Genomic DNA, 60,948 nt, shown 5'->3' with positions numbered 1-60,948 from the left:
TTGAACACATTAGATGTAGACATATTGGGGAAATCTGTCTTTCCATTTTTCCCTACACTTCTTTAATAGCGAAAAGAAAAGACTGAACCTATAAATATATCAGAGCCACATACATGGAGCATATAGTTTGTAGTTTACATGGTAGTGAACTGAGCAAAGTGCAAAGATATTGATTAGACAAGGGCATCCAAAAACTTACATTGTGAGGAGTAATGTAAGTTAAACATAGTCATATTTTCCTCACTAATTTGTAATTGAAATTAAGGATATTTCTGCATATTTAATGATAGAATGAATAAAACTTGTATATACCTTTCCATTTTTAATGTTAACTTGAATGAGTCAGGCAATACATTGCAGGGCATTGACTGGTCAGACAGACTCCTTGTAGCTGTAATAATGTATGCCCTTCAGGTGGTCAATCCCATTATAATGTAATTTAACACCTACATTTCTCAAATAAAATATGGGCTATTACAAATGCTTAATTCTTCATCAGCACATTCCTACATGGCAACCACTGCTGAGATCCGATTGTTATCAAACAGGGGTATAATATTGAATGATGACACAAGTTCTGGCAGTGCCTTATTGCCACCAGGATCAAATGTGACATTATAAAATGAGCATTGGCATAATAAGCCCCTGGCAGCTGTGAATAACTTAGTCTAAGGCAGCAGGGATCTTTGGTGTCCCTAGTGTTCACTTACTGCACTGCAAGCCTTTAGTAGTGTTTCAGCACCACATGGACGGACAGCGCCGTGGTTCTGACACCTGCTATTGTAATGGTCCTCCTGCTGGGAGGGCAGCCCTCAGCCAGTGAAGGAGACACACAGGATGAATGGTAGAAGCAGCAACATCGTCACAGAGTTTCCAGAGCTGCAACCCTTGTACCATTCCTGTTAATCAGGAGGTGCGTTTTGGCAGCAAAAACTGGGAGCCTTTACTATGCCAAGGAAGATGTTTCTGGCAGAGGAAATACTGCGCTTCTTGTGAAGGTGGGAAGATGGCATTTCCGCCCAACATAAGGAATTGAAGTCTAACGTCTGAGTGAGAACTGATTGAAAGAGCTCGGGAATAAGAGGGTATTTCTACGGAGGAGAAAAAGGAAATGCGATGCGACCGGATTGTGTTACAAGAAGCAGAGAGATATCCTGGGAGCAAGAGAGGGCTCATTCACTAGTTCCAATCAAAGTTTTCAGGCACTGTGACATGGAGATGGGATCCAGCTCCCACTGAGAACAAGAACTGTACTGGGCTGTGAATGGGATAATTATAGCCTAGGGATTTCTGTTTTATGCTCATTCCCAAATATCATTCCTCACCAATCGGGATCTACCTTATACATGTATATCACTAATACAGTCTTTCTCTTCTCTTTCATTGGGTAAGATTTTGCCGACTACAGTTTGCGCTTCTGGTAAGTGTCTGGATAAGGTTTCATGCATTTTAACCCATAGTGTATAGTGTTAGAGGGCTAAGGTGTTTTGCATTACTACGAAGTCAAACTGCAAAAGGACTGCTTAAAGGGCATTCATTCTGAGAGCTTCTCTAATTGAACATCATTTAATATAAAGGTTGTTTATTCTAACTTTTGAATTGATTAAAGTACTCAACATTTTACCTATTGAATAATTGGTTTAGTTACCTGGGTGATAGGTGTAGGAATGATTGAATTCAATGTGCATTATGTGTGCACTGTATACTTGACTTTTTATAATGGAATGGCATTAATGCAGTTGGATATACAGTAATCAGAGTCCTCAGAATAGCCTGGATCCGTTTTTATCTGTTAACCAAACTCCCCATGTGCCTTAGAGCCATGAGTCACACATAACATCCAAACATGCTCATGACTCTTGAGTAAAGGGCTGAAAACAGTCACCAATTTTAGGTGCATTATTCAGACACTACATTGGGGTATCTGTGCCACTTTAAAAGGTTACTTTAGATAATTCACAGTATATAATAGAATATAGATCTCTTCTGTCAAGTTTCACATTTTCCAATAAAAGGCAATGTGGTCTGATGTATAATTAGTAAATGGATTACTTCTGTAAGATTGATAATGTAGTTTGATGAAGAAATCATTCATTCCTACTTCTGGAGGGGTTGTATTGTGTGTTACATTTGGTATTTTGTAGCTGATCTTGCAGACTGGTTTTAAGTCTGACAGGAAATGGCATAAACAAGTGCAAGGAATATACTCTCCACTCAACAAGGTGCTTTTATTGTACACAGCACATTGTACATTCCTCCCATGCAGCAGATGTTTGATAAGTTCTGTACATGGGTACAAGGGAAGGAAGGTACAAGTACAAATTGTATATAAGGTATTATTGCATCTGGGAATCCAGGCCATTTACAACTTTTGTGAGAGCTCAAAGTTTGCCAAAAATCTACAAAAGTAAGTGACAAATGGATCACTCACATTTGTGAAAATGAAAAACCTGTCCACACAGCACTTTTTTAAAGTAAATTTGCTGCACTTATTCAGCACACAACCTATAATCTTTCCCCGATAATAATAATAACAATAATAATAATTTAAAAAAAGCTCATACCAAACCAGAAGAAAGAATATCGATTTTATATATCTTTTTTTTAGGGTGCTACTATATTTTCATAGTAAATATTTAGCTCTGTCATATGTAAGCTGGACTCCCACATTAACACAGTCATTGGGCTTATGATGTTTACAGAGATGTCTTATTAGGTTATTTCCAGGAGGGAAGATGTTAAAGATAAAACTTAGGGGAACTCATTGTTGTTCGTTGAATGAAGTAACCAAGGTAACATCCTGTACAATATCTGTACCATGCCAGCATTCTCCTCTTAATGAGAGTAATATACTGATCTGTAAGGCGGGGAGGATTCTACTAGTGAGGTCAACATAAACCAACGAGATGGCACCCAGAGGGTCATTATTAACCCCCACACTGTCAGAAGAATTTGTTGAGGTCACCACTTGCAGGAAACGCATTTACTGTCAGATTATTTGCTGATAAAAGAGGTTAATGCATCAATGATCAAGGAGATCTGCGGCACATTATTGTGCAATAGACAAAGAGCCTTAGTACTGTTATATACATATATATGTGATAGTCATCCATGTGCTTTGTACAAACAATGCATCTTTACGAATTCCCACTGAATAATGAGTGGCAAAGCTAAAACATAAGTGTTTCACTAGAGGTCAGTGGTGACAAGTAAACATGTAATGTCATTATTCAAGCAATGATCCCCTATCTGCAATATGAGGTTTTTATCAGTTGTTTCTTAGTTGTCAGCATTAAGTGTGCAGAGCTGTAAATGTTTATCCCCACTCCTGTTTTACGCCCAGATTCACAACGCTCGTAAAGGAACGCCTCATTAAGTGCCAACAAGTCGCTTCAAAGCTTACTAACGCAGTGTTAAGTGATGTTTTTAGCTGTAACGGGCCCTTTCATTAGTATAATGGACGGTAGTGCTAATGATAATTAAATGAGGTGTTCCCTGTATCAACGCCTATCCACAGAGCTCTTTTATAGTTAATGCAGGGATTTAAATGATTCGTTATTTAGCACATGCTAAAAGGAGGCATTACGCCCATCCAGACACTGAAATATGGGGTTTCACAGGGGGAGACAGGGGACTTATTAACTACTTTATATTTCTCCTCAACCCCACCTTGAAACAAAACACGGAGAGCCACCTGTGCTCAAAAAGGAGCACACCTGTGATATTTGCTAATAGGATATGGAAAGAATATTTTAATGATGCCTATTAGCATATCTCCCAGGTTTTTCAGGTGTGTTCTTTTATCAGCATAGTTATCTTGGTAAAGCAGTGCTACCATAACACGGCGTTAACCTTATTGTAATGAGATCAGTAACGGCAATTGTTTTTGCATATAATTAGCTGTGTTGATTGACGTTCCCCTCAGGGAACAGAACGTCCTTTAATGATTTTGATAACACGGGCGTTATGAACCCCGACTTAATGGAACTTTGTGGATCTGGGCCATAGAGAGGTATTTTCTGAAAGATAATTATTTATCACTAAAAGAGGAGATCACACAAAGTAAACAGTGTTTTGATAAAGCTGCCCCCTCCTGTACCATATTGCTAAATGGCAGTGGCACCAGATTCTAAATGAAAGTCAGACGTGAGTCAGACCCTCTCCACTGAGCTCTTAGAATTCCATCAAAACATGATTTCATCTGAATTCCAGACAACTAGAGCAACTAGAGTACTGCATTTATGCTCTCAGTAGGAGAACAATCGGACCTCTGGAACAGGTTGCACCAACAGGGAATGTATTAAAGGTGCACAGTACCCATACACCACTTGACCACCTCATTGTTGGATATGAATTCAAGAAATAGGAATACTACAAGCCTATTAATGCTACTCAAAATATATTCAACGAGAGAATTCCGTGCAACAGCCAGCATAACATAGGTAGGAAAGACATTCAGTGGCACAGCACCAATATCACACAGGGTTATCATGTTCATTTAAATCTCTAAAACCTTGTTGCACAATTAATTCTCTCAGGTCTAGTTTTCATAATTCTGTAGCATCCAGTAACTGGTATTCTCTCTCTCCAGATACATTTTGAACTGTGGGTCAGTGAGGGGAAGATAAGAGAAATGGCATACATGTAAAATAGCCCAGGTTTAAAATGTCAGCAGTATATAACAGAATATGAGCATATGTGTATCTTTGTACGTGTAAGTATATATGCTAAGGAAGGGCATGTTTGTGGGTTCGAAATCTGATGTACTGTATGCAAATTCAGGTGTATTAGACGAACTCTGAGTTGATAATTTAGCATTCAAGTCAAAGGGCCTTATTCAGAAAGCCTCGATAAGGCCCTTATCGAGCACTTATCGACCAAAATGGCTACTGGTATTCAGATAGCCTCGATAAGTGCTCGATAACGGCCTGTATCGACACAAAATTTTATCCCCGTCCGAAATTCGCTGACTGAGCAGCAATCAGGCCCTTATCGACCATTTTCGGAGGGTTGATAAACTCCCGCTATTCAGAGACCCGCGAGTCGGGTGTCGCGGCCCATCGGAGCCCATCGCATGCCTAAAAAACGATTTTCTCCCCAAATCCAATTCCCCACAAAATTGTTGGACAATTGGTGGGGAGATGGCCTCGATGAGCTGCGATGGGTGGGGACTTAGAAGAAATCAGGCCCCTTTCCTGCCTCGGATTGATGCCTCGGGTCTACGGAGCTGATATCCATTAATAGCAGCTCCGGACCCCCCTGGCATGCATCCGAGGCAGGAAACATGAATGTACAGCAACTTCATTACCTTAGCGGCTAACCGCTAAGGCAATGAAGGGGTTAAACACCCGTGCCAGGCATACAGTAAGAAACATACAGTACAATGCAATACTGTGGCTAGCGGGGGTGAGTGAAGGGGGAATTTGGCCCTTAGTGGCTGTTTAGGCATTGCGGGGGGGATTGCGGGGGGAGTTAACCCCTTCATTACCTTAGCGGTTAATACCGCTAAGGTAATAAAGGTGTTAACCCAACTGCTACCCCCCCACAAGGTCTAAACACCCATCCTTAGGGCTAATACCCCCATCACTCACCCGTGAGGCCTAAGCACCCACCCCAGACTGACTATACCCACCCTATACCCATTGAGTAGTATAGTGGTACATCATACCCATATAATAATAATATGGGCATGATAAGCCTCTATAGCACTCAATGGGCAGCCTAATAAAAATACAGTAATACACTGGATGCATGCCGGGGGGGTCCGGAGCTGCTATTAATGGCTATCAGCTCCGGAGACCCCCGGCATCAATCAGAGGCAGGAAACGGGCCTGATTTCTTCTAAGTCCCGACCCATCACAGCTCATCGAGGCCATCTCCCCACCAATTGTCCAACAATTTTGTGGGGAATTGGATTTGGGGAGAAAATCGTTTTTTAGGCCTGCGATGGGCTCCGATGGGCCGTGACACCCGACTCGGAGGTCTCTGAATAGCGGGAGTTTATCAACCCTCCGAAAATGGTCGATAAGGGCCTGATCGCTGCTCAGTCAGCGAATTTCGGACAGAGATAAAATTTTGCGTCGATACAGGCCGTTATCGAGCACTTATCGAGGCTATCTGAATACCAGTAGCCATTTTGGTCGATAAGTGCTCGATAAGGGCCTTATCGAGGCTTTCTGAATAAGGCCCAAACTCTGAATTGATGTTGGAATGCAAATTTGAATCCATGTAAAATATATGAGATAAAACAGAAGAAAGGCTCATCGTTGGATTCATTTTTTTTCCATTTTGGTTTTTAATAAACTGGATGAACTTTTGAGCATACTACTACTACTACTACTACTACTACTACTACTACTACTACTACTAATACTACTACTACTAATAATAATAATACACTACCTACCCCCTTGGTCACCTTAGTGGTAGAAAAGCATTGCCATGCAATGTTTCACTAACCACTAAGGAAACCAAAAGTTTATACCCTCTTGCCACCCCCCGGAAGGCCTAACCAAACCTCCCTGGAGCAAATACCCTGAACAACAACACACACACACTCTAATAGGCAATAGCCCTATTGGCCAAATGTGGATAATAAGGATATTGCCAATAGAAAAGCATTAAAAACACATTTAACAAAATATACATTACAATAAAATAAAACAAAATAAAATCCCCAACAAGGGTACCCCACCCACTAATGGGCAATAGTCCTATTAGTCAAATATTAACTCTTTTGCCCATTGAGAAGAATTCAAAAATACATTTAACTAAATAGACATTACAATGAAATAATAACATAATCAAACACTAGCCTTTCAATCAATTGATCAGCTGTGTGGCTACCCAAGACCTGAACAGGTGCCTAGAAACCCACATTGCCAATCAATAAACACCCTAAATAAATAGAAGTACTACTTGCCCTTGCCGGGATGAAAGCTCGTTCTTCTCATCCTCAGGGGCACATTCAGATACATCCAATAAAGGTCCGATGCCCAACCATACAAAATAAATAAATAAACAATCCTAGTCCAATGGCCAATAAAAAGTAAAATCCCCAAAAACATGAAAAATGTGTCCCTGCCTGATGGCACAAAAATACACACACAAAAAACCAAGCAGGAACAATCATTCCAATCCGGAAGCAATGTTCGATGGTAGAGAAGTTTCTGGCGAGTAGTCCTTGTTTGATGCTGTAGTCCGTGATTATACAGAAAAATGTGCGTGGCGCCACGTGTAGCAGCACTGCGCAGCACTAAAACTAATACTATGCATCCCCTCAAAACGCTTATACCAACCGTCACTGTTGCGCCGCTTGCTACTGCAATGCGGGCGACAGTTGAAGCGTTTTCAAAATTTGTTTTCTGGTTATGACTCTGCGTCACGTGACGCAGCCGTCCAATCAAAAAACAGATTTCAGCCAGCAGTTGCGTATGCAGAAGAATGTGCTTGTGCACATGTCGCTCTGCGACGTCGCTATTGTGATGTCACAGGTGCGCGTGCGCCTTGCAGTTCGGCTGTATAATCGCAGCCTTAAAGATGTCTTCTTGCTTTTCTTCTTCCAGATGCTGACTCAACATTTTCTTCTTCTGGTCAAATTATACAAGGCCATTGATCAAATTTGATCAGTCAGAAGGCGATCACCTCATTTTTGCTTGAAAATGACATCTCAGCCAAAAATTAAACATCACATGGTACATTAAGCAACCTGATTGGCTGATGTACCAGGTGATTTGGAACTTTTAAAGAGTGGCACCTTTTTGGGGGCAAACATTTTGTAAATCAGCGCTTTGTGGGCAATCGCTGCCCTTGTGTGTCAGTTGCAGTGTCTCCACAAGTGTGTCAGTGTTTGCGTCAGTGTGTCAGAGTCTGTGTCATTGTGTCCCTCCATGCAAGTAGTTTTGCTGCACTCTAAATGCAGATACCAAGTCTTGACATGCATGCAATTGTTGTGATATACTGTGTAAATGAAGAACAGATTAACATGCTTTCAGGCTGAAATCAACAGCGATGTAAAAGGACAATATCTGCTCACACCTAATGTCACAAAGATGATCCTTATGTGTAAGTATCAGTTTCATATTAAAGCTGCAGTTCAGGCAATATCCTGGATGTGTTTTTTTTTTAATAAATCAGTTCTGTAGTAAGAAAAAATACTTTTAGCATTTTCTGTTTAAAAAAAAAAAAAAAAAAAAACAACTTTGAAAGACCAATTTTCTTGTATTCTATTTTAACAGCCATTTACTAAGGCACTGCCCCTTAATGTCCTGTCACAAGCCCTGGCACACCCCTTTGTCAGCACTGTCCTCCCTCTTGCACATGTCAGTGCAGGAGTGCTCATGAATATTCATGAGCATCCACTGAGTGACAGAAGCAGAGGAAAAACATATCCCATATCTAAAGGTGTTGCCAAATTTCGCCGATCAATACATGGAGAGCGAATTGACTGGCAGCTATACAGTTCTTTAGGTAATTAGAGATTGCCCACATTAAATTATTGAATTAAAAAAATAAATACATTTTTTTTAAAAGAAAAGACTGAACTGCAGCTTTAAATTGCAAAGTGCTCCAGATTTTAAAGCAGTAATCCCACCTACTCGTCTTTATTTTGTTTGTAGAATTGTCTGGATGGTCCTCCTAACTCCCAGTCCCAGTTTTTTTCTATCTCTTTAGAGAAAAAAAAAATGTCAAATAAAAAATGGCCACCAAACCGTACAGTTCCCACGAGCCAATAGGAAGACGCAACCGATGACTTGTAGATGGTCTCCTATTGGATGACTGTGGGTGCTATCTTTGAAAATCCAGGAAGTAGCACTGGGAAATAAACCGGCAAATATTTTGGAAACCGGGGGGTCCTCAAGGCTAAAAAAAAAATAGAGCCGTGCCATGCTGGAAAACCCCCATGTCAGAATTATGGGGAAAAAATGGGTAAGATTGTTGCTTTTATGCAAATATTACATATGGTAGAGAATTTGGCTATGGCTGGCATGATATTACAAGTGAAATATGGGCGGTTAAGCTGAACGACACTATTCACCCCTTAGGCTGAGTCCCTGCTGGTGCTGAGCGCGCTCATGCTTGGAGAGCGCTCCAAGCACGAGCGCCCGGTGTCCTGCTTGTACGCGCGCGCGGGGAAGGGGGGGGGGGCATTGCAGGTAGTTGAGCGCTCGGGTAAATATAGTTTATTTGTTTACCTAAGCACCGAGCGCGGGTGAGCGTGTGTGCCCGCGCACGAGCACCGCGTGATCGGGGACTTACATATATATCTATATATGTAAGTAACCGCCGCAAGCGCAGCCCGCTCAGTGCCAGCGGGGACTCAGCCTTAACCACCATTGGGTTAAAGATGCATGAAGGGGTTAAAATGCAAATTCTCTGCTGCCTGACAATGAATGGCTCCATGTTAGGGTGGCTATTAGTCTCACTTACTCTCACTTTATTACAACAGATTAATAACATGACAGCTCTTTGCTAGTCTTGCATTCTTCCTTGCAAATAGCTTTAACCAAGTTAGTTTTTTTTTCTTCCTGTGGCTGTGTCACCACAAAGCTCTTTGTTTACAGCAGTTTGTCAGGAGGGTGAAAGTTAATCACACATTGTGCAAAGTTTTCTCTCTTCCCACTCAAAAGCTCACTTCTATTCATTGCATAAGTGTTGCTAAATCATAATGATTAACTACTTATATAAAACCTTTATTCACTGTGCTCCTGTCACGCCTTGTTCTATCCTTAAAGAGGCAACCCAAGCACCTTAAAAAATAAATAAATATATATATATATATTTAATATATACAGCCATTGATTACCTTTATTGAAAACGAATTACCTAAGCTGCCGATCGATTCGTTGTCCCGTGATCAAAGGATTATCAATATACTAAAACTCATTAAAAATGACATTGAGTTGAATTAAATAAAAAAAAATTGTACATATTATATAAATATTACAGAACTGATTTATTAAAAAAAACACACATGTAGAATATTGCTTATATTGCTCCTTTATTGCACCTGTGAGTAGTATTTGATGTGCAGGTGAGCATAGTTGATTTACTTATTTTATTTATTTATAAAAAATGTTTAACCAGGAAGTAATACATTGGGAGTAAGTCTGTGATTATAGCTGCTCCGACGGGGCGGCATAGCGATCCGGTGACCTCATCCTCGCGATGCCGCAGAGCGGCATGTTGAACTGCAGGCAGGAGATAAGCAGAGGAGACATGGAGGCATGGTGGAGACGTGGCGGAGGTGTGGCTGTAAGCGGTTCGCCCTCATTGGCTGAACAGCTCAAGTGACGCGGTCGTCGCTCCTAAAAACCAAAATTTCATGTCTGTTCTCCAGTCTGCCGCTTTGCAGTTTGGCACTGCGTGCGCGTCGCAAGCGGTATGTTCGCTTTAATTGGATTCCTGCATTTTGTTTTTGAGCCGCACGGCGTCGCGTGGCCGGCCGATCTTGGTATAATCACGGCCTTTCCTCTCGTTTTCAAGTACAGTATGTCCTGGGCACAGAGTTATAACAATACACGGTTACATTACATGAACAGAGGTTATACAGTCACTTCACAGACATTTCATGGACAGATAGAGTTGTAAAATTGGGTACAGAGGATAAAAAGGGCTGGTGAGTTTCAGAGTGAAATAGAGAAGGTTCAGATCCACTTAGAAAGGTGTATTAGATACGCAGCACAGGGAAAGCTCTCAGCCAGTGTTACACATTCTCAGCCGGTGTTGTAGTGTGATGGGAGCCAGTTGACACTTTTTATTTACATACTTAAACCCCCTCTTACCTCTTTTAAGCAGGGTCTTGGAATCAGGGGTTCCTAGTAGAAATATACGGGTCTGCACTTTAGCTAATGTTTTTGGTTTAAAAAAATATTTTTTTTGTTGAAACTCGATTGCTTTTGGATTTGTAAAAAAAATGATAGAAGAAAGCCAAAAGAAGCAGGAATTGTAATCTGTTTTTTTTGGGGGGGTGGGAGGGGGATTCACTCTTTTGGGCAAACAGTACGCTCGCACATTTTCCATTACAAATCCAAACGTTTCACTAGTTCTGTTGCAGGGAACATGCAACCACATGCGGGGTTTCTGGATAAGGCGATTTATTGAGCCTTAAAAATACAGCACACAAAAACAAAACAGCTTCTTTTCAGTGTACAAAACAAAAGCTTCTTTTCAGCATACAAAAACCCAGACAGTTCATCAAAACTTGCATTTGGAAAACAGACCTTATAGCAGTAATCTACTTCAGCGTTTCAGTCCTATCTCTTGACCAGCCAGCCCTCATGTGTGTGCAGCCTGGGGGTTTTAAAACACCTTGATTATGCAGCTGGGACCACTCTAATTGTCAGGAGCTTCCCAGCTGAAAGTTAACCTCGTCACTGCTGCACTGCATACCTACACATACGTCTGCCACGCATAGAGCTGGTGACGTTCATTCACCCTGTCACAAATTCATACAAAAAAAGTAGTGTTCTGGAGTTTGAATCGGACATCTGAACAAATATCGAACTAGGTGGGTAGGGCTGGAGTCAGGTCAGATGTGGCATATCTCTGATTACCTATATATTGTAGTTACTCAACAAGTAGTCAACAGGTAAACTAACGAAGACTGTATTAGTATTCTATAACTTCAGTTGGTTGACTGACATAATGTAATGAACAATATTATCTATTTTCTGTTTTCTGTCTGGTGTATACAGGTAGAGATGGTTCATATGTTGGACTGTGGTAATAAATATATATATATATATATATATATATATATATATATATATATATATATATATATATATATATATATATATATATATATATTTATATATCTCATATATTGAAAGTAGATTTTTATTCTTACAGGCACACCACCTCCCCTTCCCCCTCTTTCACAGCTCCTTGCTCTATTCCTCCCCACTTTTCTCCATATATTTCTCTCTCCCCTGGATGTCTCTTACTCTTTCCCCCTCTCTTCCTCCCACACTCTCCCCCTCTCACTCTTCCCCACCTGCCCCCTCTCTTACACCTCCTCTCCTCACACTCCCCCCTCTCCACTAGCACTCAATGATCACCCTCTCACTCAATACCGCACACACACACACACACACACACACACACACACACACACACACACACACACACACACACACACACACACACACACACACACACACACACACACACACACACACACACACACACACATTATAATACCCCCAATAATATAATAATCCCCCCCCCCACACACAATATACATATTACCCCTCTCCCCCCAGAAAATACAAACAATAATACACATACTTACCTTGGGGAAGTTGGGTCCAACTCCCGGCGTGCACTGGCAGGAGAGAGAGCAGCAGCTGGGGAGAACTCCCATCTCTCTCCGCGCCTCCCTCCATCTCCTCATACACAGAGCCAGCTCCAGTCAGTGACGTAGGATGCCCTAATATGGGCATATCCATATATGGGCATCCACGTCACTGACCGGAGCCGGCACTGTTTGGAAGATTTGCGGAGACATAGGGAAACAGAGGGAGGGAGGTACAGAGAGAGACAGTGAGATGCGGGGAAACGGAGGGTGGCAGCTGCAGAGAGAGAAAGGGAGGTCACAGGGAGAAACATCAGAGAGAGGCACAGAGATTTAGATCCCCTATAATTCAAATCGGTACACAGTACCGGCGCTTATTGTTTTACCGGTACTGCATACCGAACCGTACCGGCCTACTGTCACCACTAATCATATATTATTATGTTATTATGTTGTAAAGTAATAACTATTAACTTGTTTCAACTGGAGCTAACTACCTGTACTGTACTGTCAGACAAGTTAACTATAGATAGTCTTCTGTAAGAGTAGGAGACATGTCAGATGGGGGTCCTCTCCCTATGCGTGGAATAGTAGATTACAATTCAAGTCAAAATATATATTTTATTTTTTAAAACCACCACCCCCACAGATAAGGGTGCTGTGACAGAGTGAAGTCAACTCCTATCAGTTACGCCTGGGAGACATATGTCTGAGTGCTTCATCCAGCACTCATAAGGGTTAACTCAGGTGGAAGTTAGGAAATCAGAACTCTTTAGCTGACACCTGAGAGCCAGCAAGGTAGATAAAGGATCATGTGACTGGCAGTAGCTGCCAGATAGAGAGAGAGAGAGAGAGAGAGAGAGAGAGAAGCACACTGCTGCGTGAGCCCTTAGCCAGAGGGATTTCACCAAAGACTACTTCAACTAAAGTAAGGATTATTCATTTGTTTACTGACTGCTTAAAGTACCCTTATGGGTTGGTTCTGGTTTAGCCAGCCAGCCTGCTAGATAGGTCTGCTGTGTTATTAGTCAGTTTTTCTCCCAAAGTGGAGCAGGATTTATTTTGTTAAAGGGACAGTGTACCCGCATGTTATGTTACTGTGGAGAAATAAAGCCACTGAACGTTTTTATTTATCCTGAAACTATACGTGTGGACTGTTCCCTGACCTCGGCTACAGGCCGTCCTGCCACAGGTGGTGTCAGAAGTGGGATGTCGGACAACCTCTGTATCTGAAGGGCCACACAAAAAAAAATGGAGAAATTTTTTTCTCAGTTCCTTGAGCAACAGCTCCAGCTAGCAGAGAAGCAAGCAGAGCGACAAGCCCAGCAAGATGAGCGACAAGCCCAGCAAGCTGAGCGACAAGCCCAGCAAGATGAGCAACAGGCCCGGCGAGAGGAAAAGCTACTCCAACTGCTGGTCGAAGGCCCAACCCCAGGCAGACCAGGGATTCCAAATAACCCACCGGTGATGCTGCCTAAAATGAAGCCAAACGAAGACCCAGAGGCATTTCTCCTCACTTTTGAAAGGGTAGCCACGGCCCACGGCTGGACAGTTGATCCCTGGGTAACGACTCTGGCTCCACTCCTCATAGGGGAAGCTCAGGCAGCCTACCAGGCTCTTCCAGCGGACGAGGCCATGGACTATCAGAAACTAAAGGCTGCTATTCTGGATCGCCTAGGCCTCACGCCAGAGACCTACCGACAGTGGTTCCGGACAGTCAAATATACAAACCGAGACAGACCCTGGGTCGTACCCCACCACTTAGTAGACTTATGTGCCAGGTGGATACAACCGGAAAAACATGACAAGGCAGAGATCCTTGAACAGTTTGTGCTCGAGCAGTTCATACAGATACTGCCCCCCTCCTCCCGCTCCTGGGTAAAAAGACACGCTGCATTTTCCCTGGATTCAGCGGTCTGCTTGGTGGAAAACTTCCTGGGCGACGACACCCAACAGGATATCTGGGAACGGCCGGTGCAAACACCAGTTGCTTCCGGTGATACTAGAGGCAGGAGAGCAGACAATCGAGGGGTCTACAACCCGCCAGCTTGGGAGATCCAGTCAACCCGATCGGAAGACCCTTTCCCATCTCGGAGGGTTCCTGGTACAAACTCCCGCAGAGACGCCCATCCTGGGTCCGAGGCCACTGGATCACTCAAGGGAGGCCGCCACCCACAGTATTCCCCGAGAACCTGGACTCCTGTCACCCACCCGGTGGAGAGGATAACCCCACCAACCAGAAGGGAGGACCCCATCCAACAGCGGAGAGGTCCAAACACCGAGCCCCGTCGAGAGCTTCCGCGGACGACCGAGTTTGCGGACTCAGGAGATGAGGAAATGGACTGTTCATATGGCAGAACCACTGCTACAGCTTGTCTCCGAGGGGACCACAATCCATGGTTAGTCCCAGCATCTCTAGAGGGGACAAAAGTAAACGCCATGCTGGACTCGGGCTCTGGAAAAACCCTGATCCTAGAGGGCCTAATTCCAAGCAATAGACTATCTTATGACTCTCCTTGGAATATCGAGTGTATCCATGGGGATACAAAGAGATACCCGACGGTGAACGTTACACTGTGTATCCAGGATCAAGAGGCTAGCCTACTAGTGGGAGTTGCTCCCTGGCTACCTGCTCCTGTTCTACTTGGCCGAGACTGGCCCTACCTCGAAACATTGTTGGCCCCTACTCCTACGGAGCCTACTTCTCTGGTACCGGAGAAGCCCGGAGACTTGTTCCCTTTTTCCCCAGAGATTTTCCCCCGTAGACACCATGTCCCAAAGACACGTAAACAGAGACGTGCGGAAAAAGAGGACTGGTTAAGAAAGGCTGGGACTTTTGTTAACATTAGTCAGCCCAAAGGACTGCAGGTCATGGCCGGGGATGACCAGGGTGGGGAACAGATAGATACGGGAGTGTTGCCAGACCTGGATCTTCCTGACTTCCGTCAGAGGCAGAGGGAGGACCCAGCTCTGGCTAGACAATATGAGAAGGTGGTACAGGTCAACAACAAGATAATAGATGAACAAGGTGTAAAAGTGTTTCCACATTTTGAACTGTTGAATGACATACTATATTGTGTGAATAAGGTTACACAAACAGGGGAGGTCATTCGACAGATGCTAGTCCCTAAAGGGTTGATTAAAACAGTGTTTACCCTAGCCCATACTCTCCAATGGGGTGGTCATTTGGGCAGAGATAAGATCACGGACCGCATCTCGTCCCGGTTTTACTGGCCAGGCATATATGGTGACATCATGAAACTATGTGAGACATGTCCTGAATGCCAGTTAACTAGCCAAAAAGGACAGAAGCCGGCTCCTTTGGTTCCTCTGCCCTTGGTAGCCGTCCCATTTGAGAGAATTGGGGTAGATCTGGTCGGACCTTTAGAACCCTCTGCGAAGGGACATAAATTTATACTCGTTGTTGTTGATTATGCCACCAGGTATCCTGAGGCCTTCCCTCTGAGTCTGAGATCAGCCACTGCTAAAAAGGTTGCTAACAGGCTGTTAGAACTGTTTTCCAGGGTAGGACTTCCCCAAGTAATGTTAACTGACCAGGGAACAAATTTCATGGCAAAGTTAATGCAGGATGTCCTGAAGTTATTGGAGGTAAAATCCATCCGGACCTCGGTCTACCATCCTCAGACTGATGGATTGTTTAAGAGGTTTAACTGTACTTTAAAAACTATGCTTAGGAAGTTTGTGGACACTGAAAAGCGAGCTTGGGATGAACTTCTCCCTTTCCTGTTTGCGGTACGAGAAGTTCCCCAATCATCCACAGGCTTCTCCCCGTTTGAGCTCCTATATGGACGCCAACCTCGGGGTATTCTCGACCTACTGAAGGAATCCTGGGAGGAGGAGCCCTCCCCCTCCAAGAATACCCTTCAGTATGTCATAGACCTTAGAAACCGCCTAGACATGATAGGTCGGTTTGCAAAGGAAAACCTCAAATCTGCTCAAGAACGTCAAGAGAGGCAGTACAACCAAAATGCTCGCTTGAGGGTCTTCCAACCTGGGGACTAAGTGATGCTACTACTACCGACATCAGAGAGTAAACTCCTTGCGAAGTGTCAGGGTCCTTTCCAAGTTCTCCGCCGCACCGGGGAGGTGAACTATGAGATCTCTCAACCAGGGTCCAGGAAGGGTAAACAAATCTACCACGTGAACCTCCTGAAACCCTGGAAAACTATGAGATCGCTGTTCATTCACCCTCGGGAAGGAGAGACGGATTTGTGTCCAAAGCTTCCAAAGGGTAGTATGTACACTGACCATCAGGTTCCCATGGGAGAGCAGTTAACAACGGAACAAAGGTCAGACCTACTTGATGTATGTGAACAGTTCCCAGGTGTTTTTTCTGAGCTGCCAGGGCAGACTGATTTAGTGTCCCATAGGATTGAGACAGAACCTGGTGTAAAAGTACGGTCCCGTCCCTATAGATTGCCAGAGGGCCGAAAAGACCTGGTAGAGAGCGAGATAATAGACATGTTGGAATTGGGCGTGATCGAGGAGTCCCACAGTGAATGGTGTAGCCCTATCGTGTTGGTCCCTAAACCAGATGGGAAGGTGAGGTTTTGCGTGGATCTGCGAAAGGTAAATGCTGTATCCAGATTTGATGCATATCCAATGCCTAGGGTGGATGAATTGCTTGATTTGCTTGGTAAAGCAGAGTATATCTCCACCCTAGATCTCACGAAAGGATATTGGCAGATACCTCTAGCGGAAGAATCCAAATGCAAAACTGCCTTCGCCACCCCTCTCGGTTTATACCAATTCGTCAGTATGCCATTTGGGTTACATGGGGCTCCAGCCACGTTCCAAAGGTTAATGGGCAAGGTACTATGACCCCATAGGGCATATGCCGCGGCCTACTTGGATGACATTGTCATCTATAGCAGACACTGGCAGTCTCATATAAAAAGGTTAAGGGCAGTCCTAACGTCCTTAAGAGAAGCAGGGCTCACTGCAAATCCCAAAAAATGTGCCCTGGGTAAATCCACTACAAAGTACTTGGGCTATGCCGTTGGGGGAGGGATAGTAACGCCACTAGCTAGCAAGGTGGCCGCCATAAAGGAAGTCCCCACCCCACAGACAAAGACACAGGTCCGCTCCCTTTTGGGGTTAGCAGGGTTTATCCCCAATTTTTCAGAAATATCTGCACCCCTAACAGATCTGACAAAAAAGAGTGCCCCGACCCAAGTTAAATGGTCTTGGGAGTGCCAAGACGCCTTTGACATGCTAAAAAAGTGCTTGTCAGAGGGCCCCGCTCTTCGGAGCCCAGATTTTAAAGAGCCCTTCATCATCCAGACGGATGCCTCAGAGGTAGGACTGGGAGCAGTGCTGTCTCAGCAATTTGATGGTGTTGAACACCCCATACTGTTCATCAGCCGGAAGCTGTTCCCAAGGGAAGTGAGGTATTCCGTTATTGAGAAGGAGTGCCTCGCTGTAAAATGGGCAATTGAGGCCTTGAGACATTATGTCGCCGGAGTACACTTCACACTGGTCACTGACCATGCACCCTTGAAGTGGTTAAACACCATGAAGGACACAAATCCAAGGTTGACCAGGTGGTATATTGCCCTCCAACCCTTCTCTTTTGATATTCAGCATAGACCTGGAAAGGACCATGGAAATGCTGATTTTTTGTCAAGGGAAGGAGTGGAGGGTCGGGCTTCAGCCGTGTGGGACACTAGCCACACACAAACAGGGGAGGTATGTGACAGAGTGAAGTCAACTCCTATCAATTACGCCTTGGAGACATATGTCTGAGTGCTTCATCCAGCACTCATAAGGGTTAACTCAGGTGGAAGTTAGGCAATCAGAACTCTTTAGCTGACACCTGAGAGCCAGCAAGGTAGATAAAGGATCATGTGACTGGCAGTAGCTGCCAGATAGAGAGAGAGAGAGAGAGAGAAGCACACTGCTGCGTGAGCCCTTAGCCAGAGGGATTTCACCAAAGACTACTTCAACTAAAGTAAGGATTATTAATTTGTTTACTGACTGCTTAAAGTACCCTTATGGTTTGGCTCTGGTTTAGCCAGCCAGCCTGCTAGATAGGTCTGCTGTGTTATTAGTCAGTTTTTCTCCCAAAGTGGAGCAGGATTTATTTTGTTAAAGGGACAGTGTATCCGCATGTTATGTTACTGTGGAGAAATAAAGCTACTGAACGTTTTTATTTATCCTGAAACTATACGTGTGGACTGTTCCCTGACCTCGGCTACAGGCCGTCCTGCCACAGGTGCGTTACTTGTTAGTTCTATCCAGCTGGGACTGATTGACAGAGAGACAGACAGACAGGAGACAGGTCAGATGGTGGGGATGGAAAAAAATACAATCTGAATAGTACTTTTCATGGATGACCTCCTGATTGTAATTCTTTTGAGATGCTGTACAATGCATTACAAAAAAAAAGTGTTACACAGAAATCAACTCCTAAAAATCCCGTATACCTTCTGTATCTAATGCCTTTTGTCCCACTGTGCAATTTATTGGGTTCCATCCAGCATTGAAGGGCTTGAACTTGTAAAGTCTGGAATATGAAAATCCTTGGTTGTTTATTATGCATCTGGAGAAATGCAATATAATTTGCTGCTCGTAAATATTTGCATAATACTCATGCATGCATTTTTAAAATAAAATCTTCTTACTTGGCAACTGTATCTAAGTTGAATCAGACGTGGGACTATCATATGCATCTATATTACTCGTGCACTGTGCCATTTCCCACTGGGTTCTTTATATCAAAGAATAAGAACGCATTTTCATTTTCTGTTTCTTGGCATCACTGTGCCAAATAGAGATAGCCAAACTTGCCGTTTCTCCATTCGCATAGCTACATTTCTCAGAAATTGTATGAGGGTTTTTTAATTCTACAAATACGAACATTTTGCATTTTGGTTTTTTTAGATTTTAGCAAACATTGCAAACCTTTGGCATTTTCGAGTCGTTGTGTTAAAAAATAGGAGACTTGACAAATATGATCTGCACATTGGTCATTTGTATCCTGAAAAAGAATGGCAAATTTAGTTTTTATATTTAGTGAATTTTTGTAGAAAAAGCCCCGCAAAGTTACACTGAATTCATGGACGTCTGAGAAAAGTTTGCATTTCTCTAGTGCCAAAGTACATTGTATCTATTTCTCTGTGTGCATTGTGGGGAGAAGCAGTGGAAGGAATTAACGATGATCTGTATCAAAGCTTTAATCTGTATATCCCTTTTCCCCTTTATTATGTTTTTTTTGGTTTATTTTTCTACAACAAGTATCTTGATAACGATTTAATCAAATCTGCACCTCAGATTTATCTTCCATTGTTGAGAATTTTTTTGGCATTTTTTTTTATGCATTGATACTTTCGACCGGGATCTCCAAAAGTTCAATGCAGGGTATCCCACCCTGTTCACTTCAACGGCAGTTGAGGTGTAATACCCTGCATTGAACCGTAGTCCGTACTCCCACACTTGAGAAACCCTATCTCTGAATTGACTATTATGATCATATGACTGTATACAGATTTAAAAGACAATTGAGAGAGTTGGCTACATCCCACAAAATGAATCAGCGATGACGTCAGGTGAGAGGTCCTTTTGCCCAGGTACATAACATGAGTTGTAGCTATACTGTACACATAGCACTTTACAGAATAGACAATAGAATACACAGAGTTATAACACAATATCTTTTTACAATATAATGTCACACCATAGGAAATAGAATTCCTGGCCCAGAGATATTACAATCTAAGTAGTATGTTGGGAGACTTACAAAGACAGGAGAAGAAATGCGGGGGGGAAAAAATCTATCAGCACTGATAGAGCTTGTCAAAATAGCATTAATCAAAGCTGCTCATTCACTCAGTGGGAGCCAAGACTGAATTTGGTTTTAACCCTGCCAGCAGCTTACAACGCCTTGGAATATTTCATTGGAGAAGCCCTGTTCTAAACAAAGGAGAATTCCACTGAACCCACACAGATACCATATGGCCCTTCTACAAATACACAAACTAGTACAATCAACAAGCTGACATCTGTTGCACCTGATATAACTGTATTTGTAATTTGTAATATTTAATATTTTACCGATAGCCTCTTCAGTGCTGAAGGAAATGAAAATGTAATTTGGTCAAAGGCCAATGCAGCAGTGAAAGGGTTAGGCATCAGAAATATGACAAGAGGGGGATTAAATCTAATATTCCTCTGTGTTCCTACACACATTTGATTCATCAGTATCCATGAGTCGCTGTTTGTTTTGATGCGTTTCTCATCAATGTGATCTAGAAGGGCTTTGCTAAAGAGAAATGATTAGTAAACTGCATTGAACGGATTGAAAGTTCATATTGTTACACAATTCAGGTTTTCCTTTTCTGGGCCTCATTTCTGTACAACTACACTGGTACCACTTAGCAATCCCTCTAGCCAATTAGGTGAGGAATGGCCATAACCAGGGGGCAAGCCCGCCCCTCACCTCACTGGGGTCTTTGGGCCGCCATCGCGGCCTGGGGGAGGGGCTAGGAAGAGGCCTTAAAGCGCAGCCGGGAGCGTTCATTCTGCTTCCGGCTGTAGCAAATTTACTCTCCCCCTGAATGCGGTAAGTTTTTTGTTTTTATTGGCATAAGGCACTCATCCCCAGTGGCTGAGCTCGGCGCATTACCACCAGACCTGGGTGGGCGGTGAGGCAGGGGGATTCAGGGAGAGGTTTGCACCAGGGGGAAGGAGCAGAGAGCGGACGCCTGGCCGGGTCACGTCTCTTTTCGTGGTATAATTTCACGGGACAACCCGGCATATTATGGCAAGCATTCCCCTTCACCTCCTCCATCCTTCTTCCCGCGCCTATGACACGCTTCTTGCACGTGCACGTGCACAAGCACGTGCACAAGCAGCACAGCAATGCGGCACATTAACAACAAGCGGTCCCCCTCCCCTCTTTCCCTCGTCCCTCTTCACTCATACGGCTCGCTTCTTCCTCTGTCACTCATGGCAGCATCTCGGAGCATAGCGCGCACACAGGTGGCACAGGGCGGCCACCCCCCCAGTATGGCCACGCATGCGACGCCTACACAACCCTCCCTCATCTCCCATAAGTCCGCAGGCGGGGCGGCAACCCACTACAGTATAGCCAGGGGGCATGTCGACACAGAGGTTTTTGAGGCCATCGACAGTCGCGGACGAAACAGTGGTTAGGGTGTCGATGCACCCTCATTCTGTAATTTCAGATGGTGGGGAGTTGGCGGCCAGCTCAGGGAGGAGTCGGCAGCATGCGGCTGAGACGCGGTCACCATCGCCACCCAGCATTGGTGGTACGTCGTCGACAGCACGGGGACGTGCCGGATGCCTTCTAATTGAGGCCACGTGGAGGGGCCAGACGGGGCAGAACCCAATAGGGGGCCCACATCGCCGCCCGGGGCAACTTGCATTTAGGCGCAAAAGTGGTCGACAATGGGTAAGCGACCAGCAACACCCTACATGGGGATAGATGGCGGGATTTTCCCCCCATAAGATGGCAGGGACATTGCCTCCTCAGGTGAGCGGGAGCGAGTCAGCCTTGGGTACAGGATCACAGCTTATGAAAGCAGCATTGATGAGCGTAAGGCAGGCTCCATCCCCATTAGCGGCGCATCTTAATGCAGGGCTGGAGGCGATAGGAGGCACAAGCGATTATAATGGGGCGACAATGCCAATGTCTATAATATCGCCAGTTGTAGCGCCAGCAGTAAGCACGGCAACATTAGCAGCGCATCTTAACGCAGGCCCAGGGGCGATAGGAGGCACAAGCAAATATAATGGGGCGATAACGCCAACGCCTATAATATCACCGGCAGCAATCGTAACGCCAGCAGTAAGCACGGCACCAGCAACAGTCATAGCACCAGCTGCATTTACAATGCCAGGCATAGCGCCAGCAACGGCTATAATGCCAGCAATAGGCATAGGTGCCCTACAAGTAGCTAGCGACAGGATGCAGGGGTCTGCAGGGCAGCCCACACAGGTGGGATCGCTACGTTCTGCACTTGCCCTCCCTCCTTTGGCATCCACGTCAGCTACACCGTCTGAGGTTAAGAGGATGTCTGACATGGTGTATAAGGACTCATACAAGCGCGTTGGGATCACATTTACTTAAAGAAGTTAAGGATAAGATTTGGGCACGGGGAATACGTGGAGATATTACCTCTGCTTCCAGGCTATGGGGAAGCGTTGGCAAGTTCAACCAAAAAAGGGGATTCGAAGAAAGAGAACATGGAAAGAAAGATCTCTCCATGCACCTTTCGCAATTGGTCAAAGGCATTTGTAATCCTGGCTGGCGTAATTGGGGAGAAGGAACCACAGGTGTTTGTCACACTCTTTAAGTACCACGACATGATTGAGGAAGCACACCACAAATGCGGAGTGACGGTTTGGTGGACATATGATGAGCGTTTCAGACAAACAATGGAGGCTCACAAGGACGAGATACCTTGGAATGTCAAGGACGTGGATCTTTAATTAGAGTTAATTTCTGGAGGAGGGGTGAACTCCTTTTGCGGGGGGAGCAACGGAGGTAGGGGTGCATGGCGAACTAGCATACCAGGGGGGAACCATACACCGCGTAGCCTCTCAGGCCTCTCTTGGGCGTTTAACCAGTCCAATTGCATGTTTGACAACTGCTGTTTCCAGCACGTCTGCTCCATTTGTGGCGGCCGCCACACACAGTCAAAGTCAAAAGGTAACGCGGAAAAGGTTGCAGGCAGCGGGGGCCACGCACTACTTGGATGATTTCCATTTTGTTGGCCCCGGGGGTTCAGATTTATGTGCAAGGTGGCTGTTTGAATTCTCAGCCACAGCGAGTGAGTTTGGCGTTCCCTTGGCTGACGAAAAGACGGTGTGTCGAATAACCATTCTTTCTTTTCTGGGCATCGAGATTGACTCAGTGAGGATGGAATACAGGCTACCGCCGTAAAAGCTATTCGCCCTAGGAAAACTGCTCCGGGAATTCATGGTCCCAAAAAAGACCTCATTGAAGCATTTTCAGGCACTGCTTGGCCACTTGCCCGTGGGAAGGGTGTTTGCCAGGCGCCTCTCTGCTGCCACAGTTGGGGTAAAACATCCTAGCCATTTCATTCCAGTCACCGCTGAAATCTGCAAGGATATAGAGGTTTGGCTGAAATTTTTAAGGGATTATAGCAGCAGAACCTTGTGCCGAGGGCGCCCAGCCCATAACACCGAGCTACAATAGTTCACAGATGCATCAGGTTCAGTCGGTTTTGGGGCTTACTTTAACGGGGCATGGTGCGCAGAACAATTGCCTCTCCACTGGAGGGAGACTCAGCTCATTAGAAACCTAACATTCCAGAACTATTCCCCTTGATCGTCACGGTGAGTTTGTGGGGTCATTTGTTCGCAAATAAGGAAGACAACATGGGGGTAGTAGAAGCGGTGAACAATTTTGGTTCATGTTCCCCTCCGGTACTGTCCCTTCTGCGCAATTTTGTACTTTCATGCCGTCGCCTAAACATTGCGTTCAAGGCAAGACATGTCCCGGGGGTTGCAAATAACATTGCTAATTGTTTATCCTGGATACAGATGGTGCAGTTTCCGAAGCTGGAACCGGAGGCAGAGCCATATGGCAGGCCATGCCCAGTAGACTTGTGGGAACTTGCGACGATCCAGTGACAGAACTAGTACAATCCTCTCTTGCTCTGGGTACGTGGGGGGCTTACACGGTGGCTTGGTGCGATTATCAAAGCTTAGCCACGGAACTCAAACTGGCATCAGGAATAGGGACCTTACTGTTGTATGTTTTACACTGGGACTCCGCGGAGGAGATCTAGACAATGCCCTATTAAGAAGGGAAGCGAGATGGATCTTCATGCTGGGGACACAGTCGCCAAATGGATTAAATGAGGATTTCACTTATTCGGCTTTTCTTTAAGAACTACTTAATTACTCATTACATCCAGTTTCCAATCAGATAGAATATTATACAGTATATCTGATTTATGAATGAATAAATTAATCACATAGAAGTCAGTGCCACCTTACATAAACTTGTTGGAACCAATTAATCTGGAGTACAGAAATGATTACATCTAGGACACTTTTGACAGGCTCTGCAGTACCCTAACTCGATAAGGGTTTATTTTTCAGTAAATCCTGTAAAAAAAGTAAAAAAAAGTAACAAATGCATTTAAGTACTGTATATGTCATTTACCTTTTAACCTTTTAAGCATTATCGCGGATTAACCCTTTTCTATGCACTGGGGAATCTCTGGCAAAGGCTATATATTGATATGTTTACCTGAGTGCGGATTGGCTATGAGTTTTGCGCTAATCAGTAAGTTAACTCCCATCTGATAGCCGGAATTGGATCACCATGGCAACCGCAGGTAATAAGAAGCTGGTAACTGCAGGTAACCTCCCACCCCCGAAGAAGTTCTGTTTTCCAAGAACGAAACGCGCATCGGGATTGACGTCAGTAGCGCAACTGAAACAAAGGTTTCAGTCTGAGTAAGCAGTGACTCTAAAACCCTCAATTTCTCTATGGCTATTAGCTGGCTAAACTAAGTTGTGGGCCATGCAAGTCAACCACTAGCTGAGAAAGTGTAACAGTGTTACAGCCATGCTTGTAACGGGGGGGAACTATTACATATTTTGAAGGCAGTTCCTTGTGCTAAGGCTGGAATGGTCTGTGACATTTAAATACCAAGCGGATGTGTTTATCTCGGCGGCACTGAATGTGCAGAGATTTTGGGCGACTTACTGATATTATATGACCTATAAGTAAGTAGGCAGCTTGTAAATATCAAGCAACCAGATTTAACATTGCTCAACACTACACTCACTGTAGGAGATTTGTTTTTATTCACCTGTAGGGTCTCTCTGATCCATTTGTGTTTGCATCTGTATTAATGGATGCTTCTCAAGCTAGCTAATCAAGTTGTAGGCCATGCAGGTAACCACTAGTTGAGGCAGAGTAATGTATGAATAGCAATTGAGTAAGGGATACATAAGTATAACATATACTACTGGGTCTCCCTGATTTGTCCTCCATATTTGAACTAATGAGCAATGCTTATCTGGTAATCAGCTTAGGTTGTTATACCAAGAGTCCCGGTGGGACCTTTAAGGTACAGTTACAAACCATTAATACAGACAGTGGGAGTACTGTACATCACAATCTAGCATATGGCTACATATATATTGAGATCATCTGTGAGTACCTAATGCCAGCCACTGGTCATATGGTATACTGTGCCTATTCATCACGTGTATGCACCATTCATTACCTGTCAGCCCCTAGCCATAGACACAGTTTCATGTGGCATTATAATGCTATTACATATGGATAATTACTATGGCATTATAACACTTACCTTAATGTCGACTTCTTTATAAGTGTATCACCCTTCCAGGAGCTGGGTGGTCTGAATTTAAAGGGTTGGCAACCTTTTATAGGTGGTATTTGTCCTTGAAGCTATAAACAGAATATATACAAACACCAACAGTTTACCAACCAACAGATATATTTACTCTGTAGGTTCTGAAAGGTGATAACATTAACTGTATTCTGTTAGAGGATATTTTTTGGAGTCACGTAACTAAGAGCGCTGTATATTAGGTTGTAATAAGATAATTTTGTGTTGTTTCATGTCTATTATAAGAAAATGTATTTATTTTGATTCAGTAGTGTGCATCAATTAGGGTTCCTTTCTCTTTCATGACTATTGCATATGTTTTGTACCTGATAGCACCACTCTAGTAAGTAATTACACTAATAAGGCTGAGCAGGGATCCCCTTTCTCTTCTGTTGTATGCTTTAAACTTAAGAGCAAAGGGTTTAACATTAGGATGTGTAGGGAAAAAAATGACAGAGGTTTCCTTCTTCTTGAGGTTAGAAGGCAAGGAGGAACCGACAAAGGCGTTTATAGTCAATAGGGTGTTAGCAGGGTTAATGAGGGGGCGACAAAGAAAGACAGCAGAAGGCCAGTAACGCCATCAATCCCAGAGGGTTTAATGCAGACGGCAGAGCGAGTGTGTTTTTCCACGTTCGAGGCAAGGCTTTTTCGGCTTACGTTTTCGTTGGCCTTCTTCACAGCGTTGTGAGCCGGTGAGCTAGTGTGCGCATCACGTGGAGGAGAGGGAGGTTTGCAGGTCAAGGACGTAATTCTAGGGAAGTGGTCTGTTAGGCTGCACATTCAAAGGTCAAAAACGGACAGCGGGGGAAGGGAGCTTGGATTTCATTGCTAGGTCTGCCAGGGACCGTATTTTGCCCAGTTAACGCGCTTAAGGAATACATGAGTGCAGGCCAGACGGGCAAGTTCCACTACTACTACACGCAGATGGGGTTGTCTAGGTTTCAGGTTTTTCTGCATTTGCCTTCAGCACCAGGGTCTAGATGAGTCACAGTACGGCACACATTCGTTCCGGATCGGGGCGACAACGGAAGCATTACGCGCAGGGCTGTCAGTAGCTGCAATACAGAAGATAGGATGTTGGAAATCTAATAGATACCGGTCTTACATCAGGCCCACGTTAACAGGGGAATAGCTCTTGTTGGAACAGACCTCCATCAATCACCCTTATGCCTTCGCAGATTCTGAAGATGCATGGATCATCGGGAACTCACTCATACACTGGGCAGAGAAGCGAGCCCTCAAACACCCATACAGGGGAAACCTCGGGTTGTGCACGGAGCATGCGAAGGTGTTATGGTGGGGAGGTAGGGGGCTGCAGTGGGGGCAAATGCTCCCATGGCTAATGGTGATGGCCAGAGATAGAAGAGCATCACAGATTCTTGTCCATCACACCAGGGGCAACGACCTGGCCAAGTGACGCTACTTCGAGCTCGTCGATGCTATTAAGCAAGACCTGGCTCGCATCCTTGCCCTTTGGCCAAGAATTCAGCTCATCTGGTCAGACATAGTCTGCAGGGCAGTGTGGAGGAGCGCGTGTGCCCCGGGCACAGTCGACTGAGTGCGTGTAAAGTTGAACAAAATGGTGGGGAAATTTGTGACGCAGTACAGGGGTGGAAGATCAGCCACTCTGATTTCAATTGTAAAATAGTCGGCCTATTTAGGGCTCAAGGCGTACACTTAACAGAGATTGGGGCAGATTTGTTCAACAACGAGTTGCAAGAAGGGTTGGACAGGGTCATAGTGGGTTTGGCTGCACGGGCCTAGTTTAAGGAGGTTAAATACACCCGTTGGTGGCAAAAGTTTTGGGGGTAAGCACTTGTCCTTGGCAGATGGGGCTCAGGGCTTGTAAAGCCCAGGGGTAGTCATAAGTGGACGGTGTCAACTGAGCGTGACTCCCAGGAACCCACTTGCGACAATGGCTGGCTCATGGGGGCACAGCTAGCCACAGGGGCAGCAGGCCGAGGCCTGGCTGACCCCCTTCACTTAACCCATTATGTGAGCTCTCTGGCAGGGACTGGCGGTTACTCTATTTTTGTTAAATAAACAAAGCCGCAGCCTTTTATACCTCCAAACCGAGTCTGTCGATAATGTCTGTTATATGTGGGTGTTGGATAACAGGGTGGGGGGGTCCCTCTAAGCCTCCCTGGTCATGTTTTAGACTCCACAAGGGCCAGTTGGAAGACACCTTATGGATCTTTTACAGAGATGTGTTATACTATCCAAAATGCCGGCACAAAAGTTGAACCTTTTTTCCCTGAATTAAATAAATGTAGCAGGTTTTTTTTAGGATTAACAATTGATTATTTAGGACAAGCTTTTGACAGTTCTCTCTTTCTCAGGTCAAGTGATACAATAAAAAAAGTATCACCTAATACTGGAGGCAAAAGCTGATCAGAGACATATCCCCCAGTGTAACAATAAGGGAAACTCGCCTTGTAGCAATGCGCTGAACTCTGTCCAACAGTCCCACAATGATGACGTCACTTGCGTCAAGTGGCGTTCACCCAACGTGTTTCATCGCTTACACAGATACTACCCCTGAGGAAGTCACTGTTTAAGCCACAGAAGCTGCCAGACGACTCTAGCTATCAGCGTCTTGCACTCCATATACACATTTTGTAGATTTTTTATATCTTTTCAAAAAATTTTTTCGGGACTATTGGACTTGTTTTTATTTTTTTCACACATGGCTTCTCCATTTTGGCTTTTTTTGTTTGTTAAATAAATCATGACACGGTGTAATATGTCATGCGTTGTTGTTCATCTGAAGTTGTATTTACCTAATTTTAAGACCTGCTAAGGAACAGATGATTGTTATTATGTTCTGATATGTAAAAACATTGAATTCAAAGAGGATGTACTTTCTTTTTCACATGACTGTATATATATATATATATATATATATATGGACAAACGAAAAAACAATAAAGCAGCGCCTCAAGGGTATTAAATATAATAAATATAATAAAACTAATTATATATATTAATGTATATCAAAATGTTAAAGTGCTTGTGTATATAAATATATAAAGTATAATGAATGTGAATACACAACCTATTATAACAACAAACAGTGATTAGCCAAAATAAACAAATAAAAATAATATTGAAGAAAAGGGTAAAACCAGTCCTTTGGAAAAATGTCCAACAATGGAATATTGATGCTGGTAGAAGGGGTCTCCGGCCGCTCTCGAAGGGATTAACCACATCCGTAAGGAATCTGTAGAAGAGAGAGAGGAGAGTGCGCACGCCCCATAGTATAAAACCGTAAATTTATTGATGGGAAGTGGGAAGGAGGGGGAGAAATTGCACTCACAAGGGTACACGAATAAAAAGCATTTCGTGATTATATCACCACCATCCGGTATCTGTGCTTGAATCAGAAGTCCCTCGATCTCAAGGATGAAGGATCCACGATCTATCAGGATGTCCAGGGTGTGTGGATAAAACCGCAAACGTTGCAGAGATCCCAGAAAATGTCTTTGTACTTAAAGGCCTCTGTGATGTTATGGCGCTCGAACCGGCCTGTTCTTGCGCTTCCGTGATTACGTAGTGTCTCTGCGTGTTGCGTAATGACGCTCCCTTAAGGGACTTCTGATTCAAGCACAGATACCGGATGGTGGTGATATAATCACAAAATGCTTTTTATTCGTGTACCCTTGTGAGTGCATTTTCTCCCCCTCCCTCCCCCTTCCCATTAATAAATTTTCGGTTTTATACTATGGGGCGTGCGCTCTCTCCTCTCTCTCTTCTATATATATATATATATATATCCAGAAAAGAAGTGATTATAGTAGCGCCACTCATAAACCAGTGAACAATAATAAAACCTTTACAAAGTGCTATATTCAAAGATATAAAACAATCCTATAGTGAGTAAATATTTAGAATTAATAATGACTAACTAAAAAACACTCTATTACAGAAGTATACAAATTATAAATGTAATAAAATAATAAAATGTCCAATTGTAATAGTCCAAACCCCAAAATGAGTCCTGATGGGTTTTGCAGGAATAGATACAGGATCCAGGGGTCCACGGCAGCTCTCAGATGGAAGAACCACTTCTAAGGCAAATTCTATAGAGACAGAAAGAAAACAGAGAGCGCACGCCCCATATTGTAATCCTGTACATTTAATGATAGGGAGGGATTGGGGGGGGGGGGGGGATTAAAAACACTTACAAAGTATAAGTGATATACAAGCAATTTGTGACAGAATTATTGGAAAGAAAACTAAAGAGATGAGGGGAATGGACCAAAGGGCACAAAAACAGAACCGAACCTATTGCTCATACCAAAGTACTGGTATCCAGACATTCATTTAGACCCCCGGGGTTAATGTCCCCAACTGGTGGATCCAGAATGTCTCCCTTCGACACAAAGATTTAAAACGATCCCCACCTAGAGCACAAGGAGGAATGTGCTCAATACCCATAATAGTCATGGATCCAGGATCCTTAAGATGTATACACGAAAAATGTTTTGGTAGACTATGGGTGGTGACACCATTGATCACATTCCTCCTATGCTCCAGGAACCTGGTACTCAGGGATCGAGTGGTGCGACCTACATATTGAAGGCCGCAACCACATTGCAAGAGATAGACAACAAATGTAGTCAGGCAGTTGATACACTACCGACACACTTTATTAAAGTGTGGCCGGTTCCGCAAGCCGGGAGATTTCCCGGCTTGCTAGTGGCCGCCCCTCGGCGTGCCGCGCGTCACCGACACGCGGTCACGCGTCATCGGGAGCCTGCGCCCCCTGCACGCGCGTCCAGGGCTCCCCGAGGGAGCACTGGTGTCCCGCGATGTGGGGGATGGCGGCAGGGGGTTCCGGGGGACCCGGCGGACCCGGCAGCGGGAGGGAGAGCGCCCCGATCGGAGGGCGCTCTTCCGCTGCTTCGGCGCGCGCCCGGCACCCTCCGGCGCGCGCCAGTTTACTGCTGCGGCCGAGAACGGGCAAATGCTCGAATAAACTCGGCCGCAGCAGTATTGCCCCTAACATTATATCGTCCACTCTTATGAAGGGAGACAAACTCCAATTGGGTATTAAGGTGTTTACATGTGATGCAACGGCTTCTGCCACATCTATGGTTACCCATCTGGCCCAAAGATGTAGCACCGGTAGTCACAACCATGGGTCTCAATTTACTTGGAGCTATAATATTTTTGATGTTTTTTGCCTTCCTGTATGTAATAGGTATATTCTATGGAAATATGTTACCCAGGTGTGGATCGCACTTTAAAATGCTCCAATGAGTATTAAGTATACCCTGGATGGATCTGTGGGATTGGTTAAAGGTGGTAATAAACCGTGAAACCCCATCGTGTTTACTGATCCTTTCCTTGGTGTATTATAACTACTATGTTTAATTGTAGAGCACTTATTAAGTAATAATAATCTATCGGTGGCCCTCACCTTGCTGAAAGAGTCACAAACAAGACCAGGTGTATATCCCTTCAACAAAAATTTGTTACTCAGTTCATTTGATTGGATAATAAAGTCACTTTCCCTGGAACAGTTTCTTTTAAGATGATGAAACTGTCCCAGGGGGATGCTCCTGAGCCAGTCTGCGTGGTGATTACTGGATGCGTTAACATAATTGTTAACTGCAACGGGCTTGAAATGTGTGGTAGTAATGATATTACCATCTGGATCTGAAGTTAAAACAAGATCCAGAAATACCACCGATTTTGGACTGATATCAAATGTAAATTGCAAGCCCATGTCATTGTGATTAAAGGAATCCAGGACATTGGAAAAAACTGTGAAATCATCCTCCCAAATAATAATAATATCATCAATCAAACGGCCATAGTATACGAGACCCGCCCCCAGCTCCAAATTTTGCCAAACTGATGTTTCCTCCCAAAATTCCATAAAGAGATTGTCATAGCTGGGGGCAAATCTCGTACCCATGGCCGTTCCACAGATCTGCAAATAAAAAGAATCCTCAAATGAAAAATAATTGTGAGTTAATATAAATTTAATACTATCCAATATAAATGTCTTGTGAATGGTAGGAATAGAGGAATCCGTGCTCAGCCAGAAGTCAATGGCTTCGATCCCCCTGGAATGATCTATGGATGTGTACAAAGATGACACATCACATGTAGCCCATAAATAGCTGGGCTTCCATTTCAAACCGGAAATGGAGTCGATGACATGTAGCGTATCCCGAATGTGTGACCTGAGTTTGGCTACAAAGGGTTGAAGATAGTAATCCACATACTGGGATAGGCCAGACGTCATCGACTCGATCCCCGAGATAATAGGTCTTCCAGGGGGCTCTGCCACAGACTTGTGGATTTTGGGTAAATGATAAAAAATAGGGGTGCGAGGGTGTCAAGAATAAAGAAATTTAAACTCATATTTAGTTAAAACACCTTCCTCCAAACCTGAAGTCAGGTGTTGTTTCAAAACCAAAAGCCAGGGTGTGCAGCGCACAGCAATGAATGGAAAGAGCAGGTCTTGCAAAAATGGTCCTTTATTGGTAAGTCATATAAGTAGGGGGCAGCAGCAAACCTTCTACGTGTTTCATTCAAAAGAACTTTATCAAGAACTTCTTGATAAAGTTCTTTTGAACGAAACGCGTAGAAGGTTTGCTGCTGCCCCCTACTTATATGACTTACCAATAAAGGACCGTTTTTGCAAGACCTGCTCTTTCCATTCATTGCTGTGCGCTGCACACCCTGGCTTTTGGAATCTTTATCCCACTACAGCTGCACGCTCTGGAAGGGAGACTCTGGGAGGAAGCAGAATATTGTGAGTACATTACGTGGGGCTAACCCAATGAGGAAGGGGGGGGGTGTCTTTGGACAACCCACCCCAACCTTCAGGGTAACCTTATGCCCCCTTAAGGCTTAGTACTGTTACTTTTTTATTCATACAAACCCAGTTTATGCTCCCTTCCATTACACACGGTCCCAGCACTTTCTGAGCACCATTTCACAATCAAACTACGTTGTTTCAAAACCACCTGAAATCATGATGTGGGATCATCCTGCAAGGTACAATAGGAGACACAGTCACCCAGGAGTCGATGGGCCTCAAATAAATAAGCCGATCTATCCTGGATGACAATGCCCCCACCCTTGTCAGCCTGTCTAATAACAATGTCCCGGTTATCCCTCATTTCACAAAGTGCTCTCAGATCACATTTGGATAGATTCTGTTTGAATCTATAAGGTTTTTTGCACAGTGATTCAAAATCTTTTAAAACTAAATTGTAAAACGCATCAATGTATCCTCGCTTAGATTGGTAAGGAAAAAACAGCGACTTGGGCCCCCATTTTTGCATTCACTGCTTGAACTTCAGTTATGCTCTTATCCCTATGCACAGATCTGCAGGTTGTGCAACAGTTTGATATACACAAGATATAGAGCTGCTTATAGTGATTGATAATTTCTTGGTATACACTTTGACCTTTTATGTGCCTTTGCCTCATGGTATATGTATTTAGGTAGATGTGAGTCCCCCTCCCCTTTTAATCCTTCTTCCCTTGTTTATTTCACTATAATACATTTTGCATTGTTACCTACTTCTTGATATGCCTGTGTGCTTTTTCAGAAGGATACTTTCTTGTTGCTATATATATATATATATATATATATATATATATATTATACAGTGTTCGACAAATCACCCAAAAATCTACTCGCCGAACAAAAAATCTACTCGCCACCTAGCCCCGCCCCTAGTCCTGCCACCAGCCCCGCCCCTAGTCCCACCCGCAGTCCCGCTCCTAGTCCCGCCCCCAGACCAGCTTTAAAAAAATAAATGAATAAACTCCTAGTAAGAACAACATTCGTTTTTGACATTAGTTTATTTATTGTATTACGTTATACTACAATTAGTCCTTGTTACGTGTGTGTAAATGTTCCTGAACCCCATAACTAGTGCCTGGACGCCCCACGTCACAATATCTAAAGCAGCAATCCCACCTGGGATCTTACCTGATCCGCAGTCCCTCAATGTCCAGGTACCCTCATTCCCGCAATGTTATACATTGGAGGGGAGGTGTTCCCTACCTGTCTTCTGGGTTAGGGGGGGTTCCGATGTCTTCCGTGTGAAGCTCGAGAGTTAGATCTGGAAGAAAGCAGTATAGGCTATTTCGGTGTAGTATAGGGCAGTTAAGATATATAGGGTAAATATGAGATCCAGAGTGTGAGAGAGTGTGTGTGTGGGTGAGAGAGACAGAGAGAGACAGAGAGAGACAGAGAGAGACAGAGAGAGACAGAGAGAGACAGAGAGAGACAGAGAGAGACAGAGAGAGACAGAGAGAGACAGAGAGAGACAGAGAGAGACAACATAGAGAGAGAGACACACACATAGAGAGAGAGAGACACACACACACACACACAGAGAGACACACACAGAGAGAGAGACACACACACACGCACACACGCACACAGAGAGAGAGAGAGAGAGAGAGAGAGAGACACACACAGACACACACAGACACACACACAGACACACACACAGACACACACACAAAGAGAGACACAGAGAAAGAGAGACACAGAGAAAGAGAGACACAGAGAAAGAGAGACACAGAGAAAGAGAGACAGAGAAAGAGAGAGAGAGAGAACACACACAGAGAGAATGAGAGACAAAGACAGAGAGAGAGTGACAGAGAGAGTGACACAGAGAGAGCGAGAGGGTGACAGAGAGAGGCAGAGGGCGACAGGGAAAGGGTGAGGGCGACAGGGAGAGGGCGACAGGGAGAGGGTGAGGGCGACAGAGGGAGAGGGTGAGGGCGACAGAGAGAGAGGGTGAGAGCGACAGAGGGAGAGGATGAGGGCGACAGAAGGAGAGGGTGAGGGCGACAGAGGGAGAGGGTGAGGGCGACAGAGGGAGAGGGTGAGGGCGACAGAGGGAGAGGGCGACACAGGGAGAGGGTGACACAGGGAGGGAGAGGGTGACACAGGGCGAGGGTGACACAGGGAGAGGGAGAGGGTGACTCAGGGCGAGGGTGACACAGGGAGAGGGTGACACAGGGAGAGGGCGACAGGGAGAGGGTGAGGGCGACAGGGAAAGGGTGAGGGCGACAGGGAAAGGGTGAGGGTGACACAGGGAGAAGGTAACACAGGGAGAGGGAGAGGGTGACACAGGGAGAGGGATATGGTGACACAGGGAGAGGGTGACACACGGAGAGGGTGACACAGAGAGAGGGTGACAGGGAGAGGGAGAGAGGGTGACATGCTCACAGACACACACACTCACTCATACACTCACTCACACACACACACACACTCACTCACACACTCACTCACACACTATCACCCAGCATACAGTGCTTCCACTGCACTATATAAATGTATATAGATATATACATATACTGGTCTTTGACCCAACAGGATTAGAACCCACACAACCTCAGTTCTTCAGTACAGCAGCTCTAGCAGTGTGAGCTAAACCAGCTAACAGTTCCCACTACTGTCACTGAATACTTACTTTTGAGCTCTATTTCTCACTGAGTGCTTATACCTGTACAAAGCACTTGACCCTCTTCTGAGATAGAGCACCATATCTAATAAGCAGTCTTCTGCCATGAGTCTTCATACTTGAAAACGAGAGGTAACTCTCAATGTATTACTTCCTGGTAAAACATTGTATAAATTATAAATAAAAATGAGACACCTTCTGGTACGGGGAGACATCTGACAGTTAGAGACGGGTGAATGCGCCCAAATCCGGTTCCCAGATTTTTCTGCTGTTACCCCCAAAATCCATTTAGTGGTGAAAAATCCACAAATGTATTTGGGCAGTTTCAATCTGCGCGGATTGATCAGAAACAGCCATTACCCATGGACGGCATTGTAGAATCCAATCCACAGGTCCAGCAATCCGTTCCACAAATCCGCCAATGGATTGCTGAATCCACGGATTGGATTCCACAAATCTGTCCACGGGTTGCAGATTTCGCCGAGTGTATTGGTAATAATAATAAAATAATAAAATGCAATGCGAATCGCCCTTTTTGAGATTGATCCACTGAAATTCACAGAGCAAAGGAACCGAACAAAACGCTGCATATCCAGATGAGTCCATTTCTTCTTACTGTCCATTTATTTCAATAGGTTGTATGTATTTCAGCACCAGAGGTGCTCTATGGCAGAACACTGCTTAGTGAATATGGCCCCCTGTCTTTATCCCTGATACGATTAGAAGTACTAACTCAAGGCACCAGGTCACTTTGTTATATTACGTTCTCTCTGCATCTGCTTTATTGTTCACCTTGTTTTTACTTGTTTGTCCCCGATATTCTGTGTTTTATTTAATGTCACCAGGCCTCAGTAACTCATAGCCCTTAGTACATATTATTTTGCGCTTGAAATCCTTTCAAGGTTACAATCAACAGAATAGATATCCCTTGGAGAGGCTAATAGACAGTAGCAGTAGTGCATTAGACATAAGCTGGTTTAGCTTACACTGCCTACAAAGCAGTGGTTGTGGGTTCTAGTCCTGTTGGGTCTGACACCAGTACACCAACCCAGTCACTGGGTGCCTTAGGCTTATCAGCTCAATATAGTTCTTATGGGAATCCTTTTAGGAAGTATGAGATGTGACTCATTTATATATCTTTGCATATCCATCAGGATATCTAACAGGGTACCACAAGCATGCTCTTTTTTCAGCACAGGCATCTCCCTAATTTTTTGGAGGGAGGTTTGAGGGAATATATATACAACTGGAGAAATACGAAGTTGAAGTAGTCCTCCTCCTCCTCCCCCAGCAATAACACAGTAAAAATATTGTACAAATTAATGTAATCATTGGTTTTACTGCCGCACCATTCTGTTTTATTTCTATTTTTGAGTTTATCTTTACTCATCCCTGAGGTTTTCAGCCTATATGCACTGCTAGGAATTTGATTGCAAAAAAATAATCTAAAAGTAATCAAAATCCTGCTGTATCTTACTGCCACTACAGATATACTGGAAGCTTCAAATGTTTAATAAACTTCCAGCCATACACATATCTCTCTGGGATTCATTTGGAGTTTAATGTCAAGTTTAAACATCTCCTATGACCTTAAGAAGAAATACCCCATATGCAAGGTTACTACTGGAGCAGCCGATTAGAACGGTTGAATCCAACTAGCAATCAAGTGAGCTGAATAATGGGGATACTGAATTGGAAACCATTACCTTCACACAATACATACACTCTTCAGCTTCTAACTTGTTATTCCCTGTTCAATATGCTGTGAACATTTCTCCCCCTGTGATGAGAAGATTGGAATCCTGTTTATTTGAATGGAGCTGAAATGTTCTTAAGCAATGGGAAAGAAGTCTACACAGCATATTGTATAAGGGTCATGGTATTCAGTGCATATATCTCGTGCAACAGGATTAGTGAGTGGTGATCTCATACAGTATGTGAACATGATGTCATTTTCTGATTATTCTGCCCAAGCACTTTTATTTTTCTCTTGTTTTCTGATTGACGCGATACTATGCTCCCCTTTCTGAAATGCTGTAAATAAATCATTGAGCATTGAATTGTTAAGTCATATCTATTCGCATTCTTCCCCCAGGGGCCATGGAGGGACTGCATGATCAAACCCCATTAAACTGATGATCTGAGAAAGAAAGAAACCTTGGCTGTAAGACTAAAGACAACATGATGTTTACTGACAAAAAAAGCTCCAAAGTGTCCCAAAAGCCGGTGCAGAAAAAGACAAGACCTCACGGACTGCCCTCGCCCGCCTTGTGTTGTGCGTGTGGACTCTGCATCATGTTGGCTGGAATCAACATCACCTTAGTTGGTGCCTTTGCCTTTGGAACGTTCCTTCCTGTGAACAACCCTCCAATCATCATCGGGCCCATCCTTCTGGTGGTGGCGTTTACGTTCTTTGGAGCTTGCTGCATCTGCAGCAGGAGACCTCCAGCTCATGGCACAAGGAAGTCCAAGCAAGGCTCTAACATTGGCTTTATTAAACCTGGGAATGCAGCCTTTGAAATAGAAACCAGTGAGCATACGGTTCAGGACACCACGGCCGTCCAGCTTAGCCCAACCAATTCCCCTGTGTCTTCTCGAAAATCTTCCCCTGTGCATGAAAACTCCAAAATGTGCAAACTTTTCACTATGGAGGGCAATGGGCCAGCAGCCAAATTCACAGCAGGGGGGGAGTCTATACAGCTTAATTTACCCAGAGACCCTGTCACCTAAACGTTTTCATGGTGTAATACACATGAGCAAAGTCCACGTTTTGCTGTAGCCTGATTGTGCTGCAGTCACAGGCCAAGGTCAGCGTTCGGAGGTCACTGATGGATTTAGGGAAAAATAGCAAAGATAAAAGCAAATGGCAAGAGTGCAATTAAAGGCCGTTGGAAGTGAATGGATTGTTCCATGAGTGGTACATTTTTGTACCTTTTTTTTTAACGTATTTGGATCTTGGATATTTTGCAAATAGACTCTTGATGAAACATAACACAGAGCAGTGTGTACAGTAATCCTCTCTCCCTTTGTGCATTAACCCTGTGATGGTACTGTATCTATAAGTGTCTAAAAAATAGTCTAAAAAATATCAGGGTGCCCATTAATTTATTTCCTTAGAATCTGCACATTGTAAAAGAGGTGTTTGGTTTTCAGTGGTATTAATTAGGGATTTCCCAATGTAGTTTGCACATTTTTTTAAATCAAATTTTGCATGAATTTTCGTAAAAACGTAATGGATGTTTTTAAGGGAAAAATGTGATAATTTTCTGCCAAATTTTCATTACTTTTATGGGGGAGAAAAAATACCCTGTCACATGACCGATGCTCTGGTCCTGTGGTCTTATATATCAGGGTCCTGTAGCTCCTGCAATTTTGTGCCTTTGTTTCATGTTTTTTTTTCTAAAACCAGAACCTTTCGGTGAGTTGGCAAATTCTTGCAAATGTTTTGCACCTCACTAGTTTTAATGTAGCAGTTTATGGTAACAAAATGCATTCACTCCCATTAAAGTACAGACAAACACACAAAGAGGAGCGCAAAATAAAGGCAAAATCAATTCCAAATAAAATCAATTTATCAACACAATAAACAAAGATAAAACTTACAATAAAAAGATAGGCAGCAAAATCACAGTCTCTCCCAGTCTCTGGAATAGATGTTCCTGTGGGATCCCTCTGATGCATCTGCCTCGTGAGGGCGTAATGTGGCAAGCAGGTGGAGGCACTAAAATGTCCAGAAAGCCAAAGTGACCGATTACGGAGCTCCTAAAAAAATCCTAAATCTAATTTCATGACCTTGCCCTTGACAAAGGTTGGGTGAAAAATGGCTAAACTGCTTTGTTACTACTGTATCCATGGAGTTCTAATCTGTCCCGTTAATATCGTGAGCTTATCCACACACAATGTGGAGGTCATTTCCATGTGAGAGGCCCTCCCTCCTCAGAGGATGAGCCTCAGGGTGAGCCTCAGGGTGAGCAATGAGAACACATAGTTAATGATTGCTCTACTTTTTCCAGTTATAGCGCTGACATAGAGTGCAGCCTCGTACACAGGGAAATTATACCGGCACAATAAACCTCTCCCTGGAAGTGCTTCCAGTCTATAACACAAGTTTGGATGATACCTGAAGCTCAGTTAAAGGAAGAGGTCTTGCCTGGGTCCACAAGGAACTCGAACTGACTCTTGAACCAGGCTCTTCCACTTCAAAGGGTAGGAGTGAATGCACAAGGCCTGTCTTCTTTGGTAGCCCTCTCCATTGTGGGGCCAGGTATTGCCATCAATTGTGACTGGCAAAATGAAGTAATATTTCAATCTTTGGTAGAAATAATACACATAGGCCCATATTTACTAACTGGTGCTATTTCATAAGACACTTTGTAGCATCAGAAAACATCTTACAGTCTCTTCACTAGAATGGGATACACTTGAATGGGGTGTCCTATAAAATAGCACAGCTTAGTAATATGAACCAGTACGTGGAAGAATCAGCGGTGACTTCGAATTCTATCATTTGAGGCCCAATGGGATTTCTTTGTGACCTTCAATTTACCGCCCTTGTGCTTCAAACGCCAAATATTAACCACATGAATGCCAGGGCGCTCTGTAATGTGTTGCAGGCCAGTCTGCCAGCGAATGGGTTAAAATGGTGAGCTCTTCTGCCCATTGCATGTTTGAATCCACATCAATTCTGTTTCCAATATTCAAGTGTGTTTGCTCAGTGAGAGCTGGTGAGGGGCTTAAGCTGGATATTGCCAACATATTTCATTTCTAATGTCATTGCACAGACGCAGGATCAGCCTTTGGCTCTTGCTGCAGAGAGAGGGATCACAGTGACATTTTATACCAGCCATACATCTTTCAGAATACAAGTTTGCAGGGTAACCATTTCCTGTTACCAGAAAGGTTTCCACAGCCGAATTAACTTTTTGCTTTATAAGAAAAATGCCACTGTGTTCTTTTCCTATTGAATCTAATATTCTCTTTGACGCTGTTTTGTTTTGTCTCCACATAATGATGGCCATTGGCACACGCTTTTACTTTCATTCCATGGGCACAGGTATCTTGAACATTGTGGCATCAGCATACATGTGATCTTCAGTATGTCTCAGGTCGTCTGCTGTAACTTGTGTCAGGTGCTGCACATGAATTTCATTGTACCCTTAGCATGCACGGGACAAACCAAGCAACACAAGCCATGAATACAAAGAAATTGTGGGTTTTCTATACCTCAGGATGAGTTAATGCCTCACACAAACCAGAGAGACAGATCTGTAACATGGCAAAATTGTGGCAGTTCCATCTGTGTTACTTTATTAAGGATCAGTACAATGGTGGTTGCATCGTAATATATAGTATATTGCATAATAGTTTAATACTTTGCATTATTACAATTAGTCTTCACAGGGAGAGGGAATCCATACACAGATTTGAATACGATAAGAACCTTTTCTAATAATATTACAGGAAGCTACAGATCTAGTAGAGACAGACTGAGTTGTCATAGGAATATTCATAGGGGAAGCGTGCAGGGTTGGAAAACTCTTGTCTTTATACTGTATGTCATTATCAACTAAGATACTGTAAGAAAAGCCTGTAATTTGAGGTTCAGGGCAACCGGGTCAGATACAATCACAAAAGTAATGCCCAAGATCCCAACTTCCCATAATTAAAATGCCACTATGTCTATTACACTATTTTATACTCTGTAGGTAGGGATGATGTATGGAGATCATCAATGGCTATAACCATCAGTTGTTGTATTCTGTCAAAGATATGTTGTAAATACCTTAAATGTCCTAAACATCTTACAAAATGACCCGTGCTGTATTTGGTTTCAAAACAGTTCAGAAGCCTCTGCAGGCTACTAAGGAATTAATTTAATTCTCTTGATGTTCTTCAAAAAAAAAAATGTCATAACCCATATGCTACAGTATAAAAATAACTCTTATTTCACTTCCCTAAATTGGTATCTCAGTCCCTTGTTGGAAATACAATCCTATCCGAGCACAGCTTCACATACTGTACATTATTCTTTATAGTTTACCCATATCCTTCCTATGCTCAGTTCAAATCATACAATCATTTCAATTTCAAAAGCTGATTCGGTAGCATCTTTCTGGCGGTGCTGACATGATGAATGGTTATTTGTTGGATAAATTGGTTGGAGGAGCTGAACCGATTTGAAAAGAATATAATTTTTCTTCTGCTCCCCGGCTGGCATTCGGTGCTGGGTCAGCTATGAGTAGGTTTAAATATCTTCTAACACACCAACAAAAGATGGTCTCAAAACAAATAATCCTTCAGTGCAATGGAAAACTGGCTGCGAAATTCTTCAGTCCACTGGTTTTAGTGGACAAACACATAGATACATTGCAATGAATATTTCCTTTGTACCATGTTCTTGCTTCCAGATGTAATACAGGCTGACACTATAGTAAAGAGAACGGTTGCACACATGACTGATGCAGGATAAGAAGGGCGAGCTTGATTTTTTTGGAGGTTGGTTATGGCTATGAAGGGTCCCTCTAACCGTCCCAGGCCTGACCATATGGAAATGAAAAGAGCTAAAACATTAGGGAGGTTTATGTATAAAAGTCTCTCAGCTGCAGATCTGGAGCAAAAACATCTTACCAGGTCAATCCAAGGAAAAGGCAACGGGAGCATTTAGATGAGATTAACATGGGGAATTTGGTTTGCTCCCGTTTTCAGCTAAGAGAGCTTGATACATAAACCCCTACATTTCCTTTAAATTAAATTAGGAGAAAGCTAAAATATTCCTTAGGTGGTAAGTACCGGAGAGTGTTTAAATGACTTTAAACGTTTCCAGAAGTAAAGAAATGATGACGTCGCTGCGGACAGAGCCCACCCTCTCACTGCAGGTATAGAAACATGGGAGGTAATTCATGTCACTATGATAGGGCCAGGTGGGGAGTTATCACATGGAAACGTCTATCGACTTCAATTCGAGATTCTGGGAGACAGAGCCCCGATCAGCACTATAGAAGTTTAATGAATAACCCCATAGAAATAATGGCAGATTCGTGTCGTTATTCACACCTGTTTCACTTACTTTCCAAAACAGTCACCGACTCCACCAGATCTCGAGACCTGTTGCTTTTTCTTATCTCTGACCCAAGCATATTTGTTTATATCAAATTGTATTTATGTCTGTTGAAAAGCTGTTCTGTGTATGTGCTACTTTTTCAGCATAATGCTCCTTATCTCAGTGAAGGGTGTTAAAAGCAGGGAACAATGGAATCAGTGGGTATGTATATACATATATATAGAATATCTATATATATAAAAGGTATCCAATAAAAAAGGTATCACCTTAATACTGAAGAACTCATTTATTCTGCACTACCGCAACTGGACTAACACGACTATTTTCTGCTTTATATATATATATATATATATATATATATATATATATATATATATATTTATATATATATATATATATATATATAAAAAGAGAAAACACAAAGTATACCGCATCAACACAATTCGTAGCCGTTGCCCAAAAACTGTCCTAAGTGTATGATAGAGTATCAATAGGCAGTGGTGCTCAAGGATAATAAATGTATAGCACAACAAAAAAGTATCCTTATAATAAAGCACACGGGCATACCATGGATATAATTATTAATGCAATATTTATTAATATAAAAATAAAAACAGGGGGAGAGAAATATAAAAGAGGAGGGGGACTCACAACTGACAATACATATATACCATGAGGACAAAGGCACATAAATTGGTCAAGAGAATCACCAATGGCTGATATAATGAACAGCCAAAACGTATTGGAACACAAGAATTGGTAGCCCTATAGAAGGCACTATTCTGTGAAGTAACACAAACTGCAGACCTGTGTACTATGAATAGAGGTATGCCTATAGTATAACCATAGATTCAAATAAAGACAATGTTGCCTAGGATAATGTCAAGGAATCTAGGATAAGAGCATGTATCACGATGATATTGAGTACTGATACATCACCAAAATCTGTATAATTGATGTGGCCAAGATACGAGTTGCAAAGGCCTCCTATACTGGAAAAAGTCAGGGGTCCCCCTCCACAGACTCCCACTCCAACGTGTTTCGACAAACGGTCTTCTTCTCCCCGTGCTATATATATATATGTATATATATATATATATATGTATATATGTATATATATAAATATATAAAAATCCGGGTGTCACCATAGTAAATGATTAACATTAATATCTGTTGTGCAAAATCCTTATGTCCAGGAGAAATACGCTCATCCCTTCAAGTTACTGGAACCAAGTTACTTGATTGCAGAAGTAAACGTATTGAAGCAGCAATATTACATTATCCCCCTCCCCCCCCCCCCCCCCCACTCCGGTTTTTTTTTACATTTCTATATGTAAAGCATGTGACAAGGTATAATTGTTCATTCTTTCCCAAACTGGTAAATGTTTGGTGTTCCCCTTATAAATCTGTAAAAATCCTTATGGTGTTACTAACAATGGCTGCTTCAGTCAATGTAACTCAGCAGCTACAATGTATCCTTATATTACTAAGGTAACATTATCTATTGCTACAGTTTACAGCTCAAACTGCTGGGAACATTGGCAACAAGTTATCACAAACACAGATCTTGCCCTGCTTGGGAGGTGGTCTAAAACATGCTATAGAAATAAAAAGATGCTTTAAAACTTGATAAAGAACACACGCGTTCGAAACGCGTTGGATTTTAAGGTCTAATAACACAATAAAGTTTAATATTTTTTTATATTTTGGGTCCGCTCCTTGCTCCCGTCGGATCATGCGCTCCTCCCAACCATCTGCATCATAAAACTAATTAAAAATGGCATTAAGAGTTGAATAATAATATTTTTTTTCCCAATGCAGTAAGTACCTAATACTACATAACTGTTTTATTTAAAACATTTAAAAAAACATATAAGATTTCACGTTTTGCTGCTTTAAATTATGTATGAGCTGCTACACCAGTTTGTTCACAGTCTGCTTGTACGAGCATCTGCAGGGATACAGGGGTTTTCACTACATATGTTGTGAAATATATTTCCGAAACTTCTCTAATGTACTGTTTTAAAGTGTTGCAAACATCTCCAGCCCAGAAAGAGTTTATACGTGATTAACATGTGTTGGAAAAATGTCATTTGTTAGCTGTTATATTTCTTAAACTGAATTATTCTTTTTATTTAATCTGTTGGCAGGGAATGGGATATATAATTCTTTATACACTTTCTGGGACAATGCCACTGTTATTATTAGTAGTATTATATTGTTGCGTGGCTAGTTTTGAACTGATCTTTGTGTCTCCTTTTTTTTTTTGTTACTGTTCAATTGACTGTGTACAGAGGTTCTTGTAACCCTGCAAGGGAAAAGGTGTAATTGTGGGAAACCTGTATTTGACCTTCTATTGTAATGATTGATTTCACTTGTCCGTAAACTGTGACTTTTTTTGGGGAAAAAAAATGACAATTAAAGTCAGACTATTGTTGCTTCCTCTTATGATTTGAAATGTCTTTATTACAACTGGGAACTATGTGTAAGGTCAAAGAACTCACAGAGGCATTACCATGTTGTGTGGTTTCATTGAGTAGTATCCTTGCACCAACTTTAAAGCAGAGATGTGCACTGCTCCTCCACTCAGATATTTATATGTTGTCCCTATTAGAACCCTTTGAGATGACTGGGGCCATATTTATTGCTCCCCTGCACATTTTGTGACATTTTCTATTTCAGGAACACCTCGCCCAGAACCCCCCCAAAAATATCAATACCTCCTTCTTTCATCTCCAGGAATTTAACCAGAGTAATATAAGGTTATATTGTAGTTGTTGCGCTCTACTACTGACTGAAGGATTGATTCAAAGTCAAAAAAGCCCTTGTTGCCTGGTTTGGAGATGTGAGAAGGCCTTTATTAAATACGCCACCATGCAAATCTGTATCCGAATGGATGTTCTGGCGTAGAAATGCATTTTTTGCAGTTAATAGAATAGACCCCAAAGAATCCTTGATTGTGTCAGCATTTCTCTCTCAGGTTACCAAAGTCTCCTTAATTTTCTCCACTGCCATATGTCATGCGGTGGGGCCCAACAGAAGGCCATTTCAAAGTAATCGTGCACAAACAATCATGAGAAAACGCTCATCACAAACAATATCCCTTCTACTCGCATTAAAATGCACTAAACCATAAACCACTAAAATCCAATTATGTATTTCTCATTTTTCAAAATGTCTAACTTGTGTTGATCTTTTCCTGCAGGGAATTGCTGAAACAATTACAACAAACACTATGCTGGCATTTGTTTCAATATAAACCAAATTAACTATTGAAAGACTTGGCAGCAGTGACTATGAAAAATGTGCGTCTCTCACACTCAACAGTGAATATTTCCCATATTTCTATTTATTAGGTGTTCTTGTTACTAAATAGAATGATCACACAAGCAATCAGCCTGGCATAGTACCCATCTATTCCTACGGTTGACGATAAAGGGAATTACAGGTTTACATTGATTTGCAAACACTGGTTTGACCTTTTATTGCCTTCGTAAGGTCCCACGGGTATTTTTCCTCTTCTTGATCTCCAGTTGAATCTCTGCACATCATATTTAGCATGGCAGAGATACAGTAACAGGTTGTATGGAAGGCTGCGGTTGCTATGCAATTAGTTACTTTAGTGCTGACTGCCATACATGTAAATGGCCAAAGTTCAGCTCAGCGTGGCCCTGCGGTGTCTATAATTCATGTATTATCATTCAGAAAAATCTCATTGGATTTCCCTGAATAGCTGCAATTTGCAGAGCATGGAGTGTTTCTATTTCATTCGGCTCAGCTTTGTTTTGATGAACTACTTCAGCACCAAATAAGGGTCAGCAACACATTGTCAGAAGAAGTATAAATCGGGTTGTCTGGGAGCTCAAAAGCTGTGACCCTTAATGTTAATAATCTATGCAGAGGTGATCATACAGGGGACATAATATGATTGAAGTATAATTGCTCAGATTCAACAGTACATGAAGAACACATTGATCCTTTGGTGAAGGTGTAATCCATTCACCTCTCCTTAGGGCATTCCTTGAAACATATGTACTCACTGTTAGTCCCCTGTCGGTCCTCATGCGTGCAACCACATTCAAAGTCCAGGAATTGAAAAAAAAGTGTGGTGTGGTGCACAGCAACAAAATCAGGTCGTGTGGCAAATAAAAAATGAATTTATTTCAACTGCATAAAAAACGGCAAGAGTACAGCCCTCCTACGCGTTTCATGCTTTTGGCACTTTATCAAGGAGTCATTGTCAGAAGAGCCTGAAAAACAGGCAAACGTACTAAAACAACGAGCTGGATTCATGTAGGAAAATCAGAAGGTACTCTGGGTCTTTGCAGCCTCGGGGCTACTTCTCTTAACCCATTCACTGCAAGAAGGGCCAGCAACACATTGCTTTGTGCTGCGTGGCTAGCCCCTCTGGCAGCAATTGGGTTAATACCCCCCTCTTCCACTCTTCCAGGAGAAACGTATGTTTTCATAGCAGGGGCGGCCAACTCCAGTCCTCAAGGGCCACCAACAGGTCAGGTTTTAAGGATATCGCCGCTTCAGCACAGGTGGCCCAGTCTTCGACTGTTGGTGATCCTTGAGGACTGAAGTTGGCCACCCCGGCATTAGAGGGATGATCTGTCGAAAATGTTTCCAGAAATGTAGCTTCCTCGTCAAGCAGCAACTCTGAGTCGGGGCCTCACGCAATGAGTGTAAATCATTGTAAAGTGGGCCATTTAATTTAAGCCCCACTATAGCACAGCAAGGTATATCTCAGATGCCATAAAAAGACACAACGTTCTTTTCTTGACGAGACACTGAAAATCTGAGCACTCCCAAAGAGGTGAAGCCCTTTGAAAGATGATCAAAGACCGTTTACACGCATATGTATCTGCACTGCGCCATAAGGATTTGAGCAAATCATTGTAGAATTAACATGCTACCGTATATAAATGGCTTCATCCATAATAAATGTGTATATTGATAACCTCTGTCTTGCGTTGCATTGTCATTTATCATGGGAAAGGAATGTTGTCAAACAAAATGGAACATTACCATGTGTTTAAGGATTCTTCTGCCAAATAGCATGGAAGTGATTTCCTGAGACGTTTAAATTGTGTTTCGATGATTGGGTTCAATAATAAGTTAATTAATAAGTTGTGTGGGTGGTTTTGGCCCTTCTCTAACAACCATGGTTTACGTAGGACAGCACAGCATACATAGGCCCAGATATACAGAGGTCCATTATTGACTTAACAAGGCACTTATTTAGCTTAGCGGGAGTCTTTAAAGCTCAGTAATGCAGTATTAGGTGCTGTTGTCGGCTGTAAATGGCATTGTATTAACTATAAGGGATGTTAGTGCTAATGATAAGCAACAGATGTGTTTCCACTAACAACGCATATCCACCGCTGTTTGCTACCTTCGGTAGTGTTGCCGTGAGTTTTCTGTTTTCGATGTGGAATGAAGAGGGTAGATGGAAAGGAAAACACGGAGCAACAGTAAGTCGGAAGTAGCACGGGAACCCAAATGTTTTAGAAAAATGTAAAGTTATTTTATTGGATCATATACACAAGATAAAAAAGGTCCAGGAAAAAAACTCCCATGCGTTTCGCTCCAATACGGCACTTTCTCAAGGAGCACTGACATTGAGTGTCAGAGGCCATATTGTATACCTCCTACTCCTGACATCATGATTAGAAACTACTGCATCCAGTCAAATATTAAGTAATGATCCCTTCTATTAGAACATCATTAAGAAATGTCTGCAACAAGGCATATATCTACATATATGAAACATCATATGGATATAATCATTCTTGTTGAACACCGACACTGGCACCGGCACATAAAATGGACCACCAATATCCACCAAAGGAGAACTCCTGGAGACAGCAAACACATAGATATTCAGTCCGTTAGAGATTGTCCACAGAAAATGTGCACCTGCCAGTAATTCGCGCGTGGAGCCATAATCAAACCTGCCTCTCGCAGTAGTCTCTGCTTCCTCATTAGCTGGTAATCGAATGTCTGTGCGCATCCTAATGCAGGGGATGATGAAGTCACGCACGTGACGAAACGCGTTGGGACACATTTACCAGCTGATGTGACAATGCGACGTCATGTGACATTGTGACTCCCCATTGTCATACGCTGAGGCGGAGGACCGCCCTTCAGCCTACAGGCGGCAGAAAGCAAAATACGCCCCTGTCCTTACCATATTAATCCTGGTGTGCCAAGGCATTCATCATTTATTGAATTCTTTTTCCCAGGGCTCACAACTTTGAAATAGACTTAAGTAATAAGGCTGATTCCTGCTACAAAAAGTAAGTGCATTCAAAAAGAAGGAATAATTCTTAATCACGAAGCTGCTTGCGTTAGCTATAAATCACATGAATTAATATTTTATTCTGCTAGATATAACTGCAGTGCCACAAGGAATAACCAACCAGGACTTCCCTATTCAAAGCATCAGACGTCTTCAGCTTTTGATGATTTGGGAGGATGACCTACATTCGGTTTTTCAATCTCTGTATCAAGGCAAAATTTGGGGCAAATCTGAGGGAGAAAAATGCTTCAGAGGCATCAAAGGCAAAAAAAAGGCCCTGAGAGATAGGGAAGGCATGGGAAGGGAAGAATGACTGAGGAGGCAAACCCCCCACTGAGCTTCCTGGGTTAGGGGGTAAAAAAGGCTCCTCTCCTTGTTGGTGGCTAGCTAAGCTGGGTAGCTTTTCCCCTTTTTTGACCCTCTGTTTTCATGCCTAGGGATCTAGGCTGTGGATAGGGGATGGAGGGGGCTGAAGAGGTTAAGGAAATGGAGGAGGAGTCAGGGATGCCCACTGGGAGAGGGGGAGGAGGAACTGCCACCGCTCTATGAGAAAGGGAAAGTGGGGACTGGCCGTCACACGCTTGGAGGAGAGAAAATCTCTCACCCTCGTGTGTCTGTATGTGTGTATATATATATGTAAGGGGGTCACCCCCGGTTCCCCTGATTTTCCTTTGCCCCCTGCCTTACCCCTGTGGCAGTGGGGGAAGCGGACGGCGACTTCTCCCGGCGGGCACCGCCCTCTTGGATTTGGCGCAAGCTTCGCCAATGCGCAGTAAAGATCGCACACATGGTCCCCATAGAAAAGAGCTTTGCCAAGGACTACAATTCCCAGCAGCCTCAGGGGACTGCACTTTCACCCTTGTCACAGGCAGCATTGAAGCCAATAGAGCTGGCAGCTTCTCATGCTGCAGAGTTGCAACAATGTTGTGTGCAGACAGGGTTTTTGTCAGTTGGAGCACTCTAGTGAGTGAGAGACTGGAGCAGCCCAGGGAAGGAGGTAGGGTACAGGAGTCAGGGACTCCCTGTACTAGGCCAGCACCCCCAGGGCCCGAGATAGCTCAGCTCCCCAGTAAGGTGAGTGTTGCCAGGGACAGCCCTCAGGTTAGGGACCCTGCCACTTACATTAGTGGGAGCTGGGAAAGGAAGGTTACCGAGAGTTGGAGTCAGGGAGCTGTAGGGAAGGGAGGGTGCGGGGAGCGTGTGCAGCTCCTGCCCCATATAGGTACCTACACCCCAGGTAGGCCCCAACTCCCCACTAGATTAGTGGGTAAGTGCTGAGGGAGGCCCAAGATAGGGACGCTGCCCTTAATATAGAGTGCTGCCTTGTCAGAGTCACGGCTGTTAGTGCTGTGAGGTCTGACAGGCAGGCACCTTGTTGCGCAGCACGTTGGCTGCAAGCATTTAGTGAGGCTGAAGGGACTTGGGTAGTTAGGGGAGTGGGACAGGCCATAACCCCTGCAGGCCCATAGGAGTTCCCCAAGCCACTACAGGTTGCTGTACTACAGGGACAGGCCCTAGGTTAGGGTTCCTGTCACGTTAGTACCAAGTGTTAGTTAGGGACTCAGCGGACGCTGCGGTTCCTGTGAAGCGGTTCGGACCCACGTTGGGGTCCGCAGAGACTATTCCGGAGTGAGACCGCCCTGGTGGTCTGCGTACAAAGGAGTTCGGTTGGAGGATCAGACGGATTCATCACACGTCTGACCCTTTGCGAAGCCAGTTGCTGATCCGAGTACCGGAGTGCTCGGCAGGTACCATACAGTCATAAGTGCACCAACGGGCCCCTTAGTGTAACTGTGACTGCGCAGTCACCCACGTTCTCGCCAAGAGTGCGGGACCATTGGGTGGGATTCTCGGGACACTGGGTGGGATCACCTGGTGTTGGGGAAGCGTCCTGCGGGACGCAGTAGGTGTCTCCTCTAGAGAGGGACACAGGTTATATTATTGTATTGTAGTGATATGTTGTTTGCATGTTAGTAAAGTCCTTAGTTATTATACCTCACCGTGTATGTTATTATTGATTGTCCTGCGAGGAACCACTCCCCCTCTGGTGGGAGCCATCGCAGGTGGAGGCGCTGTATCGAGTAAGTGGTTGTCCCTAGTATAATTGCCCCAGGTTCCCCGTGGCGGAAGCTCAGCCCTCCTGCGAGCCAACAGGTAACGCACCACACCTATGGTAACACCGTATGTTCCTTGCACCCACATCAGATCTGCGATTGGGGGGGGGAATACCCGTTACATATATATATATATATATATATACTGTATATATTTAAATGATATGATGGTTGTGGCATGGGTATGTTTGTACTGTCATTGTGGTTTGAGGGTGTGTTGGGTATTTGTGGGTATTATTATCACAGCTTCGAAAAGGTTGCTTCGTTTGGGGGGATAAAACTCAGAGCATGGGGGGGGTGATATTTTGAGGCCTATGCAGGGCAGGGAACGGTGTTCATTGGGCAGTAGGTACCGGGAACTGCCTCAGTATGGTCGATTAAGTTGTAAGATGCCAGCTGCTGGGCAGTACCTGGCCAAGGTATGGGGCCACAGCTGGGCGCTGTTGGTCTGTAAAAGTTCAGGGACTCTGGCAGGGTAAAGTGGTTTGTTAAATGTTTGTATAACATTATGGTTTAATAAAATTGTGGCTGTTTTAACTTCCATCTTGATGTCCGTGGTTATTTCACACTATGGGTGGAAGGTTGTGGTGGGGAAGGAAGAAGAATGGTGAGTGCGGAGTTCGAGGCTACAAGCTCATGTATCTTTCTCAATAAGACTTCTTTGATTTATCTTAATCATTTCTTGACCAGAATTACATCAATTTCCCCTTGACATGCAGGGGTTATGAATCAAAGTCTCCTGGCTTCAAAATTGGGGAGAAATTGGAACAAAAAATATGCACCATTTTTATCAAAGCAAAATTGTATCTTATGGGAGATATTCATTGATAGATGTGGTATCATTTTTTGGTTCCAGTTTTACAGTTGTCAGACTATGATACATAAGCCCTACTGACTTCTATATCTTCTGATTTGCCTCTACCAACATGGCCGCAGAGACAGGAAGTCAGTCTCTGCTTGAGCTGGATTGCACACACCTGTCATCTCCCTTTTATAAGGCTTCCATTCCACTCTCTACTTTCCTGTGCTAGGTACTCCCTACCTTGTCTCCTGTTGGAACCTCTGGTTGCTGTTTCGCCTGCCTCAGACCCATGCATGTTTCTGGAATTCTCTGCCCTGACCTTGGAACTGTGACCACGACCATTCTGCCTCTCTACAGCCCTGACCCCAGAACTGTGACCATGACCATTCTGCTTCTCTACAGCCCTGACCCTGGAACTGTGGCCATAACCATTCTACCTCTTTCAAGCCCTGACCCCAGAACTGGGACCATAACCATTCTGCTTCTCTCCAGCCCTGACCCCAGAACTGTGACCATGACCATTCTGCCTCTCTCCAGCCCTGACCCCAGAACTGTGACCATAACCATTCTGCCTCTCTCCAGCCCTGACCCCAGAACTGTGACCACGACCATTCTGCCTCTCTCCAGCCTCTCTCTGCCTCTCTCCAGCCTCAACCTCGGTATGTGACCTCTACTCAACTGCTGCATCCTGCCCTGACCCCGGAACCGGACCCCACTATTCTTACCGATTCAGGATCTAGATCCCAGGTCCGTCTTAACTCCCCACCTCTGCCTAGTGGGTCTGTCTCCTGGACAGTACAAAGCACCGTACACAAACGTAACAATAATAATTCCTCGCTGATTTCTCTTTTTTTTAACTTCTTTGCTTATGTCCTTGGTTTGATGGGCAAAACCAGATGCCATTTTGAACAGGAAAGTAAGGGAGGAAGAAAGGGCATAGCATAACCTGTGTTACCACATGAGACCAATCAGACTGAATAATACCAAGCCTTGAAGTCACTGGGGTAGATCCTCAGAGTTCCATTAAATGTTTTGTCGTGATGTTACCCAATTTAACATATTGATAATCAGCACGTATAGCCACAGGTGATTAGCGCTACGATGCCCTCACGTTAACTAAATAAATATCGTCTCGCTAAATTTTAATGGATATCTGGCTTACTCATATGCTAATGAGCCGTTAACCTATCAACGCAAACCCACAAACCTCCGTTCATGTTGGCGCATGAAAATAACGTGACGATAATCAGGTGACGCCAAAACCTGCCGTTACTCACATCCAGATCCCTGATTATCAAAGCATCATATTTGGGAAGGGCAGGTCTAATGTGCTACCCAATTGATTGTACTGAGTATAGGACTTAACCCTTTCATTACAAAAAGTTACACGTGTCATACAAAGATATATTATGGATCATATAAATGTCTGAAACACATGAAGAGACCCATCTGATAATGTGTCATGAAGTTCATGTAATAAACTATACTATGGTTTTTAATGATTAAAGTGAATGTAGGATGTGTTTGTATGATTTATTATGGTATATAATCTTGACTGTACTAAGTATGGGTGTACAATAATCTGTCTACATATTATAACAATAATTACCAAGAGACAGAAGTTGTGAACAAAACTTTTATTCACACATCGTTACTTCACTGTGTGAAAAATACATTCAGAATTAACAGGGAAAATATCAAAACTATTTACAGATATGATCTCATTTTGGAACAGAACTGCAGGGCTCACTAGGCCTCAGGTAACACGTCTCTAACGAATCGGAACAAACGTTATAGCTTTGCCAAGGATCATGTGCATTGGTTAACGGATCTCTGCGCAACAAAATCCCCGTTAATACAGATAACGTAATGATGCCGTTTGCAGAACGGCTGTTTTTGCATCATCATTAGCTTTGTGGATACTCGTTAAACTGAGGAAAACTAATGGACCTGACTGGCAGGGCTGGCTTTACTGCGGTGCCAGTGATGCAGGTGCACCTGGCCCCTGCCTTGTTCCCCGACCCAACTTCCGTAATCACAGGGGGAAAGAAGCCGCCGTGCACACAGAGTGCGCCAGACCCTGGCATATTCCCAGCCGGCCCTGGACGACATTACATTGCCAAAGGTGTTTGCAACGTGTTGTAGATAAACTGGCTACACCACTGCTTCAGCACAGCACGGGGTCTGCATTTATCAAAATCACCCGGAGGCAAAACTGGAGCAACAAATGGCACCAGATTTATCAAACAAAACAATTCCCAATAAAAACAGTGGGATTTTTTTATTTGATAAATATGGAACTCCTTTTTTTTAACCACTTTTGCAGCCCAGAGACTTTGATACATTGACCCTCATGAGAACAATATCACTGATCCATTTATGCATAGAATACAGGAAGTTATTGCAGTGCAAGGCATGAGGTCTCTCCAGCACTGAGGATGTTGCAATCTACCAGTGGAAATGAAAGGTAAACGCACAAGATCATTTTTAACATGAGAATATTCAACAAGCACAAAAAACAAAAAGTCTATGAAATCCACATTGGGATTCAGTGAACATTTGTAGTGCATTCTAGTTCAGCAACAACAAATAAACTATGCAAATGTATGTACACTTCATATATTCAATTAGAAAATGCTTATTTATTCTATGTAAATGAAAGCAAGGCAATTCAGGGACAAATTGTGTCAGTTTAGTCTCAACCTGCTGTAAACAACTTGGATGAATTACACCCATGGGATTAATATAACCAGTTCCATAAATTCATACCCGATGAAGGACCCTGAGAGGTTCGAAAGCTTGTAACATATCAACTACATGTTGGTCCAATGAAAGGTATCATACCACCTACTCCTTCTCCCTCCTTTGCTACTACATAGAAGAAAAGACCAGCATGGTTACCCACCCTTCTTTGTTTATAAATGACTAGAGAAATATAGAAACCCCCAAACCACATTAGAAGGGAAGAGCTTCATCAAGCCTGAGCAGTAGAGTTCATGACTAGAGATCTCCACCATGACTGTGACCAAAAGTGACAGTATGGTCATCCCAGAAAACGTGAAAGGAGAATCATCGTGTCTCCTTCCCAGCTAAGTTTTATGACAAAGCCTCTCCGTTAAAGCTTTATTAAACTATTTGGTACACTGTGACTGCAAGGGTTAAATGACTGCACACGTAGCAAGTGGATAAGTCACATGATGTCTTAACCCTGTTGTATGATAAGATTGAAAATGAAAAATCAGTTGTACTGTGGCAGTATTCAAAACTCACCGAGTCCTCACTAGATCCTTAAAAATAGGCGTCCCATCAGCCAACTCACAAACGCAGGACAGAACAATCGAACCACAGCGGTGAAGTGGCTGAAAAAGCCGCTTTACACGCAGCACCACCGAATTCATTACCCATGGAGTCTGTGATGGCAGATACAATAGATTTGTTCAAAAAAAAGGTTGGGCCTCTTTTTAGAAAGCAAAGGTATACAGGGATATACCAAATAAGTAAACATGGGAAGGATGTTGATCCAGGGATTAATCCGATTGCCAATTCTTGGAGTCAGGAAGGAATTTATTTTCCCCCTTATGAGATATCATTGGATGATATAACACTGGGGTGCCTTCCTCTGGTTCAAATAAGTAAGTATAGATATAGAATAAATAAAGTATCTGTTGTCTAAATGTAGCAAAGGTTGAACTTGGTGGACGTACATCTTTTTTCAACCTCATCTACTATTATGATTATTATAGTTATTTGTAAAGCACCAACATATTCTGAATACAAAAAAAGGAAACGATCAAAAAATATGAATTAAAGTCGCAAAGTGAATAGGCCTGCAATAGATATACATATCTCCTCATGTTCCATAGGACAAAGCTCCTTATATACAAATACGTCACTCCCATATTAGAGCTTTGACTTATTTGTATTGATATATTCCTATAATGACATCAGCCAGTGCAGTGTAAAGTCTATAAGAAAAATAAATAAAGTCAGTAGGAATACAATCTAAATCAGCAATCCCTTCACACCGTACTCATATCATGGGAGTATCTGGCCCCTCAAGCATGTCCTGCCCTTTTATAAAAAGCGTTGTTTTTATAGTGTGAAGAATCCTGATGTACTTCATCTTTTACCACGGTAACCTTTACACTGCACCGGGCTCTGGGGAGAGCTTCCTTTTTAACCTCCCTGACACTTCAAATGCTTACACTGCATCTCCGAGACTGAGCACCGGATTTAAAATAAAAATAAAAATAGAGTTGGAAAGGGCAAGAAGATCTCTCTTCAAGTACATAGTTACATAGCAGACTAAGGGCTCTATGCAGTAAGCAGCGAAAAAAAGCATTAGCCAGTTTAGCAATTAGCCATGTTTTTGGCGTGTTAAACTGGCTGTATGCTGTAAGGGGCGAATCCCTAGCGAATGAATTAGCCACCACCATTTGATGAAATGGCGTGTAACCGGTGGCGGGATGGCAGCCTGGCGAGAAACTGCCGAGAAGCCGTCCCCTGCCGAGTTGTGTTTGCAGCAGAGAGAGATCCGCTGCTCTCTCGGTGCAAACATCAGCGCAATAAAAATTATTTTTAAAACAACTTTTATTCATAGTGTACATGTGCAGGGGGTCTCCGGAGCTGAAACGCATTGGTTTCAGGTCGGGGGACCCCCTGCTTCCCGAGATACAGGCCCCTTTATGAGGTGCCGGTATCCCTCTGCATTTAAAGGTCCCGATCACGTGACCGCGGAATGTAAACAAAGCAGAGGGATACCGGCACCCCATAAAGGGGTCTGTATCTCAGGAAGCAGGGGGTCCCCGGACCTAAAACAAAAGTGCTTCAGCTCCGGAGACCCTCTGTACATCTACACTATGAATAAAACACACATATCAATAAAGACTCGTTCCTTACCTTACAGGGTATCTGCTATGGTAGCGAAGCAGCATTAATATTTATTTAATAATACTGTACAGTGAGCAGGGGGTCCCCCGAGCTGAACCGCATCACTTTGTGGACCAGGGACCCCCTGCTTCCCGAGTTACAGGCCCCCGGTATGTGTGATCGGATGGGCAGTGTCGCCGCCATGTTTATAGCGTCCCATACGCTACGTGCCCGTAAGGGCCTAGCATAACCTGTGTTACCACATGAGACCAATCAGACTCAATAATACCAAGCCTTGAAGTCTCTGGGGTAGATCCTCAGAGTTCCATTAAATGTTCAAGTACCATGTGACAGGCTTTCAATGACGTCATATCCGTTCTTCCCCAAGCCTCTGTCACATGGTCTACTAGAGCCAATCAGAGTAGGGATAGACTTCCCACGCTCTGATTGGCTGCGTACCATGTGAGGGTGGCCATGTTTGTTTTCATGACGTCATCTTAAAGGCAATTGAAGCAAAGCCATTCTGATTGGCTGTGCTTTCTTTGCCTTTAAGTGACGTCATCATTTTTTTTTACATCGGCCAAAACACATGTTTTTCACGGCCCAATCAGGGCCGTGGGAACCATATGACGAAAATGTGACGTCATAGGCCTTTAAAAGCCTATGTCGTCTTATTTTGAAGCCAGACGCCGAGGAGGAAGGACCTCCTACTGAAGAAAGAAGACCAGGACGTGGCACCAGACGGGAAGAAGACCCCGGAAGAAGGTAGAAGAATACAGATGAAGATGGATTACAACTAGAAGACCCCTGGATTGTCGTGTTTTATTATTTTAATGTTTATTATTTTATGGTTTTTTATTTTATGAGTTCCTGTTCGTGGATTGGTTCGTGAGTAAGCTGATCAACGGGAGTCGGTGGGGTCAAGTAATGGTAAGTTAAATAAAGAAATGTATTTAATGTAACTGTGTTTTTTTTGCTTTTTCATGTGTTAATTTTTTTTTATGCATATCATTTCTTGCCACTGTATGTATGTATGTATGTATGTATGTGTAGAGAGATATATACATACAGGGTAAGAAATGATAGTGTTGTAAAAGCTTTCTTTGCAGTATTGTAAATGATTGTGGCTATGCTGCTATGCATAGATGTGTGTTAAATGTATATTATTATTAGAGAGATGTAATTTTTGGGCTTCTATGCTGTACTGTAGGTTATGGAGAGGCTTGCTTTAGTATATTGTAATTTTTGGTGTCCTTTTTTGTATGTTTTGAACTTGTTCTCTGTAACGATAGCTATAGTTAATTGTGTAATTGGTATGGATGGTATTTTAATTGTTTAGGGATGTACTGCTGCGAAACACTTTATTCGAGCAAATACCCAGTATGTACCTGGCAGATACCTGGAATGCGCCGCTCCTCACCTCTGACAAGCCCCGTTGCGTTTGCCTTCCCAGCCATGGTTCATGCCTGGCTGACGGGCGGCTGATCTGTTAAATGATAATGATTAGGATTTAATAGGCTGCAATGCTTCGCGTGTCTACCAGATGGCATAAATTCATGAATTGTAATGCAGTATATATATATATACTGTGCAGTATTGCAGCCAGCGGGAATAAAATGCTTCAATCCCTGCCTGGAAAATAACGCAATGCACTTGGGCAGAAAACAGTCACAAACCTCAATACACCCGAGTATACCCGAATTCGTGGGACTAGCCGAGCTCGAATAAAGTGTGTCGCCAGTGTAATTCATGTCTGCTAATTCATTGATGGTGACTTTATTGGATTACATAATATACTTCTTGTGATGTCAGGCTATTTTAGTTGGATTATTGTATTGTTAACATTGATTTGTAGCATGTACATGTAGCTTACATGTTATGCTACATGTATACACTGTAAATGCAATGTTTTAAGTGGCATTTGAGGCTTTAGATTGAATGATTACATGAGATTTGTTTAGGAAATTGCTTTTTAATTCATTGAGGATGTTATGCATAAGTGGTGTTGCCATTGCAGGATGGCTTCACCCCTTAATTACCTTTGAGGTTAGTACCCGATAAGGTGATTAAGGGGTTCATTGGTATGTTAATGTCATTGATATGTATTGGCTATGTATTATTTTGGCAACGGACCCCAAGGATGATGCTAGCGACGGAGCCTTCTTATTGATGAGGTTAGTAGAATTTTCTTTATTTTACTACGGTATTTAATGTGTTTAATAATGGCCAAATAATGTATTATCCCTATGTGGATAATAGTTATTTGGCACATTATTGTACTGTATGTGTTGGGGGGAGGGGGTATTGGCCCCAAGGGTATGTGGTAGGCCTCCCTTGTGGGTAGTGGGTGAGGGTGGTTTGGCCTCAGGGGGTGGGGGGGTTAGTGGGGGAGGGTATGTGGGTGATGGTGGGTTAACCTCTTAATGACTGTAGCGGTTAATAACCGCTATGGTGATTACGGGGTTAGGGGACATTACATTGTATGTTTTTATTCTTGTGTCTGTTTTGCAGAAGCGGATGGGGCATGGGCAGAATGAAGATGAGGATGGCCTTCATCGTGGCAGCCGCACATGGGTGAGTGCTATATGTATTTAATGTCTTTATTGTTCTGTATGTATTTTACATGGACAACTGCACTATTATCCATTTGTGGATAATAGTCATTGTGCCCATTACTGTTTTGTATGTTAGGGGGGTATAGGTGTTGTTGGGGTCATATATATATATTTATATATATATATTTATTTAGTTAGTGTGGGGCTGTTGTATTTTTTTTTATTGTGGGTAGTGGGGGTGGGTGAAGGGGGTATTAGCCCCAATGGTGGTTGTTTAGGGCTTGCGGGTGGGTAGCGGGAGGCCTTAACCCCTTCATGACCGTTGCGGTATTAACGGTCGTGAAGGGGTTAAGTGCACCCGCAACCCCCCCGCAAGCCCTAAACAAACAACAAGGGCCAAATACCCCCTTCACCCACCCCCGCTACCCACAATAAAGCTGGCACGGCTGTTTAACCCCTTCATTACCTTAGCGGTTAACCGCTAAGGTAATGAAGTGGGCTTTAAATGCATTTTTCCTGCCTCGGATGCATGCCGGGGGGGTCCGGTGCTGATAATAATGGTATCGGCTCCGGAGACCCCCGGCATCAATCCCAGCCAGGAAAAAGGCCTGAATTTTTTCTAAGTGCCGATCCGCCACTCATCCGCTGCCTCTGAGCAGCAACTTGCCAACTTTTTCTTGCGTGGCTGATCCGCCTGCAAAATGCCATTCTAGCTTAGCTACTCGCCTCTACTAGAATACAGCGTGGCGGAAAAAGTTGGATTTTTAGACGGAAAGTGCCTTCTCGCCCCGCCACCGTCGGAAAAAAAAAAACCGCCAGCCAAACTGGCGTTTTTTTTTAATCTCGCCATTTTCTCGCCCGTTACTGAATACGGATAGGCTTTTTAGGCGGGAAAGTGGCGATAATTGCCTTTCCACTGCTTACTGCATGAACCCCTAAGTAAGTAAGTACAAATGGTGATCAGCGCAGACTGCTGCTTCAGGGGCTTGTCAGTGAAAATATCAAGAAGATATCTCTATTGGAACACAAATAGCTGCAACGAAAATAATGCTTTTTGCTTGCTGTATCAGTATGAGTACCAGGAGAGGCCAACTCCAGTCCTCAAGGTCCACCAACAGGTCAGGGTTTAAAGATATCCCTGCTTCAGCACAGGTGGCTCAGTTGTTGACTAAGCCACCTGTGCTGAAGTAGGGATATCCGTAAAACTGACCTGTTGGTGGCTCTTGATGACTAGAGTTGGCCAGTCTTGTTATTTACTTAGATACAGATAAATGCCGCCCCCACCCCTCCCCCCCCCTCCCCTGAAGTTCAACTTGGACCTCAAGTATGCCTCAGAGAAGAAGCAGCAGTTACATTTATCCTCGTACTCACTGTGTTTTGAAATGTATTTTCTGCCGGCAAACCCCCTGGTGGCCCATGAGGGGAGCGCAGCCATTATGTCCCCTACTCTCCAAACGCTTATTTGTTTTTCATGGTTAACAGCTGATGTGAACTATTTCTCGGAAAGGTTTCGGTCACCTCTTCCTGTATCCTTGTGTGGCACTGCAGAGAAAGAGTATGATTGGTTGAATTCTAGATAGTGTCTGACACGACTCGGTGCTAAAGGGCATTTCACAACAGCGCAAATGAAAAAGCATCTGAGACACGCAGAGAAGAGGCAACACAGGCATGCATTTGTTTCTTTTAAATCGTATTGAAGCTCCGGAGCTGAGCCCCATTAATTTCAGGGGGTATGGGGCGTTTCAAAGCTCCCGCCACCTGTGGGCCGATAGGAACCTGTGACAACATCAGGTTAGGCTTCCTATTGTCCCACGTAATGCTGGGGCTTTAAACCCCAGCCGGAGCTGGTACCAGCAGCCAGCCTACGGAGGTAAGTATCTCTGGAAGCAAGGGTTCCCTGGAGCTGAAATAAATGGGGGTCACCTCCGGAGTCCCCCTGCTTCAATCCTATGCAAAAAAAAAATCCCCCTTGGATTACTCCTTTAATGCTTTTGTTGCAAGAGAATGAGTAACAATGAAAAACGCAGCAATCATGCAAGTACCATTTCCTCCCTTTGCTGATGAACATTTGTCTCTCCATCTTCATTGCAGGAAATTAATTGGGAAGAAAAG

General features: G+C 43.5%; 1 protein-coding gene across 1 annotated transcript; it reads left to right on the top strand.

The window, feature by feature from the left end:
* Positions 1 to 751: 751 nt before the first annotated feature.
* On the top strand, positions 752 to 42,453 carry TMEM275 (transmembrane protein 275). Its single transcript, XM_075616248.1, has 2 exons — positions 752 to 1,420; positions 37,228 to 42,453. The coding sequence occupies exon 2, from the start codon at positions 37,314 to 37,316 to the stop codon at positions 37,860 to 37,862; it is 549 nt and encodes a 182-aa protein (XP_075472363.1). The 5' UTR covers positions 752 to 1,420; positions 37,228 to 37,313; the 3' UTR covers positions 37,863 to 42,453.
* The last annotated feature ends 18,495 nt before the right edge of the window (positions 42,454 to 60,948 follow it).

This window comes from Ascaphus truei, chromosome 10 (assembly GCF_040206685.1).
Source record: "Ascaphus truei isolate aAscTru1 chromosome 10, aAscTru1.hap1, whole genome shotgun sequence".
In the NCBI taxonomy this organism is placed as follows: Eukaryota; Metazoa; Chordata; class Amphibia; order Anura; family Ascaphidae; genus Ascaphus; species Ascaphus truei.
The sequence above is the reverse complement of the archived record's forward strand: the minus strand, read 5'-3'. Positions and strand labels throughout refer to the sequence as shown.

Coding starts and splice junctions, on each gene's coding strand:
- TMEM275 (XM_075616248.1), top strand. CDS start 37,314: ATGATGTTTACTGACAAAAAAAGCTCCAAAGTGTCCCAAAAGCCGGTG.